A 70,674-nucleotide genomic window follows, 5' to 3' on the forward strand; every position below is an offset into this window, starting at 1 on the left:
GTGGTGATGAAGGAAGCAAGCCTCCAAGACACCACCAAAAACAGGACCACGTGGAGATATAAACAGGCACAAGGCTAGAGCTGGAGAGCTGGGAGACACATGTTAACAGCACGACTGCAGCAGCGCCAGTGTCGACCCCGCTGTTGTTGTTGTTGTTTAAATATTCTCCCCACAGCATGGTGGGGAACGGGCAAACAAGAGAGCCCGTCAGAGATAGGCGAACATAGCTCCAATAAAGGAGCAAAGCAGGGACGAAGACTGGCAGACAGGGCAAGGGCGGCAGAGGAAGGGAACGAGGCGATGATGGAGACTACCCGATGATCGAGGAGGCGAGGGGGAGAGCGGTAGACAGCACGGCGCCGATGGAGAGGGCGCCGGCATGCTCAGGTAGAAAACCCCCAAACGACTCGGTGGTGGTATGCGACCAGCTGCTCCGATGTTAAACAGAGGGCAGAGAGGGACGAGAGCATGATGGACAAAACGGCGCCGATGGTCAGGGCGCTGAAGCTCAGGTCGAAGTCCCGAACTCTGCCCTCAACCCCCATCTGACTCGCTCCAGCTCTCCACAGCAGCAGGTGGAAGCGTGGAGGGTAGGCCCGGTCCTGGTGGACACGTAGGGCTCAACCCCGGTCAAGGTAGCGGCGGAGGAATGGCGGTCGGCCATGGAAAGGGCGGACGGCCTACATCTCCTGGTGGGCTGACCAGGGCACTCCCGGAGGTGGAGAGGACAGGCCCGTCCCTTGGCTGGTGCGGCTGCTGTGGAGAGCTGGTCCCGCCGGGAACAGCGGTGGAGGTGTTGCCTCGGCGAGAGGTGGACTGCGAGCCCGACCCCGCTTGTTGTTGTTGTTGTTGTTTGATATTTACCCACACTTGGTGGGGCACGGGCAAACTAAGAGCCCGTCAGAGAAAAGCCTTGGAAAAAAAAAAAAAAAAAAAAAAAAGCAGGATCAATGCCTGAGAGAATTACCGTGGAGGAGGGTAGTCCCGCACAGTGCGCAAAATTTTCTGAAAAGATGCATTGCCAACAACCCTAGCTGCATCAAAGACATCGTCCCCAGTACGAGGGAAGCCTCCGCCAGGACCTGCAAGAAGCAGTGCTGTGGCCGGACAATCTAGTAAGTAATGGGATAAAGGATCGGCGGACCATGCATAGCAATGGGGGCACGGGTCAGGCTCCAAACCGGCAACCTGGCGGTAGCACAGGAAACCTAAGCGGAGACGCCTAATCCTAACTAGAATAAAGTTGGGTAATCCAGTTGGTATCGGAAGAGGTGAATACGATGTGGCCGCCGCATACCAGGCAGCCGAGCGTGATCCCGCGGCAATACAGAGTTCATGCTCATCCCTGGTACGCCTGTAGATAGTGGCATACACCTCTGAGAGGACACGGGTGGCACAGGGGCGAAGCAGAAATGTGACAGCAGGGAGGGTGCTAGCCGCACGTGCAGTTGTATCTGCCAGTTCATTCCCCCCAAACGCCAACATGTCCAGGGACCCAGTGAAAAATCACTGAGCCACCACGCTGCTGAATGAAAGACGCAACAGTGTATATAGCCGTTAGTAGGAAACGGTGATGTAAGCGCGAGAGACTCCAGACACTGAAGGGCAGAGAGTGAGTCAGTGTGCAGAACGACTCGCTGATGCTGATGCCGGTAAGCATGACGCAAGGCACCGAGAAGAGCCACCAGCTCCGCCCGGAAGGCTGAGACCCCCGTGGAGATGCGCCAGGATTCAGTGTATGGTCCAAGAGGAAAAGTCAAAGCAAAAGCCGCCCCCGCTGAGCCATCGGATGAGACTGAGCCGTCCGTATAATAGACTGCCGAAGCTGTTGAGTTGACAGTAGAGATGCTACAAAGACTGTCCTGCCGAAGAACTGCCGGAATGGAGTGGCGAGGCTTGGGCACTGAGGGATAGACAGCAGTAAAAGGGGGGGGCGACCAGGGGGGAGGAAGCAAGTAACCTGGACAGTCTACCTCAGGATCACTGCACACCTCCGAAGCCACGCCCAAATCCTGTAGTAGGGCTGTAGTGGCACGAGCCCAGTCACGGCGAGTAAGCGGGTCAGGGGGTCGGCCTGCTAAACGCCGCAGTAAAACCGAGACCGGCAGGTGCGGATGGCGATGCACAAGCCGGAGTGTTTCAGCTGTTGCACGCAATGCAATTCTATGAGCCAGTGAAGGAAAACCACTCTCCAGACGTAGGTTAACCAACCTCGTCCAGCGTGGCGCATGTAGCATGGTGCGCAGTGCCTCATTTTGAAGCACCTCCAAGGACTGAGAGACATGTGGGGCAAGGCTGGTGAGACATATGGCACTATAGTCCACAAGAGAGCGGATAGCGTGGACAAAAAAGGTGCGTAACACGTTATAGGATGCCCCTAGACTGCGACGAGACAGATAACGCAGAGCAGAAGTTCGGGTGGCGGCCCACTCCCGCAGGTACCTGACGTGCTTGGCGAAAGTGAGGCCAGCATCAAAATAGACCCCCAGGTAGCGGTGGAGCGTGACCAGCTCAATGCTGCAGCCATCAAGCAAGAGAGGACGGTCTGGAGGGCGGAGACCGAAAGGTAGGCACTTGGTCTTCCCGAGGTTGACCTTCAGCCCGAGTTCATTACACTTGGCGTGTAGCCGAGAAAGAGCAGCGGGTGCCTGGGTGAAACAGTCCCCCCTTGAAAAGACCAGTGCCAAATCGTCAGCATACACCAGCAGAGTCACGCCGGGACCATAATCCACCGTTAATAGCCCTTCAACAAGGACATTAAAAAGCAAGGGGCTGAGGACACTCCCCTGGGGCGTGCCGTTAAGATGGTGGTAAAACGGTGAGAGCTCCCCTTGAAACCTGACCCCTGCCGACCTGTGCAAAAAGAAATCCCCCACCCATGAGAGAAGTCTACCCCCAACTCCCCGGGCCGCAAGGGCTGCCTGGATGGCTAGAGGGCTTGCCAGCTCAAAGGCTTTTTCGAGGTCGAGGAAGACTGCCATCCCCCGTCCACCTCGAAGCTCCCCGAGGAAGGAAGCAAGGCAGTGAGAAGCACTCCTGCCAGGATGGTATGCAAAAGTCCTCGGGTGCAACGGTCCCAGACGCCAGGCAAGGCGGGCACGCACAACCCTTTCTGCTGTCTTAGCCACACAGCTAAGGAGCGAGATAGGGCGCATGGCGTCGGGATCGCGAGGCTTTGGAATCGGGTGGATGATAGCTGTCTTCCACGACCTCGGCAAACGGCCCTCAGACCACGAGAGATTGAACAGACCAAGCAGTCTCTCACTACCACAATCTCCAGCATTAGACAAGAGCGAGTAGATGAGCCCATCGAGGCCAGGTGCAGTGTCGGTTCTGTGTCGCAGCGCCTTATGAAGCTCCCTGCTGGTGATGGGAGGATCAGCGGGGTCAGGTCTGGCACAAGCAGCCTGTACAGCAGCGACACGAGAAGCCAACAACTGCTCCTGTAGGGCTCGGACGGGTTGCGGAAGATTGTGGGAAGCAGAACGATCCGCGAAATGCTGCGCAAGATGGCTGGCTTCAGCAGCAGGGTCAGGGTGTGACGGTGGTCGAGGTGGACGTGGATCAGAGATGGACCGGATCCTCTTCCACATCTCACGGAGAGTGGAGTGAGAATCCAAGGTTCGACACCATCTAATCCACGCCTCCTCCTTAAGGCGACGCTTCTCCAACGTCACATGGCGTGTGACAGCAGCCAAGCACCGACGGTGAGGGGATGTACGGCGCCGCCGGTACTGCCTGCGTGCTGCATTGAGCCTGTGATTCAGCTCCCTGACCCTGTCGCAGTAAATCCAGCCGTCCCGATAGCACCGCGTGGATCGTCGCTGCAGAGGAATAGTGAGAGAGGCAGCCTGGGAAAAAGCATGGGCTACCTGATCTGCCTGACTCTCGAGGTCCGGGGCAGGAGGAGATGCCTCAAAGGCCGCAGCTAACACACGGCCAAAAGCCGGCCAGTCAGCCCTGCGGAGATCCCACCTAGGTGGAGGGAGAGGGGGAGGTGGGAGTGGAGGCAGTGGTAGTGTGACTTCAACTGCGAAATGATCACTAGTGAGATGGGGGTGAAGTGACCATGTCGCAGATCCAGCCAGAGGGGACGACACAAAAGATAGGTCGAGACGGCCCCCACCCACATGAGTAGCAACCTTAGTATCATTTAAGAGAGATACACCATCCATCTCCTCCAGTACCAAAGAGATGTGCCGCCCTGCGTCATTGGACGGGAGAGGCGATGAAAGCAAGGCGTGGTGGGCGTTAAAGTCGCCCCCGACATATACAGTGCCCCTGGCAGCCTGGGAGAACAAATCTCCCATCTCCAGGGAGCCCCTGTGACTTCGGTACACGTTGTATACCGTCAGGGACGACGTAGCCAGGTGGAGAACCACGCCCAGAACCTCCACATCAGGTCCACAGAAAGGAGGAGGTTCACAGTCTGTGCACTCAATGTGGTCCTGAACCAGAACGGCACATCCCCGTGTGACGCCACGAACAGACGGGAGAAGATGGGTGGTGTAGCCCGCAAGATGAAAGGTGGAATTGTCTGGGAGCAGGGTCTCCTGTAACAGGATGACATGAGGACAGTCCCTGGCGGCCGCCTCCTGTAAGAGCGGTAGCTTATGCCGTGCCCCTAGACAATTCCACTGAAGGAGTCTGAGGGAGGAGTTTTCCGGCCGTCTGGAGATAAGTGAAGACGGTGGTCCTCCTGTAATTGTTGTGGGGCCGTGTCCATCGTGATGCCCACTGATGGTGGTGGTGCCGGCTCTGACAGGAGGCGAGAACGAAGTGGGTGAGTGGCAGAAGTCCGAGCAGTGGAAGGCCGAGGCTTGGCCCGCTTGAAAGAGCGAGCCGGCTTGCGTGGAAGATGGCGTGTTTCCCTCATGGAAGGAGCCGAGCGGCGAGAGGCAGGAGGAGCGTCGAGGCCTTTTAGCTTTGTCTCGATCGCTTGGTCGATGATGATGTCGGCGGCTCCAGCAAGCATGGCCGTCTTCATTTTTATTCCCAGCTTTTGAATTATAGTCTGGGCCAAAGCCACCGCTATGCGCGTGCCCAGATCCCTGATGTCCTCCGCAGTGAAGGTGATGGCCGGTGGAGTGGGAGCAGTGAGTGTGCTGGGCATGGCGCTGAGTGGAGGTGTCGAGGTCGGCTTTGGGCTGGGAACCAAGCAGGGTGGTGTTGGCAGAACAGACGTTGGTGGACAATGAACTTCTGCATTGGTCTGGCCGAGAGTGAGGGCTGAGGGTAGTGGAGGAAAGTCCTGCTCGTTGAGAACTGGCGAGTTCGTAGCCTGTGGGCGGCGCTGCTGTCCCCAGACAAAAGTGCCTGGAGGAGCTGGATGGGCGCTCTTGCACCCACGTTACCTGCGTCTCCCGACCCCGGTTGACACGCTGCACTCTTGCAGGGCAACTGGGGTGCCAGGCGTGGTGTCGTCCCGAGCAATTGGGGCACTTTGAGGCAATCTGTTCCTTGGCCTTGAACCGCTTCAGGCACTCTTCGGTGTCGTGGGAGCCGCTGCACATACCGCAGATGACGGGGCGGTTGCAAGTGGCGCGATGATGGCCGTAGCGGTGACACCGATAGCAGCGCAGTGGTTCCGGCGTAAAGGGACGGAGGAAAAACCTGCCCCAATTGCCCAGGTCGATGGACTCCACGAGGGGTCCCCGCAGGGTTACAACTACCTGCTTTGTCTCCTCCCGTGTACGCTTTGTTTGGCAGCGCTCCGCTGTCTCTACAAGGTCGTGCCGCAGGAGGATATCCACCGGCATGTGCCGAGGATATCCCATAACAGTGGCCTTGGTGGTTCGGGCTCCCTGAGGAAGCTCGACAATCCTGACGACCGGAGCCTCCGCCTCCGCCACTGCCTTTAGCCGCAGGTACGACTCCTCCCCAGTAGGGATCAGCACGCAGCTGCTGTCGCGGCCGAAACGATTCGTGGCTGCAAGGCCTGGCAGGTGGTGTTCCAGAGCCACTACCGCATCGTAGCTCGTGCTGAATCCCTCCTGGAGAGGAACTCGAAAAGCCGGAAAGGAGGAGCGAGGAGGCGGAGGACCCGCGACTGAGACAGAGGGGCAAGCAGCAGGGGGAGGCCGTCGAGGCACCACAGTCCTGTATGCAGGAGGAGTGGCGTTTCCCTGTGGCACTCGTCGTGGTTTGCGTGTCACAGGGATAAAGCCGTCAGCATCAGGAGAGACAGCAGAAGAGGCAGCTCTAGCAATACTATGAGCAGGCGAAGGTTCGGCGGGAGAGCAGGCGCCATCACGCGTAACCAAAGCTGCAGTGGAGGACAGTTCGGTGGTATTAGATGCCTGGCAGCGTAGGTGCTCAGAAGACTGAGCAGAGAAGTGGGCAGCACCAGAGGTCTGAGAGGACCGTTTGGGAGGACGAGGAGCCGAAACACCTGCCTCCATTGCCTCATGGACACGTGCAACCTTGGCTGCACGTGCCGAAGTGGAAGGGGGAGCTGGAACAGCAGCCCTTGCACGGGAAACAGTCCCCATATCCTGAGAAGAGGGAGGAAAGGCAGTGACGTCGCCAGACGTCAACGAGTGGGAGCTGGCGTCTGAAGGACGCCGCTCTCGCTTCGCGCCTGGCATGGCAGAAGAGCGAGATGTCCTCTGCTTAGCAAGGGATTGACTTGCTTGCCCCGTGGGCCTGGGGATCTGGGTCCGCTTCATGTCCCTTGGACAGACACACAGACAAACACACACACACGTCACTCAGACAGACACCCAAACAGATACACCAACACTCTCTCTCAAAAAAAAAAAAAAAAAAAAAAAAATGCCGGCAGGTCCCTACAGTGACGGGCTACCTATGCTCCCCGCCCTCTAAAGGGCGACGTGGGAGGCCCCGCCACTGCCCCTTACGGGTCTTCCCTAATCTAGCAGAGCCGCTCTCTGTGCTTCCTATAACCAGGCCCTAATGGTCCCCCCTCATGGAAATGCCCTAACGGCACCCCTTCAGGGTTCGGCGTCGTACCACACAGAGACACTAACGGCGGCCGGAAAAAAAAAAAAAAAAAAAAACACACACACCCACACAAACACCCTCAGACACACACACAAGCAGTCAGGGTCTATCACTCAGGGTCAGAGTCTCGTTAAAAAAAAAAAAAAACGAGAAAAACGCCAAAAAATCTTCCTCAATAAATGAGGTAGAGTCCTGCAATGGAAAAAGCAGGAAAAACTCCCGAAAATAATCCTCAGTGTATGAGGTAAAGTCCAACACTCGAGAGAGACTGGCCAGAGGTCTGCTCACCACGAGAGCTAGGCTGGGAGTGCCGACCCCGCTTGTTTGTTTGTTTGTGGGATATTCGTTCCAGTTTCCTGGGACACGGGCAAACACGACCCCGCTCGCCAACCACCCTTATATAACCCAGTGTCGGTCGTGCAAGTACGAACCTTATCCATCTAACCTTGATTTCAGGCCTAGGCCCCACCCCAGCTCCCAGGAGGCCAATCCTAGAGAGGTGTCGTAGCCAGGTCACGCCACAGGGCATACCAAATTTTGCAAGCAAACCAGGAATTGCATCGAAAAAGCATAAACAGTAAATCACCGCCATGTACATTACACCCCGACCATTCACACGCCGCCAGTCCTGAGACAGGCGGCATAAAAAGGCCGCTGCCAGGCGCGGCGCGCCAACACACTCGCTCTTCTCGCTCGCTCAGTCACGCTCAGCCATGGCTCGTACCAAGCAGACTGCACGCAAGTCCACTGGGGGCAAGGCCCCTCGCAAGCAGCTGGCCACCAAGGCCGCTCGCAAGTCCGCCCCTGCCACCGGCGGCGTCAAGAAACCCCATCGTTACAGGCCTGGCACTGTGGCCCTGCGTGAGATCCGCCGCTACCAGAAGAGCACTGAGCTGCTTATAAGGAAGCTGCCATTCCAGCGTCTCGTCCGTGAGATTGCCCAGGACTTCAAGACTGACCTGCGCTTCCAGTCCTCTGCCGTTATGGCTCTGCAGGAGGCGTCTGAGGCCTATTTGGTCGGTCTCTTTGAGGACACCAACCTGTGTGCCATCCACGCCAAGCGTGTAACAATCATGCCTAAGGACATCCAGCTGGCCCGCCGCATCCGTGGCGAGCACGCCTAAGGCGAGAGGCCCCTCACCTCGATCGAAAGAAATCTCGGCCCTTTTCAGGGCCAAAACCCTTTTTCAAAGAGTGATGATGACAGACCCTCAGTTTAGGTTTCCATATATCAGCTCTTGCTTTTCCGCACACACACACACACACACACACACACACACACAAATGAACTCCATTACTTACCTACATGCATGCATTCATTGATTCATTTTTTTTTGAAGGGGGGGGGAATACTTGCCTATTCGTTTATTTCTTTTATTGATCTGTTGTTCACGTCGCAGTTTTTATTTTCGTTATTTGCCTGTTTCTTTTACTTACTCATCGATTCCCTCACGCCCTCATAAAGGTACACAGGTTTGCACAACGAGAAAAGTCATTCCCGCTGCATATTAGGAGATGCTCTCTATCCGTCATGAACGCACGGTGAATCATTCAGTTACTATGCTGAAAAAAAAAAAAAAAAAAAAAAGGTGAACCTGAACCCATCGATTTTCGCCTGCTGCAGTTGTGCTCGTGTATGTATGTTTCTACTGTACCTATGTATTTGTGTGTCTTTGTGAGCATGTATGTCTGTGTGTACGGACGTATGAGGACACACACACACACACACAAACGGACGAATGAACTGTACTTATATAGTTACATACATGCATTCATTCATTCATCCTTTTTTTCAATCATTCATTTCCTTTTTTGGGGGGTTGGGGGTGGGGGGGAGGAGGGGCAACTTGCCTATTCGTTTATTTCTTTTGTTGATCTGTTGTTAACGTCGCAGTTTTTGTTGTCGTTATTTGCCTGTTTCGTTTACTTCCTGATCGATTCAGTCACGCCCTCATAAACGTACACAGGTTTGAACAAGGAGAAAGGCATTCCCGCTGCATATTAGGAGAGTCTCTGTACCCGTTATGAAGGTTTGACAGTGGCCACGAACGCACGGTAAATCCTTCCGTTAATGTACTGAGGAAAAAAGAAAAAAAAAAAAGTGAACCTGAACCCATCGATTTTTACCTGCAGTTGAGCGTGTGTATGTATGTATGTATGTATGAATGTTGTATGTTTATACTGTACGTGTGTGTCTGTGTGTGTGTGTGCGTGTGAGCATGTATGTCTGTGTGTACGGAGGTATGAGGGCTTGTGTGTATGTGAGCATGACTTAGTGTGTACGTACATGTGTAGGTCACTGCGTACACAGTATAAATGTATTTGTGCACATGTGTTGTTGTATGTACGTACAGATTGTAGACTGACATGAATTGGCATGATACGATGTCATGCCTGTATTTACTGTACGCCTGTTGAGTGTGTGGGTTGGTACAGTCGGCCTAAGAAGTGCCGGCGGAGTATCCAGAAGTTTTCGGTCAGCGATAGTGTCCATACTCTTCCTTATATCTGTACGAGGTGAAACCTAATACGTAAAATTGTTACAAAAAACAATAAATCCATGACCAGTTATCTGTATATTTCCAAATTATTGTAGGAAGCAGTTGGTTAGTTACGATAATAGGAATTCGTAAACGGAACTAATTGATATTTCACAACTGTCGCTCAGGGAGAGTCGGGAATAATGATTTTGTGGCGTTCAAATCTAGCATGGTAACAGGCAGTGATTTTTGGGTAGCGTAAGACTGAACCAAAGGGAGCTTCAGTAAACATTGGAAATGATTAATTATTAGTTATAAAACAATTTCCGTGACAATACTAGGGAATAATTTCAAGTCATTTAGTTCCGTTTCCAATGTCTCCATGGACGACGACAGAAAGCGGGAAGGAGGCGTAAGCCAGTAAGCTATTTTCAATGTTTCGATCAACACGCACGAAAGGAGATAACATTCACTCAAGGACATGCAGTTATTACACTGCCTTTGGCCAGTTTCCCATGAAGAAAAATCTCAGGATTATTTCATATAAGACAGAGGGCTATCGGTGAAAAAAAAAAAAAAAAAAAAAAAAGGCCTACCGTACATCAGAGTCGGAGCTCCTTGGAGAATGCTACCTTCTGTCAGTGTCTGATATCCTCAGTGGATAATCGATTCGCAAGAGTAATAAAATGCAGAGGTTCATAAACAAATCATTGAGTCCCAAACTTCCAAATAAGCATTTTCTGTTGAGCAGGACATTAGAGTTTATTAAAAAAAAAAAAAAAAAAATGATTGGGAGTTATAGGCGTACTGGCCACCGCGCGCGAAGTTAATACATTTCACATTCATTCAAATCGGGGAAGATAACTAAGTGTTACTATCTAATATATCACTGCCTCCTGTTATTCATTTTACATCATTATTTGCGCGATATAATATGTACGTTATTTGGCATGACGTGATGAAGGCATTGAATGTTTACCTTATATTCACTGTTTTCATAGAACGTATGGGAGTGGAGAGTGACCGAAGGAATCTGAAACTGTGCCGTCACTTCTTGGGGCGACGGTGCGTTGTTGTTGTTGTTGTTGGTTCTCCAGATGAATAAGAAGGCGCGCACGCCCATATTTACTCTTTTATTTTGACTCTATTGTTTTAACCCCCAACCCTAGTTCAAAACATTTCGATTGTGCCTACGTGCCCATCCCAAACCACCGTTGCGGAAAAGGAAGAAAGAAAGAAAGACATGAAGGGAAAAAAGAAAAGAAAGAAAGACATGAAGGGAAAAAAGAAGCGAGAGAGAGAGAGAAAAAAAAAAAGGTCGATAAACCAGAGTTCCTGAGAGGCTAATTTGTAAGTCTGTCTTTCCCCTTTTTATCGAAAATCTTGTGGCTCCGATTGGAGCCGGAAATGTTGAAATGGCCAAGAGCGTAACCTCTCTACTTTGAGGAGGTGTACTTGGTGACAGCCTTGGTGCCTTCAGACACGGCGTGCTTGGCCAGCTCGCCAGGGAGGAGCAGCCTGACGGCCGTCTGGATCTCCCGGCTGGTGATGGTTGAACGCTTGTTGTAGTGTGCCAGGCGTGAAGCCTCTGCAGCAATGCGCTCGAAGATGTCATTCACGAAAGAGTTCATGATAGACATCGCCTTGGAGGAAACGCCGGTGTCAGGGTGGACCTGCTTGAGCACTTTGTAGATGTAGATGCTGTAGCTCTCCTTCCTCCTACGCTTCTTCTTCTTGTCTCCCTTGGCAATGGCCTTCTGGGCCTTGCCAGCCTTCTTGGCAGCCTTTCCGGATGTCTTGGGTGGCATGGCGTCGCTGACGAGTCAGACGATACTATGTGCACGGTGCGGGAGCGAGCGAGAGACTGAGTCGACATGGGCGACGCATAATATATAATAATAATGACGTATAGAAAAGGGGGGGGAAAGGAAGGAAGGTAAAGAATGATTGTGTATATGTGATGAGTGTTATGCAACCAGGGCGACGACACATGGTGGCAGGAACTAGGCCTTAGTTTAAACTCCCGGCCTTACTGAGAGCTGTGTTCCTGGTTACATTGTGTAAATTGCATGTTTTTTTTTTTTTTTTTTTTTTTAATAGTAGGAGAGGAAGAATTTAGACCAAGAGAAAGAGTGTCGGGGCTTAACCCAACGTGCGTGTGTTTGGTGTTGGGGAGGGGGGGGGGGTCTCGCACGTGCACAGTGTTGTTACTTAAGGGCGGGAGGAGTGAGTCGCTACGGCTTTCTCTGCCAAGCATTAGCTTATTGGCTGCCTCTCAGGTTCATCTGATCTTTTCCGGCTCCAGGAGCCTGGGTAGGATAGTAGGATAGGGGTGTTGGGGTAAGGTGTTGTAGCCCTAGGGGGCTTGGGTAGGGGGATAAGGAAAGAGGAAGGGAAGTATCTTGATGGGGGGTCAGGGTCAGAGGCGGGGGTGCTGGGTTTGAGGATGGCGGGTTATACGTGGCTGCCGTGATCTTGATAATAGGTGTAGGGGTGGTTTTGAGTCTTAAGTGATTGCAGGGGGTGAGCTAAGTAGTTAATTAATAAAAGGTTCAGTAATAAATAAACTATTGGTGCTTAAGTGAACAATGGGGTGGGTGCAGGTCTTGCGTCAGGATGGAAGAGGTTGGCTAGAGGTCGTGTGGGGGGTGTGATCCGGGTGAAAAAGTCGATGAAGTCAGTGTGAACGTCGGTGAGTTTGGTGATTTGTTTTTGTTGTAGGTGGTGAAGGTAAGTGTTGATGGGTGGAATGTTGGCGCGTTCATGAGAGTGTAAGTTGGTGATAAAATCATCCCACCGTATGCTCAGTGCCCAACGTATGGCTTTGTTTTGAACTTTCTGTAAATTTAGAATGTTGCTTTTGGCCGAAAGAGATAGACTTAACGGTGAATACGTGAGCAGTGGTCTGATCAGTGCTTTATACAAATGAAATTTAGTTGATGGTGTTGCACTACGGAATCGGTATATTTGTGTGAGTGCAGTGCCAGCCACGCCTGCCTTGCCTCGTACGTGATGATGAAATTTGAAGTTTTTGTCGTATGTAAGACCAAGTACGGTGCAAGTATTCCTAATGGGAATGGGAACGCGATCGGGATCACGCGAATTTAGAAAAAGTGGGCGGGGGTTGGCTGATTTAATACGAAAATATGTTACTGTGCATTTCAAGGGATTCGCTTGAATCCGCCACTTCTGCTCCCATCGTGCAATTCGGTCTAGCTCTATGCTCGCTTTGTTGGTAATTCCGTCAATTGTCGTTGATCGTACAAGTTGAGTAATGTCGTCTGCGTATTGAATGGTGAGTGAATCGTCATGTAGTGGGGTGGGGATGTCATTTGTGTAGAGTGTGTAGAGGGTGGGTGCGAGGACGGAGCCCTGAGGTACACCTGCGTGAAGCTGGAAAAAGTCTGAGTAATTATTTTTAAATTTAATGCTCATTGTGCGGTTGTCTAGAAAATTGTAAAGTAGTTTTTTAATGAGTGAAGGAAAGTTGAATTGTTCGCAGATTTTGTACTTCAGGCCTGCGTGCCAAACAGAGTCAAATGCACGTTTGACGTCACGAGTAATAAGGGCTGTCTTGTATGCATTGCGGATGTTTTGGTTGATATGTAAGTAATTGGTGATGATGTTTAGGGCGTCCTGTGTGGATCGTCTAGGTCTGAAACCAAACTGTCTGGGGGAAAGAAGGTTTTCGTCTTCTAAGTATTGCCGTAATCTAATGTTGATGATTCGTTCGAACGTTTTTCCTAACACTTCGAGTAAACTGATGGGCCTGAAGTTTAAAGGGTCTGTTGTTGTCTTGTCTTTTTTAGGAATTAGAGTTGCTGTCGCGGTCTTAAACGTATCCGGAAAGTAGCCGGATGCCAAGGCAGCGTTGTATAAGTGTGTAAGTGCATTTATGAATGTGTCTGGGAGGTGTTTGAGTATGTGATGTCCGATGCCTGTGGCACCCGGCGCCTTCTTTGGAGTTCTAGCGAGCATAGACTTGACTTCTTCGACTAGTATGGGAGCAGTGAGGGGGTTATGTATGTCTAGGTTGTTTATGTGTATGTTTGCGTCTGGTGTGATATGTTCGTGGATGGTGTGAAGGTGTTGTTCTATATGTCTTATGTGACGTGTTGCGGCAGGATGAGGAGGGTTAGGGTGGTATACTTGTTGCCATGCATTTTTAAATGTGTTTGTGATTTCCCTGGAATCTGTGATTTCTCTGTTGTTAGCAATTAATTTCCTTACTCTAGGTAAGTTACAGCCCTTGAGTCGGCGAATGTGTTTCCAGAATTCCCAGGGTTTTGTTTTTCTGTGCTGTTGTGCAGTTTGTATGAGGCGTCGCCAGTGTGCATTGTGGTCGGATTCAAGGCTATTGATTACATGTGTCCGAAGGTGTGATAGGTCGAACCGTACTTGGCCTAAGTTGTTTTTATTTTGTTCAAACCGACGACGGTAACACACTAGGAGTCGTTGTGTTCGTATTGATGGTATGAATGTGTGTATAGGTGTGTGTGTGGTTGTGGGAATGGTAATGTTGGCAGTGTTGAGTATGCACATGTGTAGATGTTTACATTGTTCTTCTATGTCAGTGTGGTGTTTTCCCTCATAGTCAGTGGTGTATTCTTGTTCTGAAAGGGTTTGTGTAAAGGCATCCCAGTCTGCGTGTAGGTAGTCATAGTGTGGTGTACTGGGGATCAGGATCGGGTTGGTGGAGATGGACATTATAATGGGGATGTGATCAGACCCAGACATGGGGCCGGGGGTGATGTGGTGATGAAAAATGTTAAATGATCTATTGGTGAAGATGAGATCTGGCTTACCTGATCCCCTAGGTGTAAATGTAGCGAGAAAATCAGGTCCTAGGAAATTTAATCTTTTGTGTTGGTATATAGTGAACATTTGTCGTCCATGATTGTTGGTTGTGCTGTGTTGGAATGTCCCGTGTTGTGCATTTAGGTCTGAAATGAATAGTGTTGGTGCAGTGTTGTTGAAGAGTCTGTTTATGTCTGTGAAGGGGATGCCAGTGTTGGGTCTGGTGTATGTGGTGGAGACTATGAGGGGGCCAAGTGTAGTGTGTGTTTTAACTGCTAGGAAGTGCCTGTGTGTCCATGTTGTGATGAAGTCGTGTTTAATGGTGCCTTTAATCATGATAGCAACTCCGTCGTGTGGACCCTCGTCGGTTTGAAGTGTAGTGTAGCCATAGTGTTTGATTTTTCTGGTGTTGTTGGTGCAAGTGCTGTTGAGTAATATTATGTCTGGGTCGTGTTCGTGAATGAGTTGAGTAAGTAGGTGCCTGTTTGCGTAATAGTGTCTAATGTTAAACTGGATGATTTTAAGCATGATGGTGATCGTGTTGAACTGAGTCTGAATGTGCTATGTATGTGGTATTTCTGGGGGAGGCAGGGGAGAAGGATGGGGTTCTCTTTTTGGGAGGGGGGGCACTGCGTATCCTGGAGCGTGATTGATGTGTGTGAACTGAAGGGGAGAGGGAGGAGGGGGATTCGGGAGAGTCAGCCGCCTTGCGTTTGCAAGAAACGCTGCGATCTCGATCGCAGGTGAGGGGGGTGGTTGGGGTAGGTGGAGGGGGCATGGAGTTAGGTTGGTCGGGGGTTGTGCTGGTGGAGGGAGATGGGGTTGGGGGCTGGGTGGTTTGGTTAGGATGACGTGAATCAGCAGGAGGGGAGGGATGGTGAGGGGGGGAAGATGGGAGTGCTTTTGAGGATGCAGGAGTGGGATGAGGTTTAGGGTGAGTGGGTGTGGTGGGTGGGTTGGGAGTGCAGGGGGATGACGAATGAGAGGTGGAGGGGATGGGAGGGGGCGAGGTGGGAGGGACTGAGGTGTGAGAGGTGTTGCCAGTTTGCTGTGAAGGGGGGGTGAAGATGTGGGGCGATTTCTTGGCTGTGTGCCATGAAGGGGGGATGATTATGGTGGACAAACTGTTGGCAGCTAGAGCATCATTGATGAGGGATGCAAAGGGCACATCAGAGTACAGAGCTTGGGCTAGGGCGGACATGACAACTGCGGTAACGTTGGGGGGAAAGGGTGAAATGGAAGATGGATTGGGAGGGGTGGTGTTGGTGGGTGTTGGATGAGTGGTGGGTGCTTGAGTTTGGGGCTGTGAGTTCTGAGTGGCTTGGGCATATGACATGGTGGATGAAGTTTGTTGGGGTGCTGTGTTTGATTGAGGCGTGTTGATATGCTGTGCGGGCTGGCAGTTAGCCCTTACGTCCTTTAGAAGATTTTTCCTAATAGGGCAGTTTCCGGCGATTGCAATATGTCCTTCGCCACAATTAATACATTTAGTAGTAGTGCTGGTGCAGTTTGTATGAAAATGACCTTGGGCAGAGCACTTTGAGCAGATTTGAGTTTTTTTGCATGATTTAGTTGGATGCCCATACTGGTAACATTTAAAGCATTGAGCAAGATCAAACCACTGTTCGAGTCTAAGGTTGCTGGGTGGGATGATTGTATTGAACGCTCTGACACCGTGTGAATGAAGTTTCTGTACCTCTTGAGGTGAAGCACAGAGAATCTTGATGTTGTTTGAATTGTCAAAGCGAACAATGTGGGTGGCGTGAATGTCGTTTTTCAGGGACAGTTCAGTCATGAGGTCATCATCGGTGTGTCTGAGAACATATTTGGTAACATTACGGGCAATTATTGTACAGGCAGCTTTTAGCTCAGGAGTTGAGATCAGCTCATATCCAGCTTGGGAGTATTTGGGCAGGTTACTGGGGGAGAGGTATGAATCTAGATGAGTCTGAGAGGCCAAGGTGATCTTAATGATTTTGTCTTTTGCACTTGAAAAAAGGTCAACAAAGGGAGTTTCAGTGATGCAAAAAAAGGTCTGACCAGGGTCTGAAGGCAGGGAGGGGAGGGTACATTTAAACTTAACTGAGAAAGCCATCATTAGTCAAGGGGGAGAGGGGGGAGAGTGTAGCGCATGACGTTAATAAAAAAGAGGGGGAAGAAAACCAATCACCACACTTTTGCACAGATCCCGGGGTGCAATGGGTGTGCAGGATGAGGTGTTGGCGCCGTTACCCTGATCACTAAACTTGTTGTGAGAGCAGGGTGGTTCCAGATTGTTAGGACCGAAGTCCTAGCCAATCTATCACCAGCAAGATGGGAAGGAAGTAGGAGAACAAAAAGGCCGAGTCTCACTGGTGCACGGCTATATCTCCTGGACCCCCGGCTACTGTTATGGCCGTGGCCGTGGGGGGGTCCCGGAAGTATCTCCGAATTCACAAAAGAGCAGGGGATAGTAATAACAGAGAAATTAGAAGAAGACAGGAAAAGAGGTAGGAGGGATGATGTGGGTGAAGTTTATTAATGAGGTGATGAATGGGTGAAGTTTATTTAATGAGGTGATGAGTGGGTGGGTAGCACATGCCGACAAAGTCGTTAGCAGCTTTGATGAAGGCAGGGAGTCACAGAGTGAGAGCTGAGGAGCGAGCGGTCGAGACACGCGTGCTTCCGGTTAGGCGTCGTCACCAAGTGATGATGGGGGAAACTGGAAACTTGGGATAGAAAAGCGAGAGAAAGAAGATAAGAAGTAGTAAGAAAACAGTGTGGGGGAAGTGAAGAAAGAAGGTCAGAGAAAGAAAGTGTGGGGGCTGTCCCCATTGCTGTGGCTGATCATGTTCTTGTTTATTTATATATAGATTCTCGCTGCTCCCGTCTCAATATTTTATTTGTGCAAGAGAGGGCTTGATGGCTTGCAGGTGTCCTCATATGTGGTATTGTGTTTGGTGCAAATGTGGCATTCACTTGTGTTTTCATCTGATGTTGTTTATTTATTTATTTATTTATTCTATTTTATTTTTCATATTGACACAAACATTCATACATCTTTTTTGTCTGTTTATTTATTTATTATTTTATTTTATATATTTTATATATTTGGAGGGCCGATTCCACTTATTGGTCTCGGTTACACCTCATCTTTTTTTTTTTTTTTTTTTTTTTTTTTTTTTTGCAGGAGGGGAGAGCTGAGGCTGACAAGTTTATAGCCTCGGGTCTGGGGTAGTAGGGTGGTAGGGTAAGGGTGGGGGTGGTGGCCTAACGGGTTCTTGGGGGGAGGAGGGTAAGGTAGAGGAGGAAAGGAATGCGGTAGTGAAGACGGGAAAGGAATGCGGTAGTGTAGGCCATAGTGAACGGAAGCGGTATAGATTTGATAGTATGATTTTGCCTCTGTTAGTTATATTATTCGCCTGTTTAATGATACCTCTGGAGGTGATGGTGAGGCCCAGCATAGTGCCCTCATTAGTGGTATTTATCATATCCCCGTCTACAATGATATTCCGCATGTTGAACTGTGCTATAGGAATTATTTTGAATTTATTTTGATTTGTTCTGATCTTCCATAGTTTTTCATAATTATTTATTCTTGCGATTTCTCGGGATATTTTATTGGCCATCATGGCCTTCGAGCGTCCTGGGTATGTTATTATTTGTGTGACATCGTCGGCATACATTATATCGAGGCAGACATGTGGGGGAGGGGGCATATCTCTCGTGTACAAGATGTAAAGGGTGGGAGAGATGACGCTTCCTTGTGGCACCCCGCTTTCAAGTTGTATTATGTCCCCTATTTTGTTCTTATGTTTTATTCGTGCCGTCCTATCAGTAATGAAATCACACAGGAATTTTTCTAGTATTAATGGAAGGTCAAGTTGTAAGAGTTTATGTTTAAGGCCATCATGCCAGACTTTGTCGAATGCCTTACTGACATCCCGAAGGACCAGGCAGCATTGATGTTTATTTGACAAAGTCTGGGCAATGGTTTCATACGCGATGGCTATGGCTTTTGTGGTGTCATGGCGTGGTCTAAAGCCATACTGTCTTGGATTGTGCAGTCTGTTTGTTTCCAGGTAATGTCTAAGTCTGTTATTTATTATCCGTTCAAACATTTTCCCAGGAACTTCCAGCAGTGAAATGGGTCGAAAGTTTGCTGGCGTCATGGTCTTTTTGTTGGACTTGGGAATTAAAGTTATTATGGCTTCCTTCAGCCGGTCTGGGTAATAACCGGCTGATAATGAAGCGTTAAATATTTCTAGGAGTCTTTCAATTAATGTCTGGGAGCACTCTTGAATTACTTGTTTGTTTATTCCTGATCTTCCCGGTGCGGTGTTTCTGGTTTTAATAACAACTGCCCTGAGTTCAACAATAGAGATAGGTCTGATGAGGGGGTTGTCATGCGTCAGTCTGGAGAAGTCTGCTGTGTGATGTGGGTATGTCCTGTGTCTGTTGTCGTGTAAAAGTTGTAATATTCTGTGTTCATTGTCATCGTCAAAGTCGTCGTTTTCGTCATCAGAGATGCGGAAGACATCTCTCCAGTGTTGAGTGAAAAGATTCAGCTGGTCTTGGGTGTCATGAATTTTGTTACCTTGTTCATCTGTGATGTATGGAGTGGGTTGTTTGTCTGTTCCTTTAAGTAGTCTTATTTCCTTCCAAAATGTTGCAGGGTCTTGATATTTATTTGTCAACTGTAAAATTTTGTGGTTCCAGTGATCGTTGGTGAGTCGTCTGCAAAGTGTTTTTACTTGTTCTTGTATTTGTCTGTATTCACGGTATTCGTCATATGTCAGTCCTTGTCGTCTGGCTAGGTTGTACAGTCGTGTGTATTGTGTCTGCAGTGCTTGTAATTCAGGTGAGTGTCTTTGTGCGTTTATTATTCTTGTTGTTGTCATGGGTATTGAGGCCGCAATCCCCGTCTTAATTGCCGAGAACCACTGTTCTAACGCTGTGTCTATGTCCTCTAAAGTCGTGTTGTCAAGTGGGGTTGTGTCTGGGAGGGCATTCTCTGCTGTAGTCCTGAAATTATTCCAGTCAGCTAGTCGGTAGTTTAGTCTGGGTGATGCAGGAATATGAATGGATGATGATGAGATAGTCAGGATAATGGGTATGTGGTCAGAGGTGGTAATGGGGCCAGGTTGTGAGTATATGTGATGATGTGCCTGATTATTAGTCAAAATGATGTCAGGTGAAGTGGAGCAGTCTTGTCTAATGAATGTGGGGAAGTTAGGTCCAGCAGGAATTGCACTACCATTGTTAATGAATGTCATGATGTTTCGTCCTACTGTGTTGTCATATCTGTCTCCTAGTGCTGTGTGTTTAGCGTTAAGGTCACCTAGTAAGTATGTCGGGTCATTGTCATACAGTAATTTATGGGCGTCTGGGAAGGAGAGGAATGGTCGTCTGGGGGGGATGTAAGTAGTCGCTATTTGTATTGGTCCAGTCGTTGTCTGTATAGTTATGGCAAGGAAGTCAGTAATAAAATCGTCATGTAATTTATATGTCAGCCCATGTTTGATTGCGATAGCAGACCCATCACTATTCCCGCCACTAGTGTTTCTTTTATGAACAGTGTAGCCATAGATTTTAAGGCTATCACTGTCCTTGACTCCATGACTATTAATAAGTATAATATCGGGCTGTATTGTTTTATAGACAGTAATCAAGGTATGTTTGTGAGTGGCCCAGTTCAAGACATTGTGTTGAATAACTTTGATGGTGTTCATAACTGTGGCTTATTGGAACGTGTGGTCCTTGCTGGTCTGGTGGAGGCTTCATGAAAGATATGTGGGAGTGTTTTTAGTTTGTTTTTGTCTACTGAAAATGTAGAACAGGTCTGTATATCGATTTTGTTCTCAGTGAAAAGACGGTAGATTGCGTCATCTTCCAGTTTTGTGTCATGCCTGATCTTAATGACGGCTTTCTTTATTGAATGTGCAACCTCTACTTTATTCATTCTACCGTTTGTGAGCTGTTGTATGACTGATGGTATGCTGATTAGGGTAATTTCTCCCAGTTGTTTTGCATTTGTGTTGTCATGGTATGAGGTAGCCCCTGTCATTTCTTTTGTGTTTATTTGCTCGTGATCATTCTCATTTGTTTGTTGTTGTTCATGCTCCTCCTCATCTGAGTCAGTATGAGATTCATCAGTAGAGACATCTGTGGTATCAGAGGTAATAGAGTGGCTTGGTGATGGAGAACGGGAATGGTGGGTAGGAGAGTTGTTGTCCAAATCTGGGTGGGGGGTTGGTGCTCTCTGTGGTTTGTTGGTATGTTGGGAAGTGCTATGAGTGTCATTGTCATTGTGTGTGTTTGAGTTATTAGTGCTGGCAGATGAGGTGTTTGTTGCGTTTTCAGAGTTTAGTTGTTTGTTGATTATGTCATTTGAAGGGGGATTGTTAGGAGCTTTTACTGTGGGGACTCCATTTTCTTTGAACAGAGTATTGAGTATGGTGGCATATGTTCCTGGTTGTGCTGCATTATGGACATGTGCCTCATATATGCAATAAAGTATAGTGCTGGGAGGAACAGGAAGTTGTGGAAAGGCTGTGTTGTTTGCACTGGGTGGGCTAGTGCTGGAAGCAGAAGTTACAGCACTGTAGGTTCGGGTTTGGTTGGTTTGTTGCTGTTGTTGTTGTTGTTGTTCTGCTGTCTTCCTTTTTTCCTGTACTGCCTTTTTTCTCTTGGGACATGCCATTGCAGTAGTAGCATGGTTCCCCTTGCGGTTTACACAGGTTTTTGTGTGGGCTTTACAATCCTTCCAAATATGCTCACTGCTGCTACACAGTGAGCACACTTGGAATTCCTTGGGCTGTGGGCAGTCTTTAGTTAGGTGTTCCTCCACAGCATAGCATTTATAGCAAGTCATGATCGGGTAGAATTGTTCCTGCTTTATTCTGTGGCTAGGAACACTTAGGTAGAACATTTTAAGTCCAGAATCAGTAGCTTTTTCTGCTTGAGCAACTTGTTTAAATGTTACTTTAATGGTTTTTGAGTTAGGGAATTTGTAAACATCCTCAACATCATCTTCCTTCAAGTATTGATTGCAGGTGGCTATTTCTTTCTTGATTTCTGCCTCATCATTCTCATATATTATGTCATCCACATTTTTGATGACTACAGACTTCTTCACTCTTAGTTGTGGTGGTATTACTGGCTCATACCCTTTAGCAACAAGATCTTGGTTGCATTCACCAGTGAGCAACTTGTCTGCATTCTTTTCATCACTAATGAGCAGAATCAAAGAGTCATTGGTAGCAATTACTTTATATGTTGGAATGTTATGCTGTGACAACAGCTCCAGCAGCTCCAACTGGGTACTGCGAAGTTTGCTGTTTCTATGCTTTACTTTGATTCTTGGCATGTTGGCATGTTGATGAATACCTAAAACTTCAGGTCTTCTCGCTCCCTCTTGAAGGGAGTAGATCACGTGCGAGGCCGTAAGAGGCCTAAAAAGGTAAGTATAGAATTCAGGCACGCAATCTGAAGTATAATTTAGTTTAGAAAAACTAAGTTAGGGCTGCCACAGAACTAATTTGCTATGCAGATTAATTCCTACAGCAGACCTAACAAGTTAAATTAAACTAAATATCGAAAAAAAAAAAAAAAAAAACGGCCAACACAAACTCTACAGTAACGGGGATAGGTTTCCCCGCCCTCTAAAGGGCGCCGAGGGAAGCCCCGTCACTGCCCCGTGAGGGACATGCCTACTCCTAGCCCTAACAGAAATTGCCGCCCTCACCGCCTCCTTTAACCAGGCCCTAAAGGCCCCCCTTCATGGAAGTGCCCTGCGGCACCCCTTCAGGGTTCGGCGTCGTACTACGGTGAGGGACACTACACGGCAGGCCGAGAAACAAAAACAGGTTTTGGATGGGTTTTTTGTGCCGCCTGTTTTGAACGAGGGTGAAGCCCTCTTCCTGGTCTTGGGAGAAGGGGGCCGTCTCGCTGCTTGGATGGTCATTCTGGGTGGTATTTAAGTCCAGGGCGATGGCTTGGTTGCTGTCAGAGGTGGGTGTGGGGTCTTCGGTTTCCATGCCGTAATAGGAGGGGTCGGGACGGGTTTGCCAATGATCTGGTCCAGTTCTTCTCGGTTCTTTGCCTGCGTTTTCTTCAGAGGAGTCGGGGGAGTTTCCTCGTTTCGGGTTTCTCTTCAGGGAGTCGGTGTTGGCTTCTCTTCCTTGGTTGACGGCGTAGATCTTGGCTGCAGGTCTGGGGTCACGGTTTGACAGGGGAGTGGGCTGGGTCTTGAAGGCAGGGGTAGATTCACGGCTCGCCATCTTGCGGCCGTCACACTCTCTTTCACACTACCTTTCACTCTCGCATTCACTCAGAGACAAAGAAGAGGCCTGCCTACAGTGGCGGTACTGCCCCCCCGCTAGCGGAGGTCGCGACAGTCCTACCACTGCCCCCGAAGGGTCTTTCCTAGGGTCCCTAACGAGTGTTTGGCTCACCCCAGTAATTCCTAAACCACCCTTACTAAAGGGCCCTTTTGTGCATCTGGCCTGCGCCAGAAAAACGCAAGGTTCGGTGTCGGAATTTTACTGGGGGTCACTAGAGCCGAAAGGAAGGATCAGGAGAAGAGGGGGTGCAACACCACGAAAGGGCGGGTGCACACAAGTGTGTGCACCCCGGTACACAATCGTGGGGCAATTGTTTCCAGAGACACACTGTGGACTGCGTTGGCACGGTGGATAGCAGGTGTGCATGCAGGTGAATCAGTGCTGGTGTGAAAGCTCAGGATATGGAAACTCAGTAGAAGTACTCCGTGATGATATGCCTCGAACGTTGCGTCGGGAGTAGGGTGTTGAAAGAGCTAGACGACGGCTGGAGGTAGTTAAACTCGGAGTTCCGTTCCCGTAGAGTTCCGCCTGTGCTGGCTGGCTGCCCGGAGGCGAATGGTGTCACCCGTCGTGTGTGTGTGTGTGTGGATATTCGCCCCGCATATGTAGGGGCACGGGCAAACAGAGAGCCCGTCAGGGAAAAGGCAGAATCAAGCTCTCGTTTCAGAGCAAAGCGGGAACAGCAGGCTGAAGGACGAGGGGAAGCGGGAACAGCAGGCTGAAGGACGAGGGGAAGCGGGAACAGCAGGCTGAAGGACGAGCACGACGGGGCAGCAGGCAGAAGGAAGCAGAAGAGCTGCTGGGCAATAAAAAGCACCTCAAGTCTGCCCATCAGAGTCCGAGATGTCGGTGTACTCGGAGTCGCGATCTATATCCTCATACAACTCTAGCTCCCCCGAGTCCCTAAGGCGAGATGGAACGCCTAATGGGGAGTCTTGGAGGACCCAGCTAAGAGCTAGAGTTATGCTGTGTTCGAGCCTGGCAGCGAGGAGCTCACGAGTACACGCAGCATCGTCGGACTCAGCAGAGATAGGCAGGACAAGGGCAGGTGAGGGGCTTGCAGGTGGCGGATCGGTGGTGGAAGTTGTGAGATCCACTCCCTCAGCAGCAGATGGAGAAACGGGGGGGGGGAAGGGCCCTCGACGTCGCGGTGGTCGGGCGAAACGGGGACGGCAGCCCTTTCCCCCTCGGCTGCAGACGGCAAGGAGTGGATCTCAGCAACGGTGGTGATGGTGTCAAGCTCCATGGCTGTGATCGGTGCCGGGTCGGTAGGGGGAGAGAGAGACGAGCCAGTCGCCCTGTTGAGGGGTCTGTCAAGGCACAGCCGTTTGCGCGGTGTACAGCGGGGCCGAGGTGGAGGTGGCCGGGACTTGGGCTGCGCAGGAGGCCGCCGGGGATGACGATCTGGACAAGGGGCTGAATATGCATCTCCGACAAAGCTCTGGGGGATGACAAGTCTTGGTAGCCCGTTCTCCTCAAAGATCTGAGGGAGGAGAACGTGCAACAGAGCCTTGTCACCCCCACAAAAAGCCTGTGCCGTAGCGACGCACATTGAGACTAGGAGATTAGTCTCCCCAGAACACCCAGGATCACGAGCCTGGCGTCTCTGGGCCGTGGGGCACCGCCGTGCATGGGCAGAGCCCTGCACAGCAGCACCTCCCGGCCGAGTGACATCCGTAGCCTCGGGACCCTTGGGTGACTGACGGAGCCGAAACTCCACAGCCTCACCCTCGCCAAGAGAGCGCCGAAAGTGTCGGGGGTTAGGTGCAACGATCCCGAGTCTGTGCACGAAAACATCAGCACCGGTGTCCCGGCACTTGATGAAGCCGTACCCAGACTTCACGTTGAACCACACCACCGCACCTGTGATCTTCGCTACTCCCGGCGGCTTAGAACTACTGCTGGATGCCCCCCTCAACGGGTCGTAGGCGGTAGCAATAGAACGCTGGTCGGGCATAGCTGGGAAAGTCTAGGGGTTCCGCTAGCCAAGTTTCACTAAGACGGCAGTGATCCTCCTACGGCTGCTAGACCGGAACTGGTCACCCGTCCGCGACCTTCCCTTTAATACCCGTCTTCCCGATCCGCTCCCATCCCACCCGCGAATGGGAAGGAGGCAGAAGCCGGGCTGCGATCGGGCAGCAATCACATATGAGGATTTCAGCCAGTGCGTATATCACTATTAGAAGTTCCCGGTAAAATTCTTGAGAACATAACAAACGACTTCGATCCCACTTAGAACACAATAACATCTACCATGAACATCAATATGGTTTTAGATTTGATAGAGGTACAACACAAACCATTGCTATCGCCACCGAACACATATCTATCTACAAAGCAAACAAAGGCCAATGCCAAGTAGTCCTTAGAGACATTTCTAAAGCCTTTGACAAGGTATGGCATCTTGGGCTAAAATATAAAATACTAGGACTGAATCTCCCAATGATAACAGAAAAACTGCTTTGCGACTTCCTCGTTGATAGGAAAGCGAAAATTAAAAACAACCATTTAGGCCCTACCTTCAACCTAAATTGCGAAGTTCCCCAAGGAAGTGTATTATCTCCAACCTTATTTACTATTTACACAAACGATACCCCTCTATCAACACACGGCATCAACATCAGCTTTGCCGACGATATCACACAAATCACAAATATACTATCCAGGCCCATCCAGAATCTGAAATCCTTATATGTGATTGCTGCCCGATCGCAGCCCGGCTTCTGCCTCGTTCCCATTCGCGGGTGGGATGGGGCCGGATCGGGAAGACAGGCATTTAAGGGAAGGTCGCGGGCGGGTGACCAGCGCCGCCCTCTCATCCAGCGCCCACCACCTCTCAGCGACCAGGAGTTCCCTCCATTGCCCTCAGCCCTGACTGTGGTCCAGACCACAGCCGAGGTCCACCGCCAGCAGCCGCCTGTCTCGCCAGCACTTCCACCTGTAGAGACCAGCCAGCCACTGCCTGTTCCACCACCAGTGCCTGGCTCCACACCCAGTCCACCAACCGCTCCTGCTCCTCCGTTGATCTCATTCACAACGGAGGAGCTCAGGACCTTTGCCACGGAGCTGGCGCTGACCCTCGCCAAAACAGTCGCCTTAACCCTCGACATCCCTCTTCCAACAGAGCCCCTCGCCGAAGCTGCCAATCGCCTAGTAGACCAGGCGATCGAAAGGAAGATGGCGAGCCTAGGTGCTCCTCTGTCCCCTCGCCGCCCAGCTCGTTCGGCAGGGCGACCCCGTCCCACACTGCACAGGACAGCTCGCCCGTCCAAGAGGGTAAAGCCACGACCTCCCAATGCGCTGTCTTCCACCGCACAGCTGCCTCGTCAGCATCATCGTTTGGGGCAAACCCTACCACCATCAGGGTCCAAAGTGATGGACAGGGCCTCACCACTGCTGCAGGAGAACGACCGTCCGCAACTGTCGCCGGACGGCCAGTAGACCGCTCTCTCAGGCTCCTCCAGTGGAATTGCTTGGGAGCACGGAGCAAGCTCCCCCTTTTGCAGGAGGCGGCCGCACGGGACCGCCCTCATGTCATTCTCCTGCAGGAGACCCTGCTCCCAGGCAATTCCACTTTCCATCTCTCGGGATACACCACCCATCTCCTCCCGTATATTCGTGGCGTTACACGGGGATGTGCCGTTCTGGTCCAGGACCACATCGCGTGCACGGATTGTGAGTCCCCTCCTTTCTGTGGACCTGATGTGGAGGTTCAGGGCGTGGTTCTCCATCTGGCGACGTCGCCCCTAACGGTATACAATGTATACCGAAGCCAGAGGAGCACCCTGGAGTTGGGGGAACTTTTCTACCAAGCTGCCAGGGGGGCAGTGTACATTGGGGGCGACTTCAATGCCCACCACGCCCTTCTGTCATCGCCTCTTCAGTCCAATGAAGCAGGACGGCACATTTCCTTACTTCTGGAGGAGATGGGTGGTGTCTCCCTCCTAAACAACACGACAGAGCCCACTCATATTGGAGGAGGTCGCCTCGACCTCTCCTTTGTCTCAACCCCTCTGTCAGGCCTGGCGTCATGGTCACTCCACCCACACCTTGCGAGTGACCACTTCGCTACTCTTGTTGACTTGCCTCTCGCCCCCCTCCCCCCTCCCCCGCCTCCCACACCACGATGGGATCTACGCAAGGCGGATTGGGCGGCCTTTGACCGTGCTCTCACGGCGGCCTTTGCGACATCCTCTCCCGCCTCAGACCTCGAGAGCCGGGCAAATCAAGCAGCAAATATCTTTTCGCACGCTGCCTCTCTTGCCATTCCTTTGCAGCGGCGCTCGGCGAGATGCTACCGGGACGGCTGGTTTTACTGCGACAGGGTCAGGGAATTGAACCATAGGCTGAATGCAGCACGCAGGCAGTACCGGCGGCGCCGAACATCTCCGCACCGCCGGTACCTGGTTGCTGTGACTCGGCATGTGGTTACTGAAAAGCGTCGCCTTAAAGAGGAGGCGTGGATCGGATGGTGTCGCACCCTGGATTCTCACTCCACGCTCCGTGAGATGTGGGGGAGAATCAGGTTCATCTCCGATCCACGTCCTCCTCGTCCGCCCTCTCACCCTGACCCTGCCGCTGAGGCCAGCCGTCTTGCCCAGCATTTCGCTGACCGCTCAGCCTCTTCCAATCTCCCGCAGTCTGTCCGAGCCTCACAAGTGCAGCTGTCCGCCTCTCGCATTGCGGCCATTCAGACGGCGTGTAATACACCTGACCCCGCTGACTGTCCCATCACCAGCAGAGAGCTTCAAAAAGCGCTGAGGCGCCGGGAGGACACTGCACCGGGGCTCGATGGGGTCACGTACTCCATTTTAAGTCATGCTGGAGATTGCGGTGGAGAGCGTCTGCTTGATTTGCTCAACCTCTCGTGGTCTAAGGGGCGTCTACCGAGGTCGTGGAAGATGGCGGTCATCCACCCGATTCCGAAACCTAGTGATCCCACTGCCATGCGCCCCATCTCCCTGCTCAGTTGCTTTGCAAAGACAGCTGAGAGGGTTGTGCGGGCTCGTCTTGCTTGGCGGCTGGGACCGCTGCACCCAAGGATTTATGCATATCACCCAGGCAGGAGTGCCACCCACTGCCTTGCATCATTCCTTGGGGAGCTGAGGGGCGGACGGGGGATGGCCATCTTCCTCGACCTCGAGAAGGCATTCGAACTGGCGAACCCCACCGTTATCTTGGCAGCTCTTGCGGCCAGGGGAGTAGGGGGCAGGCTCATATCCTGGGTCCGGGATTTTTTTAGTGGCCGCACTGCGGGGGTCCGCTTTCAGGGGCACCTCTCCCCTTTTCACCCGCATACCAATGGCGCCCCCCAGGGAAGCGTTTTGAGCCCTATCCTGTTCAATGTCCTGATGGAGGAGCTCCTTTTTGTTGAATATGGGCCTGGCATAACTCTACTCTGTTATGCTGACGATCTGGCCCTCGTGTTTACACGGAGAGACTGTTTTCAACAGGCAGACTTGGCCCTTTCTCGGTTACACGCAAAGTGCAACGAGCTAGGGCTTAAAATCAACTTTGCTAAGACGAAGTGTCTGCCTTTTGGCCTCCGCCCCCCCGACTTTCCACTGCTGCTTGGAGGTCATCAGCTCTCAATGGTCACCGTCCACCAGTATCTGGGGGTTTGGCTAGATGGGGGCCTCACCTTTGCTTGCCATGTACGGTATCTGAGGGAACGTGCTTCCACCCGAATGGCTGCTCTCAGATACCTCTCCAGGCGGAGTTTGGGGGCATCATTTTCTGTCCTCCGGACCTTTTATATTCATGCAATCCGATCTCTGGTGGACTACAGCGCCATCTGTCTAACTGGTCTCACTCCACCAGTGTCTCGATCTCTGGAAGTCATCCAGAACGATGCACTCCGCATCATGCTGGGTGCTCCACGTTGGACCCGGATTGAAAATCTGCGTATGGAGGGCGGGGTGCCGTCTCTGGCCCATCGCATTATGTTACAAGCGGCAATCGTTACACTGAAGATGATCCAGTGCCTGCCTCACCTGCCCGTCACTGCCCTCCTAAAACGCCTTCTCGGCCGCCCACCCGAGCCGGCCCCTCAGCGTGACTGGGCTCGCAACACGGCCGCTGTCATCCATGGACTGGGAGCTGCGGCGAGCCTCTGTCAAGACCCCGACTCCCCCTTTTCCGGATATGTTGATCCACCGCCATGGGATCCTCCTCTTTTTAATATTTTTTGTCCATCGGAGGCTAAACCCCGCTCCTCGATTCCAGCACTCCTTCGCCAGGAGGGTCTCAGTAGGGTGGCAGCACTGGCCTTACCAGACTCAGCCATCTATTACACTGATGGCTCTGTTTCCCCCAATGGCGCAGCTGGAGCAGCCTTTGTCACTGGGCAAATAGTGGAAGCTTGGCGACTCTCCTCAGGTGTATCCGCTTTCCAGGCGGAACTTGCGGCCATCCTGGGTGCTTTGCGCCATGCTCACCACCATCGTCGCAACCGAGTCATAATCCACACAGACTCTCTTTCCTCGATTCAGAGATTACGATCTTTCTCGCTGCATGACAACGTCTTCCTCCTAACAGCGATCCATACATTCGCATCACTTCTTGTCCATAGGGGCGCAACGATTAACCTGCACTGGCTCCCGGGACATGTGGGAATCAGTGGCAACGAGCGTGCTGATCACGCTGCGCGCTCAGCTTGTGATCTTCCAGACATCACATTTCCACTACGACCTAGTCCCTCGCACCTCATCCACACTCTCACTGCCACCATAGGAAGACTATCCCTAGAGGACCATCAGTTCTGGGTCACGGAGGGCTCTTGCTCTGCAAAATGGTATGCTACTGCCACGTCCTATTCCCTCCTGCTGCCCCCCCCAGGTCTACCTAATTTTATTGTAGTCCGACTTCGAAGATTGCGTCTTGGGTTTCTCTGCTACAAGCAAATTAGGGGTATGGAGCCAGACCCGTGTGAACATTGCTTGGCCAGCTGTGAGGAGCCCCTTTTGCATTATCTTCTGGACTGCCCAGCCACCACCAGGCTCAGGTCTGAGCTCGACTCGGCCCTTGCCCGAACTGGTGATGTCTTTAGGGACGCTGCTGGCATTGTTGCCCATGCTCCATTAAATATATTACTTACTACGGTAAGGGATTACCCTCCACCTCGATAAAGCAAGCTCGCGCAAGTAGTGCGCACCTCTGACAGGCTCTCTGTTTGCCCGTGTCCCAGGAAACTGGGACGAATATCTCACAAACAAACAAACACAGGCGGGTGACACAGTTCTGGCCCAGCTCTCGTAGTGAGCACATCTCTTCCCCAGATCCTGAACGGTGGCTAGAACTCTCCTTAGACTTTCACAGTCTGTTTTTTCTCTCGTTTACGAGATCCGGTGCTTTTCACCAAAGTCTTGTGTGCTCTTGTGTTTTTTGTGTTATCAGCTGTTTTTCCGGCTGCCACTTAGAGTCCCTGCCGTAGTACGACGCCGAACCCTGAAGGGATACCGTAGGGTATTTCCATGAAGGGGGGCCTTAGAGGCCTGGTTATAGGAGGCGGCAAGGGTAGGCTTTCTGTTAGGGCTAGGGTTAGGTAAGTCCCTCACGGGGCAGTGTTGGGGTACTCTCACGGCGCCCTTTAGAGGGCGGGGAGTTTAGGCCCCCGGCACTGTAGGGAACCGCCGGATTAGCAGCTGATAATTTATTTATTTTCTTGTTTCTTTCGTTGCTCTTTTAAGGTATATACATTGGTTCATACACATATATTCGTGTATATTTGAAGTATACATGTGTGTATGAGTATGTACATGTGTGTATGCTAGAAAGAGGAATGGAATAACATTTAAATAAATAAATACTCCAGTACATATATATATATATATAGAGAGAGAGAGAGAGAGAGCTTTTTTTTTTTTTTTTTTTTTTTTTTTTTTTACCATGAGCGTGCCGGATCCTGCACTTGATCCTGACCCGAGTGGTGACTCGTGTTCACCTCCATCACCTACAGGCACCAAGCCTAAGTCTCACTGCAAAAGGCCACGACTAACAGGGCCAGAATATGGTGCTGATGATCTCTTCCTGAGCATGGATACCGAAGATATCTCTCCCACTGACTCAGACCTCTCCAGCAAGGACGCCAAGTTAACTCCTCCTGACACCTTGACTTCCAAGACAGATGCTACCCAGGCCCCTGCCACCACGACCACAGACACGATGACTGATGATGACGGCTTCACAGTGGTACAGAGAAAGAAAAATAGTAAAAGACTTACCAACCTTGCTGATGAGCCAGCCACATCCTCCTGCAATACAGACCGCCACACCACACCCACAAACACACGTTCATCTTCCCAGCACCTTCCTCAGCCACCTAACACTACCAGTACACTCCCTCTTCCCCCCTCCAAGCCTCCTGCATTCCTTATCACCAACAATGATGCCTTCCCCACCCCTTATGACACTGTGATCGCCTTGGAGACAGAGCTGCCTCATCTCAAGTTTAAATTGGAGGCAACACGGAACCAAAACACGATCCTGGTTCCTCTCGATAAAGACACCTTTCACACCTTAGTCTCTCTCACCTCTGTGGCAGGCAAACCTATCAGCCTGAAAAAACTTGACCCCAACCTGTCCACCAGAAAAGTTATCCTCCAAAATTACCCTACAAATTTTCCCCTGCAAGCCATAAAAAACAACATCCAAGTGGAGGAAGCCACGAGATGCGAGGTAGGGGGAGCCCCCACCAGGCAGGTGCTAGTCACCCTCAGAGGCCCCATCCCAACAGCACTCGACCTACAGTCATGGGGCACCTACACTATCCGCCCATACACCCCGGAACCTCTCAGGTGCTTCAACCAGCGCTACGGGCACCACCAGTCACGATGCACTGGCCCCCCAACATGCGCTGTGTGCAGCGGTCGTCATGCCACAGAGGAGTGCATCACCAAGTTAAAGGCCAAGCAGCCGGTTCAGCCGAAATGCCCCAACTGCAAGCTCCCTCACCATGCCTGGAACAAACTATGCCCAGCACGCAAAGACCTTGTGCAGAAGGTCATAGTAAGAGAGCACCGTTGGCTCCAGGCAAGGACTACAGTGACACCAGCACCACCAGGGACCTTCACATGGGGACAACAACGCACACCACAGTCCACAATACGGCAACCACCGGCCCCAGATGAGTTCCCCCCTCTACCTCCAAGCAAACACACACCTCCAGCAGTTTCCCCACCTCCATCCAGACCCACTCCCACTGCCACATCACACACCACAGCACAACCGCCTCCACCAACACGTCCGACAGTCCACACCATCTCGACTCAAACAGTGCCAGATGCCGCCACGCAAACTCCTCCACCAGCTTCCATACTATCTCCAGGATATGTTATTCTGAACAGGGACCAACTGGCCTGCTTTGCTCAGCAAATAGCCGACCATATCACCACATGGATGGGAAAGGAGCTAGGCATGCCTATCCCCAGCCCAGAGGGAATCCACACGTTCGTACACAAATCACTCGACCAGTTTGCACACAACCCACAGCCAACACAAACAGAGATGCCACCGCCACCCACAACCCCTACCACTGCTCCTATTCACACACAACACAGCAAACAGAGGGGAAAAGAGGAACGTCAGAGCCGCTCACGTTCACGCAAACAGTCTCAAGACCGCCTACGAACACCTCACCAACAGTCACGCAGCCATGCCAACACCACAGACAAACAGCCAGACAAAGCACACCAGCTGTCCCCAGCACCACCACACACGGACACCAACACACACAGGAGGAGATCACGATCTCCCATCCCAATGCACACAGACATGGACGACTAACACACACATTTCCTCACAGACAACCCACACACACACACAAGCACTCCACATTTTACAGTGGAACGTCTATGGGATTACTCCCAAACGCCTCCTACTAGAAGAGGCAGCCCATAGAGACCATTTAGACATCCTCCTCCTCCAAGAAACACTCCTAAAACCGAACAGGCAGCTCCGATTGCAAGGCTTCACCACCTTCCTCCTCCCCAGCACTCCAGGCGGCCCCAGAGGCTGTGCCATACTTGTTCGGAGCCATATACCTGCCACAGCTATTGATCCGCCACCAGACTGTGGCGAAGGTGTCGAGGTCCAAGGAGTTGACATAACCTTAGCAGATGGTCACCTACAACTATATAATATTTACCGCCACCCTACAGCCGACATTAACCTTGGGGAGGTTGCCACTCTCTCCACAACTAATCAGCTCTTCATTGGTGGCGATCTTAATGCCCATCACCCCAGCTTAGGCTCTAGGTCCCCCACCAATGCAGCTGCATGCCATATTTCAGAGCTACAGGAGGCGGTGCCAGAGATCATACTCCTCAATGACCTATCCACACCAACGCATGTACGCGGAGGCAGGCTAGATCTCTCTTTTGTGTCGTCTGGCTTAGCCCCCCCTCACTACCTGGAGGCTACCTCCCACCCTAACATCAGACCATCATGCTATAATTACCACTATCAGGGTTGCTCCACTCCCTACGCCTGCTGGGCCCCCACCAAGGTGGAATACCAAGAGGGCAGACTGGCCTAAATTCACCACCATACTGGAAGATACAGCAGCATTTAACGCTCCAGTAAATCTGGAGGAACATGCCGCCCTCCTCACAGACGCCTTCAGTGCAGCAGCAGGCTCCTCTATCCCAAAAACTGCTCCCCCAAAGGCTTACCATACAGACCATTGGTTCTACTGTGACAGGGTGAAGGAACTAAACAGACGCCTTAACAGAGCCAAGAAGATCCATAGAGCCAACCCGACAACTAATAGCCTAGCCTACCTCCAGGCCGTCGTCAGGCACTCTACAGCGGAGAAAACAGACATAAAGGAGCAAAAGTGGCTGGAGTGGTGTCAGTCCCTTGGTGCTCATTCAAGACTGGGAAGCATTTGGAAAAAATTGAGAGCTGTTTCCAATCCTTTGCCACCCCTCTCACCCCGACCCACAGGGAGAGGCTGAAAGACTGGCAGCTACATTTGCCCAGAGGACCTCCCCCACACAGCTTCCAGAAGACACCACACATAAGCAAGAAACCTTAAACCAGACCAGGACGGATCTTATAAACGTGTGCAAGGCCACCCCAGCTGACTCTGATCATCTATTCACGATGCATGAGCTTGATCAAGCCTTGAAAACAAGCACTGACACTGCCCCAGGCCCAGATGGTATCACCTATTCCATGCTCACACACGCTGGGCCTACAGCAAGATCCGCCTTCCTAGACCTATTGAATCACTCCTGGTCTATGGGCAAAGTCCCTGAGCGATGGAAGACTGCCACCATTCACCCCATCCCCAAACCACCTGATCCCACAGCCTTTAGACCCATCTCCCTTCTCAGCTGCTTAAGCAAAACTGTTGAGAGGATGGTGCTCGAGCGCCTCAACTGGATTCTGCCATCACCCCACAGTCACATCTTTGCTTACACCAGAGGCAGGGGAACGGCTGAGTGCCTGAGCTCCTTCCTCTCGGAGTTGCGTGGAGGAAGAGGCCTGGCCATTTTTATAGACCTGGAAAAGGCCTTCGAGCTGGCATGCCCGAGGGCTATCCTGGCAACCCTAGCAAGCAGGGGAGTCAAAGGTCGCCTCCTGTGCTGGCTTGAGAGCTTCTTTCAGGGCCGACGGGCAGCAGTACGATTTCAGGGGCACACATCATCAGAACACTGCCACATCAACGGAACCCCACAGGGCAGCATTCTCAGCCCCACGCTTTTTAACGCCCTTATAAACTGCCTCCTACAGATGGATCTAGGCCCTGGAGCCCGACTCCTCTGTTATGCTGACGATATTACTCTGGTAGTCCACGGTGGCCCATATCATGCAAAAACCCAGAGGGCTCTGACAAGACTCCACCTAAAATGTACAGAGCTGGGACTCAAAATCAACCCAAATAAAACCAAGGCTCTTCCCTTCCTCATAAACCCATCGAAAGACAAACTCCACCTCGGTGACACAGCCATCGATTATGTTCCCACACACAAGTACCTGGGAGTTATCTTTGACTCCAAACTTTCTTTCCAGACTGAGGTCAACCACCTCCGAGAAAGAACAAAGCTTCGCTTCAATGCTCTGCGATCCTTGGCAGGAAAGGGAAGGGGTGCCACATACAAAGTCCTCCATCTATTCTACATCCAGACCATAAGAGCATTAGTGGACTATGCGGCGCCAGTACTACCGTCCCTTGACGAGCCACAACTGGCCAAACTGGAAGTCATCCAGAACAGTGCCATGCGCACCATGACTGGTGCACCCATGTGGACCAGACTATGCAATCTCCGCATGGAATGTCACCTCGAATCCTTACACCTTCGCATACAAGCAAGAGTGGCGGGCCTGGCAGCCAAACTAGCCCACAATTCTTCCCCCCTTCCCCTACTGCCACGGCTCACAGCAGCAGCCAGCCTCCACCAGGACTTACAAATAGCTGGGTTCATAATGTAGCTCGAGCTATCCACACCTATGAACTAGATAACTTTATAACACAAGCCAATAACACACCTGCCACCAACTTCATCCCCCAGCCTCCTTGGAGTCCACCCCCATTCACGCTCATTTTCACGCACACACTATCCAAAAAACAAACGCCCACCCAATTGCTGCGTCAAGAGGGCCTCAGACAAATTGCCACCCACACACTCCCACGGTCCAATACGTACTACACCGACGGTTCTGTCACACCAACCAAAGCTGGAGGAGCTTTTGTGTGCGGGGACAGATCTTTTGGCTTCCGTGTCACAGATGGTGCCTCCACCCTCCAGGCCTAGCTGGCAACCATATTAGCTGCCCTCTCTGATGCCCTAGAGCACAACCCCACTACTCCCACTATCATACACACGGACTCTGCTTCGGCTATTCATACTCTTCGCCAACACACTCACAAAGACAACATTCACTTAATCCATGACATTCTCACCACCTCACAAGGTATCTGCAATGCTGGAGGATCGATTATTATAAATTGGATCCCAAGTCATGTAGGCATCGTGGGTAACGAGAAGGCAGACCTCACAGCAAAACACGCCCTAGAAAAACCGAACATCGATTTTGTCATCACGACAAGCCTAAGCCAAGTCAAGCAAGGCATTAGAGAAAGGGCAGCCAGATTAAATAAAGATGACCACCGCCTATATGTCGAACTACACTCCCCCTCCGCTAGATGGTATGCACTTGCCACACACTATAAGCCACTACCACCTACCACTAGATCCAACTTTAACATGCTCACTCATCTGCGCCGCCTTCGCCTGGGATATAAATGCTGCAGCGAAATTATCGACGATGATGAAGCACCAGAATCTGAATGTCAGCACTGTCAAGCGGCTACACTCTACCCCCTCCTGCACTACCTCCTCAAATGCCCAGCCACCTCACGCATCAGGAAAAGACCTCTTCCAAACCCGGATATTCCCAGAACCCATGATGCAGCCAGATCCATTAACTCTCTACGAAATGCTGCAGCCTACGTTGTAGCCACGGTCCCTCTCCCAATATTGACTGAGGTGGTGCGCTCTGCCCCTCCTCCCCCTAACATGCATGTCCATTGATGTGCAAGTATATCTGTGTGTATGAATGTGTGTGTGTGTATTGACTGTGTGTGTGTGTGTGTGTGTGTGTGTGTGCATGTGTGTGTGAATATGCACATATACGGGTATATGTGCATATATATATATTTGTACCAGTCAAGAGACTGTTACGGCAGTATCTCCCCCTTACTGATCTACGCCTAAATCCACTGACTGGGCTAACATATGGCCCGGCCCCTTCCATTTAATCGAAGGGGAAATCTTTAACAAACAAACAAAGTGGGTGACACTCACAGTCCACCTCTCGCCGAGGCAACACCTCCACCGCTGTTCCCGGCGGGACCAGGGCCCGTACTTATAAAACACTAAGACTGAGTCATAGGGCGAAAGTCTGTCCTAAATTCATAGGAGCGAGTCATAAGTCCTTATGTTCGACTTAAACTGAGTCATAGCTTAAGACCCCTCCCGAGTGGTTATAGCGCTTCGGACGCGGCTTATGACTCGATCATAACAGTAAAGATGGCCGCCGCACCACAACAACAACAAATTCGCCAGCGTCAACCAAGACATTTTCGTGAAAGGAAAGATGTGCTTAACGAGCAAAGTGATGCAGAACTGGTCAAGAGATATCGTTTGGACCGTGCAGGCATAATTTTTGTGACCGATTTGGTGCGGGAGACACTAACAAGACCAATGGCAAGAAACAAGGCTTTAACCCCCTTCAGCACGTGTATGTTCTCCATGCTTGGGTGGCGGTGTGGTGTTTGTTTACAGGGTGGTGTGGAGAGGCAACATGTCCTCGTCCACAACACAAAGTGGTAAATTAATAATTCCTCAAAAATGACATTAATCTCTTTACTTTACCCTGAAAACATTTAAGAAAATATCGTAGTAATTTCTGATTTTTTGTAGCATCTTTTCTCTGTTGTTTTCTTAGATTTTTCTTCATTTTTCGAAACTCTCAAGTGCTACGCAGCGCCAACCGCTAACTCAGCAGCTTGTGACTTCGACCTAACAAAGTCTCGACTTAGTTATGATGAGGTGCTCCCTAAGTCTCACATTTATGACTTTCACCTAACTATGATGTAGTTTTTATAAGTACGGGCCCCGCTCTCTACAGCAGCCGTACCAGCCGAGGGACGGGCCTGTCCTTCCATCATAGGGAGTGCCCTTGTCGGTCCATCAGGAGATCGAGGATCCTCCGCCCTTTATGCCCGGCCTACAACCCTCTCTCCGTCACCACCAGGACCGGGGTTGTGCCCTTTTGACCACCAGGACCGGACCTACCCTCTACGCTTCCACCTGCTGCTGTGGAGAGCTGGAGCGAGTCAGATGGGGGTTGAGGGCAGAGTTCGGGACTTTCGACCTGGGCTTCGGCGCCCTTACCACCGGCGCCGTTTTGTCCATCGCTCTCTCGTCCCTCTCTGCCCTCTGTTAACATCGGAGCAGCCGGCCGCGAACCACCACCGAGTCGTTTGGGGCTTTCCACCTGAGCATGCCTGCACCCTCTCCATCGGCGCCGTCCTGTCTACCGCTCTCCCCCTCGCCTCCTTGATCATCGGGTTGCCTCTACCATCGCCTCGTTCCCTTCCTCTGCCGCCCTTGCCCTGTCTGCCAGTCTTCGTCCCTGCTATGCTCCATTTTGGAGCCATTTTTGCCCATCTCCCTGACGGGCTCTTTTGTTTGCCCGTTCCCCACCATGCTGTGGGGAGAATATATCACAAACAAAGGCGGGTGACGCATTAGTCTTCTCCTGAAGGTCTTCCTACTCCAGCGACGACGAAGACGATACTACTACCATGTCCGGATGTGGCAAGGTGAAGGGAAAGTCCAAGTCCCGATCTAGCAGGGCTGGGCTCCAGTTCCCCGTCGGCAGGATCCACCGTCTCCTTCGTAAAGGCAATTACGCCGAGCGTGTGGGTGCTGGTGCCCCCGTCTACTTGGCTGGAGTCATGGAGTACCTAGCAGCTGAAGTGCTTGAGCTGGCTGGCAACGCAGCCCGTGACAACAAGAAGACTCGTGTCATTCCCCGTCACCTGCAGTTGGCTATCCGCAATGACGAGGAGCTCAACAAGCTCCTCTCTGGCGTCACCATCGCTCAGGGAGGTGTCCTGCCTAACATCCAGGCTGTGCTGCTCCCCAAGAAGACGGAGAAGAAGTAAACACTTCCAAGAAATCCTTCTTCTTCTTCACCTCCATCGGCTCCTTTAGGAGCCACATTCATTTCTTGAGAGTGAATAGACTTTGCCCAACATCATCATCTTTGTGTATGGATGAATGTGTTGGTATACTGTAATGTATGTGTCTGTCTGTCTGTATGTATGTGCGTATAATGTGGTATGTGTTGAATGCTGGCATGTGTCTGTGGCTATATTTATTTACATTCGGTTGCATGTAAGAAGCTAATGACATCAGTGAAGGTCGATTAATAATAATAATAATAATAATAATAATATTATTATTATTATTCCCACTACTACATAGCGTCTTGTCCCGTTCCCAACTGCACCTACATAATAATACTGTACTGTATAATTATGCCTCCTAAATAACTGCCTGGCCGGGTGGATGAATGAAAACATAGGTGATGATCATGGCTATTCTCCCACCATCGAAGGAATGGACAAAGTCGTTCAGTGACAGAGGATATGGTGATGTATTCAACAGTATATATACTGTATATATATATATATATATATATATATATATATATATATATATATATATATATATATATATTATCCGTGTGGTGACGACCATGGTGGATTTAACACCCCCAAATAAGAGGAATAATTAAGAAAATACTATTCATTCATTTCTCTCGTCATTAGGAGTAGTATTACAACAACTAGTTCCTATAAAATCAAAAACCACACTCTATCTATTCATCCATCCATCCATTCATTCATTCATCATCATCATCATCATCATCATCATCATCATCATCATCATCATCATCATCATCATCATCATCATCATCAAGATTAATAATAATAATAATCATCGTCATCATCATCATCATCAGCAGCAGCAGCAGCCATCGAACTGCGAGCTCCGGTGAAGGCCTGCTTAGTGAAACTGTTGGGAGGCGAGTGTCAGCCACCTTTTTTTTTTTTTTTTTTTTTTTTTCCGGCCTATCAACCATTGGGGCCGAAGCCCCTGGTTATTAAGGCCATATATATATATATATATATATATATATATATATATATATGATGTATATACCTTTAAACATATATACATATATATACAAACATATATATACATACACACACACACACACACACACACACACACACACACACACACACGCTTCCATGCATACATACAGACACACTTTCATGCAAACGCACATATATATATAATAATTTTAATCTTATTTATTTTTTTTTGTATTTTTATTTTTTTAATTTTTTCTTGGTTTTATATTTTTTATACCTTATATTATAAAGAAAAACTAATCTAAAGACCCTAAAATTAATCACCTAACAGACAAATCGCTAACCTATACTAAATCCTACAGAGACAAATAGCTATACCTACACTAATGGTAAAAATACCTCGACTAACAGAACACCATCGACTGCAGATATGTAATGCCTTTCTACATGACATACCTGCACTCATCACCTGGTGACTGTCAGTCGAGGCACAACCTAATATAGGGGACATTAATATATGAAAGGGAACCAGACGAGTCAGGAACATTTCCATATACGTCAGCTGTCGTCCCTAATTAGAATAACTTAAGCAAGATAATATAATGTATTTACATAATTTGTACAGAAAGTGAAGAACCTCGCCCAGCAGACCACCATCGACCGCAAGTGCCCAATACCTTCCTATATTGCACACTTGCACTCATCAGCTGGTGACTGTCAGGCGAGGAACATGGCTTAATGTAGGGGACATCAATATTAGAAGTAGATCGGTGGGAGGAGGAACTATTTAAAATATGTCAACTGTCAACCCTAATTAATATTACAATATATATATGTTTACTCTTCATAAAAACCATAACCACACAGTAAAAAAGTCACATCACTCTGATCAGTCCGGTCTCTCTCAAGAAAGCCATCAATTTATCAGTCATAACAATATCCCCATCACTCAGGATGGTGGAAAGGGTGAAGGGGACGTCTACTGCGCCGCAGTAATTTATAAGTGAAGCACGTTCACGAATAAATCGCCGACAGTGCAGGATGATATGACTGATAGATAACACCGCATTACAGATGTCACAGTGCGGTGGGAAGCATCTTTCCATATATGGTTTTATGTAGGTTAAAATGGTGGCATTAAGCCGTAATCGTGCCAACACTTTTTCCTCTAGGCGACTGGGACGGTTGGCAGTGTCCCAGTCGCCCAGGTACGGCTTACAAGTTGGAATATTTAGTCTGGTCCACTGACCTTGCCACAGAAGATTTATTGATTTCTTTCCGAGAGAGAGACTCGACCGTAGATCACGAGGAACGTCCCAAGTCTCCTCGAGCTCTACAGCCGACTTTGCAAGTAAGTCAGCCTGCTCATTGCCGTAGATACGACAATGACCAGGCACCCAGATCAGCGTGAATGACTTGTTGCATGAATGCAACTTATTAACGATGCGGCCCTGGATCTCGTGAGAGTCCGTAGTGCAAGATGCAATTGCCTGAAGGGCTGATTTTGAATCTGAAAATATGACAAATGAGTCATGCCTAGAATTGAGAGCATAGTCTATGGCTTTGTCAATAGCAAAGAGTTCTGAAGTAAACACAGATGTATGAGTCGGCAACCGATACCTGAGGGCACATTCAGTCGACCACACACTTGCACCCACACATTCACTCGACTTGGAGCCGTCGGTGTACAATTGATTTGACCCGAAGTGACGAACAATGATGTTACGAAACAAGTGGTGGACCTCCGCCTCCGGCGCCTTGGCCTTTGGTGCTGGGAGCAATGTAACATCGACTGTAAAGCCGGGTGGCTCCCAAGGCGCTATATTTTTAAGCACCAACTTGTCACAGTCACTGGGGTCCACATCAAGCTCCTGAGTCAGTAAGTGGACGCGAGCGGCAAGTGGCCGACGCACCCCCCACAGAAGGTGGGGTGGTATTGACGCAGGGGGGTACAGGCCACATTGCCGATATTGCTTTTCCTTAATGACCTTACGCTGTAGGACAAGGCCAGGTGGTCACGGCGAATACGGAGGGGAGGCACATTCGCCTCCATTTCCATACAAGCCACACGGGTACACCGGACAGCTCCAAGACACATTCGCAAGCATGTATTCTGCAACACATCCAATCCTTTCAGCGTGGCATCAGATGCCGAGCCATACACCTGTGCGCCATAGTCTAGCTTCGATCGAATAAAGGACTTATACACCATTAATAAAGATTTTCTGTCGGCACCCCATGTAGTACCCGCTAGGTACTTGAGGACATTTAACGGTTTATCACAACGAGCAAGCAAAGTATTAACGTGAAGTTTAAAATTCATTCTACGATCAAAATGTATTCCTAAAAATTTTACAGAATTTTGAAAAGGTACCGCCTGATTATCCGAAGTTAAGCACAAATTAGGGACGTTACGATTAGTGAAGACTATAGTGGCACACTTACGTACGGAAAACTTAAATCCCCACTGCAAGGCCCATTGGTGGACGGAGTCAAGGGCTGCTTGAATCCGCCCAGCCGAAAATTGTGCATTACGGGAAGAGTGCCATATTGCACAATCGTCAGCGTAGAGCGAGTATTTAAGATTCCTTGGGATGGGAGCTGATGACAGAATATCATTGATCATAATACTAAATAAAGTAGGACTAAGCACACTTCCCTGCGGCACCCCGTTTTCCTGGATAAATATATCCGATGTTACATTACGTGGCAATTTGACAGAGAAAGTCCTGTCCCTTAAGAAATTTGAAATAAAAATAGGCAAATTTCCTCTTAAACCATAAGCATAGAGCTTCATTAGTATACCGTGTCGCCATGTCATGTCATAGGCTTTATGGATGTCCAAGAACACCCCTATCATGAATTCTTTATTGGCAAATGCCTCTGCAATACAATGCTCCAAATTCATTAAATGATCTAGTGAACTTCTGTATTTACGGAAGCCACATTGTTGATCATTTAACAAATTCTTCGACTCTAAAACAAAAAGAAGCCTATTGTTAACCATACGTTCCATGACCTTACATAGACAAGAAGTCAACACAATAGGACGAAATGAAGTGGGATTCATAAGACGACCAGCCTCTTTGGGTATCGGTATGACGTGCGCAAAGTGCCATGAGTTTGGGAACGTTCGAGACGCTCAAATCTCATTGTACAATGCTAACATCTTAATCAGGTTGTCCTGATTAAGATGCTGGATCATACCGTACGTGATGGTGTCTGGTCCAGGGCTGGTGTCTTTACAGGATTTAAGGGCAAGGAGCAGTTCATCTAGCGTAAACTCTTGGTTGTACGGGGACTCTACGTCTTCTGTGGCAAAGTCTAATATCTGTAGCTCAAATGTGCGTTTATGATGTTGGAAACGTGGGTCATAATTGGCTGAGCTACTTACATGAGAAAAACTCCTGGCGAGGATGTTAGCAACGTCCACGGGCTCGTCATAGGTGGTGTTATTCACCTGCAAGGTGGCAGCCACCTTGTCGACCACCTCTTCTATATAATGCACTAGCGGTCGTGCAAGTACCAACCGGATCCATTTAAATTTGATTTCAGGCCTCAGCGGTTGTATGGCGGTTGATGCAATGCTTGTACGATGGGTGATTGGTGGGTTTTGGCACTTAGAGAAAACGGCCGTGACAGCGACAAATTCAAGGGATAACTTGTTCATATGCAGACATTCTGTCTGTCTAACACTTAGGCATTCATATCATGCACTGTGTGTGTGGTGCCTCACCGACGTGACTGACTATGTCTTCTATTCTCTAGGTGCATCCTTCAAGTTTGCTGCTCGTGCATATGAAGGCAGAAATACCTTGGAATAGTGGGATTTGCCTTCACGATTTATGGAGGCGACTCCCGGAGCACAGCAGAGGAGATGCTCTGGCAACAGGATGGAAATTGCCCTGATAGGTATGGAGAAAGCTTTCCTGAAATGGGGGGGGGGGAGATCAGAGGGACAGAGAAAGCAATGGCCCAGCAAAATAAGTGATAATGTATATGTATGCAGACGTCCATTAAAATTAGAAGATGTAGAAGCAGAATTGACAGTTGCCTAACCTCCCCTTTTTTTTTTTTTTTAACTGCCAGAGAGAGAGAGAGGGAGGTTTGGTATGGTTCAGTTAGGTTAGGGTTGGTTATGTAAGGTGTGGTAAGAGTTGGTTGGGTTGCATTACATGTCTTCCTATCCGTTACCTTAAAAAAAAAAAAAAAAAAAAAATTAATTTTGGTGCTAGCTAACCTGCTCAACATCTGCATTTACTTATACTACTATGCCTTCATTCATTCTCTTTCACAGAAATTAGGTGTGGACCTCTAAAAGAGGTCCGGGGGTGGTTGTTGTTGTGTGCTTTGCCGTGGCCAGGTGGAATAGTGCCCACCCTCTTAACCACCGAAGCCGTAAAGGGTGCGCCCTTGTCTCTTCAGGGCGTACACCACGTCCATCGCGGTCACGGTCTTGCGCTTGGCGTGCTCAGTGTAGGTGACAGCATCGCGAATCACGTTCTCGAGGAACACCTTGAGAACACCGCGGGTCTCCTCGTAGATCAGGCCCGAGATACGCTTCACGCCGCCACGACGAGCCAGACGACGGATGGCAGGCTTGGTGATGCCCTGGATGTTGTCACGAAGCACCTTGCGGTGTCGCTTGGCGCCTCCCTTGCCCAGACCCTTGCCGCCTTTGCCTCGACCAGTCATAGTGTCTACAGCTGCTGCTCAGACCCAGTAGTAGTGAGTGTCCACTCCGCTCCCAGCACCAACAATGATGACGACCCCGTGTTAGTTCGTTCATTCGTTTTAAGATTTCCTCCACCTATAGTGGAAGCCGGGCCATACATTAGCCCGGTCGGTGGAGTTAGGCTTTGGTGTGAATTGGGATGACAGGCCATGTGAACAGGGCGGACGTGCCGCCCTGTACACACTCTGTTTCTTAGGCTTTATAAAAAAAAAAAAAGTAAAAAAAAAAATAAATAAAAATAAAAAATAAAAAATAAAAATAAATAAGTAAATATAGATACAAACATATACATATATATACACATATACATATATATATATATATATATATATATATATATATACATATACATATACATAAATTATATAAATAAATTAAAATTAGGGTGGAGGGTGCGTGCTTTGCACCACTTGAAGGAGGGCACTGAATGGGGCGGTGGCAACGATGCTGGCTGCGGTCTTTCGGAGGGTGCTGAGTGGGATTGCTGCAGTGTGGGCTCTGGGAATGTCAGGATTAGGGTAGGTGGATTTTGCCTTGAGGCGGGAGGTGACTGGGCAGCGAAGAAGGTAATGGAGCAGTGGGTAAGGGGTGTCGGCTTGGCAGTGCTCGCATTCTGTGGGAGGGGGGTCGCTTGCTGTTTCTAGTTCAGAGAGGCTGGGGTATCCCAATCTGAGGCGGCGGAGTTGGTTAAGCAAGCGATTGTCTTTTGGCAGAGGTGGTTTGAGTGGCGCGTATTGGGTGGCCTGGGCAAACCACATTGCAGAAGGAGAGCCGAGCTGTACTTCCTGATTGTGGTCTTCTCGGCTGAGGGCTTTTGCGCAGTGTTGAATTTGCCTCTTGATGTTTGAGAAGCTCTGTGCTGTCTCTATGTCAATGGTGGGGCGTAGTGTTGCTTGTCTCGCAGTGTCATCTGCCTTTTCATTACCCCTGATGCCTACATGACTGGGGATCCAATGTATAATGACTGATCCCCCTGCATCCTGTATTTGCTGGGTTGTAGCAAGTAGGTCTGTGATGATGAAGATGTTGTCGGTGGGAAGAGGCTGTCTAAGGGTGTGGACGGCTGCCATAGAGTCAGAGTGAATGATGATAGCTGATGAAGGGTTATGGAGCAGGGCATCCTTTAGTGCAGCCGCTATTGCCACCAGTTCCGCTTGTAGTGTGGAAGCTTCGTTGGTTAAGTGGAAACCCTGTGCTCTTTGTTCGCAGACAAAGGCTGCAGCTGCTCAACCATCAGAGACAGAGCCATCAGTATAGTAGGTGACTGCATCCTTTGGGGTGATGGTGTGGATGCGCTGTAGGCCTTCTTGGCGGAGTTGCTGGGTGGGGGTGTGTGATTTAGGAGGTGTGTTGGTGATGATTGTTTTGCACAAAGTGGGGTCCCAAGGGGCTTGGGGGCGATAGTGGGGGGCAAGGGAGTCAGGGGCTTGATTTACGAATGAGGATGTCTCGAGGGTGTGGATGGCTCTGGCTGTGATGTGGAGCCAGCTACCCGTGAGTATATCAGGGTGGAGGCCTACTGATGTTTTGATTCGTGATAAAAGGGGGAGTGGAGATGCACTGCAGGCTAGTTTGGTGGCAAGGGTAGCAACACGAGTTTGGATGCGGAGGTTAAGGCTAATGAGGTCACACTCGAGGCGGAGGTTGGCAAGCTTTGTCCACCTCGGAGAGCCGGACATGATCCTCATGTCTTCATTCTGAATGATTTCTAGTTTTTGGGAGTGTCCTGGATCGATTGCTGGGAGAACAGGTGCGGAATAGTCTATGACTGATCTGATGGTCTGCATGTAAAAGAGGTGGAGGACCTTAAAGGTGGCTCCGCCCCCTTTACCTGCTGGAGCTCTCAGTGCCGAGATCCTGGTTTTGGTTTTATCTCTCAGGCGTGCAACTTCGGGTCTGAAAGAGAAGTGGGAATCGATGGTCACGCCCAGGTATTTGTGTGTTGTATCGTATGCAATGGGCGTTTGCCCGAGGCTCAGTTGGTTGATGGGAGGTCTGATGTTGATAGGGAGGGCCTTTGTTTTGGAGGCGTTAATTTTGAGGCCGAGTTCTTGGCACGCTGAGTGTATTTTAGAGAGGGCTTTCTGGCCTTGAGCATGGTAAGGACCTCTGTGGATGGCGAGGGCTAGATCATCTGCATAACACAGTAGTCTGATCCCAGGTCCAAAGTCGGTGTGTAGGAGGCACTCCACAAGGGCATTGAATAGGGTTGGACTGAGAATGCTGCCTTGTGGAGTGCCATTTTGGTGTTTGTGGGGGGAAGAGGTGAATCCTTGGAAGTGGACAGCAGCTTCACGATCTCGGAAGAAGTCCTCGAGCCAGCAAAGGAGGCGACCCCTCACTCCCCTGCGTGCCAGGGTTGCGAGGATAGCCTCTGGGCATGCTAGCTCGAAGGCCTTCTCGAGATCTATGAAGACAGCTAGATCTCTGCCTCCTCGGAATTCAGACAGGAAGGAGCTGAGGCATTCTGAGGCACCTTTGCCCTTGATGTAGGCGAAGATGTGGCTGTGTGGGGGAGGCAGTGACCAAGTCAGATGGTGGAGAACCATTCGTTCCGCAGTTTTGCCAAGGCAACTGAGAAGGGAGATAGGACGGAGGTTGTTGGGGTCGTTTTGTTTAGGGATGGGGTGGATTACAGCACGCTTCCACTGCGAGGGTATACGTCCGAGGGTCCAGGAGTGATTGAGGAGGTCAAGGAAGGCCTTCCTAGTCACTGGACCCGCATGTGAAAGCATGCTGTAAGTAATCCCATCTGAACCTGGAGCGGTGTCGGTGCTAGTTTTGTAGGTGTGTGTTAGTTCGTGTATGGTGAAAGGGCAGTCTGACTCGGCTGGGGTGTTTTTATTAATGTGGATCAGGTGTGCTCTGTGTTGGTGTAGGTCATCTTGTTTGCATCTGGTGGAGAGCGGGAGTTGTTGGGGGGAGGTTCTAAGGGCAAAGGCCTCAGCCATGTCATCAGCTTTCCCACGGGGGTTGGGGTGGGTTGGGGGGCGGGCAGTGGGAGGGCTAGAGACTGCTTTTAGTTTCCTCCAAATAGATCCGAGATTGGTGTGAGCTCCCAGAGATTGGCACCACTCCAGCCATTTCTGCTCTTTTATGCTGTTCTTCTCCGCTATACAGTGCCTGATAACACTTTGGAGATATCTTAGTGCATCAGGGGTGGGGTTGGAGCGGTAGATCTTTTTAGCTCTGTTTAGATGGTGGTTGAGCTCTTTGACCCTGGGGTTATAATACCAATGGTCTTTGTGGAAGTGTTTTGGAGGACCGGTGATGGGGATTGCTGTGTCTGCCGCCACCTGGAAGGCCTCCGTGATTTGGTTGGCATGGCTGTCAAGGTCAGGTGAGGGGTCTAGGGTAAGGAGGTGGTGGTCTAGGGTGTTTGTAAATAAGCCCCAGTTTGCTTGTTTCTTGTTCCATCGTGGGGGGGGCCCAGGGGGCTTCGGTAGAGGAGTGATTCCTAGGGAGCAGAGGATGGCGTGGTGATCTGATGTTAAGGTGAGGTGGATCTCCCAAGTGGATCGAGGAACGAGAGTGGAGGAAACAAGGGAAAGATCCAGCCTACCTCCCTGTAGGTGCGTAGGGGTGTTGGTGTTGTTGAGGAGGGATATGGTCGGGGTTTCTTCAAGTACTAGAGCTATGTGGCATCCTGTTGGGTTAGCTGGGCTTCGGGATCCGAGGCACATGTGGTGGGCATTCATGTCCCCCCCTATGAATATTTCCTCTGATTGTGAAAGGGAGAAAAGCTCTCCCAGGTGTAGATCGGCTGCAGGCGGACGATAGACATTGAAAATTTTTAGGTTTTCATTTGTCAGGGTAAGTTCTACTCCCTGAATTTCAGTTCTGGGTCCACAGTCTGGGAGGGGGTCGATGGCTATTGCAGGGATGTGGTTTCTGACGAGGATGGCACAGCCTCGGGGACCGCCACGAGCACAGGGAAGAAGGAAGGGGATAAAACCCTGCAACCGCAGTGGTTGGCGCTTGTTAAGAAGAGTTTCCTGCAGGAGGAAGACATCGATGTTGTCTTTATGGGCAGCCTCCTTGAGCAGAGAACGTTTTGCAGTGGCACCGTTGATATTCCACTGCAGTATGCGAAGAGATGTAGAAGGGGAGGTGATTTGTTGTGAGGTAGGGGGATGGCTTGCAGTGTTTAGGTCATTCCGGTTGATGGAGTGGATGTGGGAAGTGGTGATCTGGATCGAGGTCTCCCTTTCTCTCCGGAGGGGGTGTGATGTCGGTGGCTGGGGGCTCCTGCATGCTTGTCCAGGTGTTCTTGAGGCCTGTCGATGGAGATGGAGCGGCTTCTGTTTCTTGGATCCTGTGATGCTAGTGTTGCATGGGATCGTGAGTTTTGGCGGTGTCGGTGGCGTGGTTGGTGGGCAGTGGCTGGGTTGGATGGGGTTGGTGGGGGTTGGAGTGGCGCCTGTAGTGTGGGGGTGGCTGGGGGGAGTTTGTCGGGGGTGGCGTTGGTCCGATCTGGATGCTCAATCCACTGTTGTATGGCTTGGTGGGTTATCTGGAGGAGGGGTTTGGGGTCGAGCTGTTGTCCCAGGATCTTTCCGAGTTCCTCTGCTATTGTGGTGCATAGATGGCGGCTTAGGGATCTGAAGTCCTCTATGCTGGTGGTGGCAAGGCCTGGGAGATGAGTGGTGTCTGGTGAGGTTTGGGTGGAGGAGTCTATGTTGGTCTGTGTGCTGGCGTCGGTGTGTTGTGGGGTGGAGGGGGGGGTGGCGAGGTGGCTGCGGGGTTAAGGTTTGTGGTTGGCGAGCTGGGTTTCTCTGTGGGTGGAAAGCCGACGGGGATGGGGTGGGGTTGCGTAGTGGGGGAAACTCGGTGGGCTGTGGAGGAGGGAGAGGGAGAGACGAGGTTTGGGGGATGATGGGGGGCACGCCCCAGGCGTTGGTGGTTGGAGAGGCTAGAGGTGCAGGGAGGTGTTCTTGGACCCAATGCGTCTCCCTCTCTATCCCCCACTGCACACGTTCCTTCCTGGCAGGGCAAACCTTGTTCCAAGCATGGTGCTTCCCGCCGCAGTTTGGGCAACGTGCAGCGACCGGCTGCTTGGCCTTGAATTTGTCTAGGCACTCCTGGGTGGCATGGCGGCCGCTGCACATGGCACAAACTGGGCGGCGGGAGCACCGTGATTGGTGGTGTCTGTATTGCTGGCAATTGAAGCAGTGGAGGGGTTCTGGGATGAAGGGGTGTAGGTGGTATGAGCCGCATTGTCCTAGGTCGAGGAGTGGAGGGACAGTTCCCCTGATATTGACAATAACTTGCCTTGTATTTTGTCCCTGTACACTGCATCTCTGGGCAGTTTCGACTGAGTCGTGGTCTAGGACTGCCGGCATGGGAAAATTTGTCGGGTATTTTGTGAGGACAAATTTATGCGGGGTGAGGTTAGGGTCGCGTCTTTGGATGCTGATGGGTTTTCCGGCAACAGTGTTCAAGGTGTGGAGGATGTCATGAGAAGCATCATCAAGGGGAACGATAGCAGTGTGCTGGTTTTTAAGCTGGACCATTTTGAATTTTAAGGAGGGGTGTGCTGCTGCAATTGCGTTGGTGATGTCGTAAGTAGAGGAAAAGTTCTCATTGGGAGTGATAATGAAGCCTGGGTATTGATGAGGGGGCTGAGAAGTGGCAGGAGGTGGCGGCATCTGCAGGCGCGTGGAGGATCGGGGGTGAGGGTGTGAGGGTGGTGAGGTGCGGTTGTGGGGTTCAGAGGATGAGGTAGTGGGGGGCTCAAGGGGGAGCGTGGTCTTGGCAGCAGAGCGGCGTTTTTTTTTTTTACCAGGGTGAAGCCATCAGCATCGTCAGTGGGTTGAGCAGGATCTAAGGCAGAGCTCTCGGAGGCCCTGGGGGCGTGGCTTGGGTCTTGGGCAGGTTTGGAGGTCATGGCAGAGGCAGAGGCACGATCCACTTCGTCAGAGTCCAGGTCGGTATTCATAGCTGGGGTAGATTCAAAAAAATCTTCTGGGTCATACTTTGGACCAGTGAGACGAGGTTTCTTAGCCTGGGATGTCTTAGGGGAAGACGTCAGAGCAGGCTTGGGTGGAGGCTCCATGTTACAGACACACGGACATGCAGACACAGAGCTTGAAAAATGAAAGTAAAAATAGAATAAAAGTGAAAGGATGTGAAACTAAAAATAAAAATAGAATAAGGTGAGCTAAAGGGGATAGGTAAGGGGAGTGAAAAAAAAAAAAAAAAAAAAAGAGAGAAGGGCAAGACTCTCCGGCGGTTCCCTACAGTAACGGGGGCCTAAACTCCCCACCCTCTAAAGGGCGACGCAGGAGACCCTGTCACTGCCCCGTGAGGGACTTACCTAACCTAGCCTTAACAGTGCTAACCCTTGCCGCCTCCTATAACCAGGCCTCTAAGGCCCCCCCTCATGGAGATACCCTAACGGTATTCCTTCAGGGTTCGGCGTCGTACTACGGCAGGGACTTTAAGATGGCAGCCGGAGAGTAGCTGAACAGGAAGAGAAAAGAAAAAAAAACTGAAAAGAAAGAGCTGGGAGAAAAGGATAGAGCCAGGAAAAACTCAAAAGCTCTGTGAGGTGCGATGGTGAAATTGCTGAGAAAGTCTATGGAGCCGGGAATCCACGTTTCACTAAGCAGAGATGTTGCCTTGGCGAGAGCTCGGCTGAGAGTGACGACCCCGCGTTCGTTCGTTCGTTCGTAGATTTCCTGCACCTATAGTGCAGGCCGGGCCATACATTAGCCCGGTCAGTGAAGATGCTGTATTCTCTCGTGTTCGATCCGGTTCACAATGTAGTTCATAAATGCTGTGTCGTCGGGGTGAGTGTCTATTATTTCTTCCAGGCATCGTTCGTGATGTTCTTGGAATGGCACTGGAGTAGCGAGTCTTAGTAGGGCGTCGAGTGCATCTGAGAAGTTGTTGTCCCAGTAGCTGTCTCTCTGATCGAAGAGTTCGTCGAAGGATAGTGAGTCGAGACGTTGCTTGATGGTGGGATGGAGGGGTGGCAAGATGTCTTGGATGTGGTCTTTTGCTTGATCCTGAGGGCTGACGTTCGTGGCGGTGGTGGGTGCAGGCAGGTCGAGTGTCGAGTTGATGGAGGGGGCAAGTTGTTCTGCCTTCCTCTTCTTATTCTTCCCCTTCTTCTTGGTGGTCTCAGTTGATGGCAGAGGGGATGCAGTGCCTGTCTCCATGGTGGTGTCTTCATCACCGTTGTCAATGGCAGCAGGATCTAGGGTGTCTGGAGGGTCGGGGATGGTCTCCGTGTCCTCCTCAGCTGCCGGTGATGAGGCGTGATCTTCAGTAGTCGGTTCGAGGTCCAAGTTCGGTGCCGGGTCGTCGGGAATGGTGGCAGTCCCTCTGTTGAGAGGAGCATCCAACTGCAGCCGTTTTCGCGGTGTTGTGCGAGGTTGTACAGGCTGCTGAGGACGGGGCTGACGCTTCTGATGAGTGGCGGGACGGACATCGTGGGCGAAGCTCTCGGCGATGACAAGGCGTGGCAACCCATTCTCCTCAAAAATCTGAGGGAGGAGAATGCGCAGGGCCGCCCTGTCATCACCGCAGAAAGCCTTCGCCGTCGCGTCGCACATCGCAACGATGGTGTCCATCTTCCCAGATCTCTCAGGATTCTGAGGCCGGCGTCTCTGGGCCGTGGGGCGCCGCCATGCATGGACAGAGCCCTGCACAGCTACACCCCCCGGCCCAGAGACATCCCTGGCAACAGGACCCTTAGGAGACTGTGAAAGACTGAACTCCATCGTCTCACCTTCGCCAAAAGAGCGTTGGCGGTGCTTTTTGTTTGGTACAACGATCGAACGGCCAGGGACGAAAACATCAGCACCAGTGTCCTGGCACGTGATGAAACCGTACCCAGCCTTCACGTTGAACCAACGAACGGTTTCCCTGATCTTCTGGGCTCCCGGTAGCTCCGATCTGCTGTTGGATGCCCCCCTCAACGGGTCGTAGGCATTAGCAGATGTGAGAACCATGGTGAAGTCCACGGGATCGGCGCGCCAAGGTTCACTAGCTCGCCTATGGACTTGCTGGCACGGTGGCTGGACCAACTCTGACGGTCCCGCTCGCCGACCACCCTTATATAACCCAGTGTCGGTCGTGCAAGTACGAACCTTATCCATCTAACCTTGATTTCAGGCCTAGGCCCCACCCCAGCTCCCAGGAGGCCAATCCTAGAGTGGTGTCATAGCCAGGTCACGCCACAGGGCATGCCAAATTTTGCAAGCAAACCAGGAATTGCATCGAAAAAGCATGATCAGTAAATCACCGCCATGTACATCACACCCCGACCACTCACACGCCGCCAGTCCTGAGACAGGCGACATAAAAGGCCGCTGCCAGGCGCGGTGCGCCAACAGTCTCGCTCTTCTCGCTCCCTCAGTCACGCTCAGCCATGGCTCGTACCAAGCAGACTGCACGCAAGTCCACTGGGGGCAAGGCCCCTCGCAAGCAGCTGGCCACCAAGGCCGCTCGCAAGTCCGCCCCTGCCACCGGCGGCGTCAAGAAACCCCATCGTTACAGGCCTGGCACTGTGGCCCTGCGTGAGATCCGCCGCTACCAGAAGAGCACTGAGCTGCTTATAAGGAAGCTGCCATTCCAGCGTCTCGTCCGTGAGATTGCCCAGGACTTCAAGACTGACCTGCGCTTCCAGTCCTCTGCCATCATGGCTCTGCAGGAGGCGTCTGAGGCCTATTTGGTCGGTCTCTTTGAGGACACCAACCTGTGTGCCATCCACGCCAAGCGTGTAACAATCATGCCTAAGGACATCCAGCTGGCCCGCCGCATCCGTGGCGAGCGCGCCTAAGGCGAGAGGCCCCTCACCTCGATCGAAAGAAATCTCGTCCCTTTTCAGGGCCAAAACCCTTTTTCAAAGAGAGATGATGACAGACCCTCAGTTTAGGTTTCCATATATCAGCTCTTGTTTTTCCGCACACACACACACACACACACACACACACAAACGAACTCCATTACTTACCTACATCCATGCATTCATTCATTCATTTTTTTTTTTTTAATCATTTCCTTTTTTTTTTTTTTTTTTTGAAGGGGGGGGAATACTTGCCTATTCGTTTATTTCTTTTATTGATCTGTTGTTCACGTCGCAGTTTTTATTTTCGTTATTTGCCTGTTTCTTTTACTTACTCATCGATTCACTCACGCCCTCATAAAAGTAAACAGGTTTGCACAACGAGAAAAGTCATTCCCGCTGCATATTAGGAGATGCTCTCTATCCGTCATGAACGCACGGTGAATTCTTCAGTTACTATGCTGGAAAAAAAAAAAAAAAAAAAAAAAGGTGAACGTGAACCCATCGATTTTCGCCTGCTGCAGTTGTGCTCGTGTATGTATGTTTCTACTGTACCTATGTATTTGTGTGTCTTTGTGAGAATGTATGTCTGTGTGTACGGACGTATGAGGACACACACACACACACACACACACACACACACACACACACAGAAACGGACGAATGAACTGTACTTATATAGTTACATACATGCATTCATTCATTCATCGTTTTTTCAATCATTCATTTCCTTTTTTTGGGGGGTGGGGGGGGAGGAGGTGCAACTTGCCTATTCGTTTATTTCTTTTGTTGATCTGTTGTTAACGTCGCAGTTTTTGTTGTCGTTATTTGCCTGTTTCGTTTACTTCCTGATCGATTCAGCCACGCCCTCATAAACGTACACAGGTTTGAACAAGGAGAAAGACACTCCCGCTGCATATTAGGAGAGTCTCTGTACCCGTTATGAAGGTTTGACAGTGGCCACGAACGCACATTAAATCCTTCCGTTAATATACTGAGGAAAAAAAAAAAAAAAGTGAACCTGAACCCATCGATTTTTACCTGCAGTTGAGCGTGCATGTATGTATGTATGAATGTTGTATGTTTATACTGTACGTGTGTGTGTGTGTGTGTGTGTGTGTGTGTGTGTGTGTGAGCATGTATGTCTGTGTGTACGGAGGTATGAGGGCTTGTGTGTATGTGAGCATGACTTAGTGTGTACGTACATGTGTAGGTCACTGCGTACACAGTATAAATGTATTTGTGCACATGTGTTGTTGTATGTACGTACAGATTGTAGACTGACATGAATTGGCATGATACGATGTCATGCCTGTATTTACTGTACGCCTGTCGAGTGTGTTGGTTGGTACAGTCGGCCTAAGAAGTGCCGGCGGAGTATCCAGAAGTTTTCGGTCAGCGATAGTGTCCATACTCTTCCTTATATCTGTACGAGGTGAAACCTAATACGTAAAATTGTTACAAAAAACAATAAATCCATGGCCAGTTATCTGTATATTTCCAAATTATTGTAGGAAGCAGTTGGTTAGTTACGATAATAGGAATTCGTAAACGGAACTAATTGATGTTTCACAACTGTCGCTCAGGGAGAGTCGGGAATGATGATTTTGTGGCGTTCAAATCTAGCATGGTAACAGGCAGTGATTTTTGGGTAGCGTAAGACTGAACCAAAGGGAGCTTCAATAAACATTGGAAATGATTAATTATTAGTTATAAAATAATTTCCGTTAAAATACTAGGGAATAATTTCAAGTCATTTATTTCCGTTTCCAATGTCTCCATGGACGACGACAGAAAGCGGGAAGGAGGCGTAAGCCAGTAAGCTATTTTCAATGTTTCGATCAACACGCACGAAAGGAGATAACATTCATTCAAGGACATGCAGTTATTACACTGCCTTTGGCCAGTTTCCCATGAAGAAAAATCTCAGGATTATTTCATCTAAGACAGAGGGCTATCGGTGGAAAAAAAAAAAAAAAAAAAAAAAGGCCTACCGTACATCAGAGTCGGAGCTCCTTGGAGAATGCTACCTTCTGTCAGTGTCTGATATCCTCAGTGCGTAATCGATTCGCAAGAGTAATAAAATGCAGAGGTTCATAAACAAATCATTGAGTTCAAAACTTCCAAATAAGCATTTTCTTTTGAGCAGGACATTAGAGTTTATTATAAAAAAAAAAAAAAAAAAGTGACTGGGAGTTATAGGCGTACTGGCCACCGCGCGCGAAGTTAATACATTTCACATTCATTCAAATCGGGAAAGATAACTAAGTGTTACCATCTAATATATCACAGCCTCCTGTTATTCATTTTACATCATTATTTTCGCGATATAATATATACGTTATTTGGCATGACGTGATGAAGGCATTGAATGTTTACCTTATATTCACTGTTTTCATAGAACGTATGGGAGTGGAGAGTGACCGAAGCAATCTGAAACTGTGCCGTCACTTCTTGGGGCGACGGTACGTTGTTGTTGTTGTTGTTGGTTCTCCAGATGAATAAGAAGGCGCGCACGCCCATATTTACTCTTTTATTTTGACTATTGTTTTAACCCCCAACCCTAGTTCAAAACATTTCGATTGTGCCTACGTGCCCATCCCAAACCACCGTTGCGGAAAAGGAAGAAAGAAAGACATGAAGGGAGAAATGAAAAGAAAGAAAGACATGAAGGGAAAAAAGAAAGCGAGAGAGAGAGAGAGAAAAAAAAAGGTCCATAAACCCGAGTTCCTGAGAGGATAATTTGTAAGTCTGTCTTTCCCCTTTTTATCGAAAATCTTGTGGCTCCGATTGGAGCCGGAAATGTTGAAATGGCCAAGAGCGTAACCTCTCTACTTTGAGGAGGTGTACTTGGTGACAGCCTTGGTGCCCTCAGACACGGCGTTCTTGGCCAGCTCGCCAGGGAGGAGCAGCCTGACGGCCGTCTGGATCACCCGGCTGGTGATGGTTGAACGCTTGTTGTAGTGTGCCAGGCGTGAAGCCTCTGCAGCAATGCGCTCAAAGATGTCATTCACGAAAGAGTTCATGATAGACATCGCCTTGGAGGAAACGCCGGTGTCAGGGTGGACCTGCTTGAGCACTTTGTAGATGTAGATGCTGTAGCTCTCCTTCCTCCTACGCTTCTTCTTGTCTCCCTTGGCAATGGCCTTCTGGGCCTTGCCAGCCTTCTTGGCAGCCTTTCCGGAGGTTTTGGGTGGCATGGCGTCACCGAGTCAGACGGTATGTGCACGGTGCGGGAGCGAGCGAGAGACTGAGTCGACATGGGGGACGCAATACAATACAATACAATGACGTATAGAAAAGGGGGGGAAAGGAAGGAAGGTAAAGAATGATTGTGTATATGTGTGATGAGTGTAATGCAACCAGGACGACGACAACACGTGGTGGCAGGAACTAGGCCTTAGTTTTATCTCCCGGCCTTACTGAGAGATCAGGTTCCTGGTTGCATTGTGTAATGTGCATGTTTTTTTTTTTTTTTTTTTTTTTTTTTTTTTTTTTTTTTTAAATAGTAGGAGAGGAAGAATTTAGACGAAGAGAAAGAGTGTCGGGGCTTAACCCAACGTGCGTGTGTTTGGTGTTGGGGAGGGGGGGTGGGGTCTCGCACGTGCACAGTGTTGTTACTTAAGGGAGGGAGGAGTGAGTCGCTACGGCTTTCTCTGCCAAGCATTGGCTTATTGGCTGCCTCTCAGGTTCATCTGATTTTTCCGGCTCCGGAGCCTGGGATAGGATGGTAGGATAGGGGTGTTAGGGTAAGGTGTTGTAGCCCTAGGGGGCTTGGGTAGGGGATTAAGGAAAGGGGAGGGGTGGAGGAAGGTGGTTATCTTGATGGGGTGGTCAAGGTCGGGGTCTGGGGTGCTGGATATGAGGATGGCGTGTGAATGCGTGGCTGCCGTGATTTGATAGTGGGTGTAGGGGTGGTTTAAGTTTAAAAATGAGTTGCTGGGTGTGAATTAATTAATGACAGGATCAATAATAAATAAATTAGTGGTAATTAAGTAAAGAATGGGGTTGGTGGAGGTCTTGCGTCAGGGTGGAAAAGGTTGGCTAGAGGTCGTGTGGGGGGTGTGATCCGGGTGAAAAAGTCGATGAAGTCAGTGTGAACGTCGGTGAGTTTGGTGATTTGTTTTTGTTGTAGGTGGTGAAGGTAAGTGTTGATGGGTGGAATGTTGGCGCGTTCATGACAGTGTATGTTGGTGATAAAATCATCCCACCGTATGCTCAGTGCCCAACGTATGGCTTTATTTTGAACTTTCTGTAAATTTAGAATGTTGCTTTTGGCCGAAAGAGATAGACTTAATGGTGAATACGTGAGCAGTGGTCTGATCAGTGCTTTATACAAATGAAATTTAGTTGATGGTGTTGCACTACGAAACCGGTATATTTGTGTTAATGCAGTGCCAGCCACGCCTGCTTTGCCTCGTATATGATGATGAAATTTGAAGTTTTTATCGTATGTAAGACCAAGTACGGTGGAAGTATTCCTAATGGGAATGGGAACGCGATCTGGATCACGCGAATTTAGAAAAAGTGGGCGGGGATTAGCTGATTTAATACGAAAATATGTTACTGTGCATTTCAAGGGATTCGCTTGAATCCGCCACTTCTGCTCCCATCGTGCAATTCGGTCCAGCTCTACGCTCGCTTTGTTCGTAATTCCGTCAATTGTCGTTGATCGTACAAGTTGAGTAATGTCGTCTGCGTATTGAATGGTGAGTGAATCGTCATGTAGTGGGGTGGGGATGTCATTTGTGTAGAGTGTGTAGAGGGTGGGTGCAAGGACGGAGCCCTGAGGTACACCTGCGTGAAGTTGGAAAAAGTCTGAGTAATTATTTTTAAATTTAATGCGCATTGTGCGGTTGTCTAGAAAATTGCAAAGTAGTTTTTTAATGAGTGAAGGAAAGTTGAATTGTTCGCAGATTTTGTACTTCAGGCCTGCGTGCCAAACAGAGTCAAATGCACGTTTTACGTCACGAGTAATAAGGGCTGTCTTGTATGCATTGCGGATGTTTTGGTTGATATGTAAGTAATTGGTGATGATGTTTAGGGCGTCCTGTGTGGATCGTCTAGGTCTGAAACCAAACTGTCTGGGGGAAAGAAGGTTTTCGTCTTCTAAGTATTGCCGTAATCTAATGTTGATGATTCGTTCGAAAGTTTTTCCTAACACTTCTAGTAAACTAATGGGCCTGAAGTTTAAAGGGTCTGTTGTTGTCTTGTCTTTTTAGGGATTAGAGTAGCTGTCGCGGTCTTAAACGAGTCCGGAAAGTAGCCGGATGCCAAGGCAGCGTTGTATAAGTGTGTAAGTGCATTTATGAATGTGTCTGGGAGGTGTTTGAGTATGTGATGTCCGATGCCTGTGGCACCCGGCGCCTTCTTTGGAGTTCTAGCGAGCATAGACTTGACTTCTTCGACTAGTATGGGAGCAGTGAGGGGGTTATGTATGTCTAGATTATTTATGTGTATGTTTGCGTCTGGTGTGATATGTTCGTGGATAGTGTGAAGGTGTTGTTCTATATGTCTTATGTGACGTGTTGCGGCAGGATGAGGAGGGTTAGGGTGGTATACTTGTTGCCATGCGTTTTTAAATGTGTTTGTGATTTCCCTGGGATCTGTGATTTCTCTGTTGTTAGCAATTAATTTTCTTACTGTAGGTAAGTTACAGCCCTTGAGTCGGCGAATGTGTTTCCAGAATTCCCAGGGTTTTGTTTTCCTGTGTTGTTGAGCAGTTTGTATGAGGCGTCGCCAGTGTGCATTGTGGTCGGATTCAAGGCTATTGATTACATGTGTCCGAAGGTGTGATAGGTCGAACCGTACTTGGCGTAAGTTGTTTTTGTTTAGTTCAAACCGACGACGGTAACACACTAGGAGTCGTTGTGTTCGTATGGATGGTATGAATGTGTGTATAGGTGTGTGTGTGGTTGTGGGTATGGTAATGTTGGCAGTGTTAAGTATGCACGTGTGTAGATATTTACATTGTTCTTCTATGTCAATGTGGTGTTTTCCCTCATAGTCAGTGGTGTATTCTTGTTCTGAAAGGGTTTGTGTAAAGGCATCCCAGTCTGCATGTAGGTAGTCATAGTGTGGTGTACTGGGGATCAGGATCGGGTTGGTGGAGATGGACATTATGATGGGGATGTGATCAGACCCAGACATGGGGCCGGGGGTGATGTGGTGATGAAAAATGTTAAATGATCTGTTGGTGAAGATGAGATCTGGCTTACCTGATCCCCTAGGTGTAAATGTTGTGAGAAAATCAGGTCCTAGGAAATTTAATCTTTTGTGTTGGTATATGGTGAACATTTGTCTTCCATGATTGTTGGTTGTGCTGTGTTGGAATGTCCCGTGTTGTGCATTTAGGTCTGAAATGAATAGTGTTGGTGCAGTGTTGTTGAAGAGTCTGTTTATGTCTGTGAAGGGGATGCCAGTGTTGGGTCTGGTGTATGTGGTGGAGACTATGAGGGGGCCAAGTGTAGTGTGTGTTTTAACTGCTAGGAAGTGCCTGTGTGTCCATGTTGTGATGAAGTCGTGTTTAATTGTGCCTTTAATCATGATAGCAACTCCGTCGTGTGGACCCTCGTCGGTTTGAAGTGTAGTGTAGCCATAGTGTTTGATTTTTCTGGTGTTGTTGGTGCAAGTGCTGTTGAGTAATATTATGTCTGGGTCGTGTTCGTGAATGAGTTGAGTAAGTAGGTGCCTGTTTGCGTAATAGTGTCTAATGTTAAACTGGATGATTTTAAGCATGATGGTGATCGTGTTGAACTGAATCTGAATGGGCTATGTATGTGGTATTTGTGGGTGAGGCAGGGGAGAAGGATGGGGTTCTCTTTTTGGGAGGGGGGGCACTGCGTTTTCTGGAGCGTGATTGATGTTTGTGAACTGAAGGGGGGAGGGAGGAGGGGGATTCGGGAGAGTCAGCCGCCTTGCGTTTGCAAGAGACACTGCGATCTCGATCGCAGGTGAGGGGGGTGGTTGGGGTAGGTGGAGGGGGCATGGGGTTAGGTTGGTTGGGGGTTGTGCTAGTGGAGGGAGATGGGGTTGGGGGCTGGGTGGTTTGGTTAGGATGACGTGAATCAGCAGGAGGGGAGGGATGGTGAGGGGGGGAAGATGGGAGTTGTTTTGAGGATGCAGGAGTGGGATGAGGTTTAGGGTGAGTGGGTGTGGTGGGTGGGTTGGAAGTGCAGGGAGATGACGAATGAGAGGTGGAGGGGATGGGAGGGGGTGAGGTAGGAGGGACTGAGGTGTTGCCAGTTTGCTGTGAAGGGGGGGTGAAGATGTGGGGCGATTTCTTGGCTGTGTGCCATGAAGGGGGGATGACAATGGTGGACATATTGTTGGCGGCTAGAGCATCATTGATAAGGGATGCAAAGGGCACATCAGAGTACAGAGCTTGGGCTAGGGCGGACATGACAACTGCGGTAACGTTGGGGGGGAAGGGTGAAATGGAAGATGGATTGGGAGTGGTGTTGGGGGGTGTTGGATCAGTGGTGGATGCTTGGGTTGGGGGCTGTGAGTTCTGAGTGGCTTGGGCATATGACATGGTGGATGAAGTTTGTTGGGGTGCTGTGTATGATTGAGGCGGGTTATGCTGTGCAGGCTGGCAGTTAGCCCTTAAGTCCTTTAGCAGATTTTTTCTAATAGGACAGTTTCCGGCGATTGCAATGTGTCCTTCGCCACAATTGATACATTTAGTAGTAGTGCTAGTGCAGTTTGTATGGAAATGACCTTGGGCAGAGCACTTTGAACATATTTGAGTTTTTTTGCATGATTTAGTTGGATGCCCATATTGGTAACATTTAAAGCATTGAGCAAGATCAAACCACTGTTCGAGTCTAAGGTTGCTGGGTGGGATGATTGTATTGAACGCTTTGACACCGTGTGAATGAAGTTTCTGTACCTCTTGAGGTGAAGCACAGAGAATCTTGATGTTGTTTGAATTGTCAAAGCGAACAATGTGGGTGGCGTGAATGTCGTTTTTCAGGGACAGTTCAGTCATGAGGTCATCATCGGTGTGTCTGAGAACATATTTGGTAACATTACGGGCAATTATTGTACAGGCAGCTTTTAGCTCAGGAGTTGAGATCAGTTCATATCCAGCCTGGGAGTATTTGGGCAGGTTACTGGGGGAGAGGTATGAATCTAGATGAGTCTGAGAGGCCAAGGTGATCTTAATGATTTTATCTTTTGCACTAGAAAAAAGGTTAACAAAGGGAGTTTCAGTGATGCAAAAAAAGGTCTGACCAGGGTCTGAAGGCAGGGAGGGGAGGGTACATTTAAACTTAACTGAGAAAGCCATCATTAATCAAGGGGGAGGGAGGGGGAGAGTGTAGCGCATGACGTTAATAAAAGAGGGGGAAGAAACCAATCACCACACTTTTGCACAGATCCCGGGGTGCAATGGGTGTGCAGGATGAGGTGTTGGCGCCGTTACCCTGATCACTAAACTTGTTGTGAGAGCAGGGTGGTTCCAGATTGTTAGGACCGAAGTCCTAACCAATCTATCACCAGCAAGATGGGAAGGAAGTAGGAGAACAAAAGGCCGAGTCTCTCAGGTGCACGGCTATATCTCCTGGACCCCCGACTACTGTTATGGCCGTGGCCCCAACAAGGTAGTGGGGGGGTCCCGGAAGTATCTCCGAATTCACAAAAGAGCAGGGGTTAGTAATAAAAGAGAAATTAGAAGAAGACAGGAAAAGAGGTAGGAGGAATGATGAGTAAATTTTATTATGAGGTGATGAATGGGTGAAGTTTATGAAATGAGGTGATAAGTGGGTGGGTAGCACATGCCGACAAAGTCGTTAGCAGCTGATAAGGCAGGGAGTCACAGAGTGAGAGCTGAGCGAGCGAGCGGTCGAGACACGCGTGCTTCTGGCTGGGCGTCGTCACCAAGTGATGGGGGACGCAACAACAACAACAAACAATGACGTATAGAAAAGGGGGGGAAAGGAAGGAAGGTAAAGAATGATTGTGTATATGTGTGATGAGTGTAATGCAACCAGGACGACGACAACACGTGGTGGCAGGAACTAGGCCTTAGTTTTATCTCCCGGCCTTACTGAGAGATCAGGTTCCTGGTTGCATTGTGTAATGTGCATGTTTTTTTTTTTTTTTTTTTTTTTTTTTTTTTAAATAGTAGGAGAGGAAGAATTTAGACGAAGAGAAAGAGTGTCGGGGCTTAACCCAACGTGCGTGTGTTTGGTGTTGGGGAGGGGGGGTGGGGTCTCGCACGTGCACAGTGTTGTTACTTAAGGGAGGGAGGAGTGAGTCGCTACGGCTTTCTCTGCCAAGCATTGGCTTATTGGCTGCCTCTCAGGTTCATCTGATTTTTCCGGCTCCGGAGCCTGGGATAGGATGGTAGGATAGGGGTGTTAGGGTAAGGTGTTGTAGCCCTAGGGGGCTTGGGTAGGGGGATAAGGAAAGGGGAGGGGTGGAGGAAGGTGGTTATCTTGATGGGGTGGTCAAGGTCGGGGTCTGGGGTGCTGGATATGAGGATGGCGTGTGAATGCGTGGCTGCCGTGATTTGATAGTGGGTGTAGGGGTGGTTTAAGTTTAATGAGTTGCTGGTGTGAATTAATAATTAATGACAGGATCAATAATAAATAAATTAGTGGTAATTAAGTAAAGAATGGGGTTGGTGGAGGTCTTGCGTCAGGGTGGAAAAGGTTGGCTAGAGGTCGTGTGGGGGGTGTGATCCGGGTGAAAAAGTCGATGAAGTCAGTGTGAACGTCGGTGAGTTTGGTGATTTGTTTTTGTTGTAGGTGGTGAAGGTAAGTGTTGATGGGTGGAATGTTGGCGCGTTCATGAGAGTGTATGTTGGTGATAAAATCATCCCACCGTATGCTCAGTGCCCAACGTATGGCTTTATTTTGAACTTTCTGTAAATTTAGAATGTTGCTTTTGGCCGAAAGAGATAGGCTTAATGGTGAATACGTGAGCAGTGGTCTGATCAGTGCTTTATACAAATGAAATTTAGTTGATGGTGTTGCACTACGGAATCGGTATATTTGTGTTAGTGCAGTGCCAGCCACGCCTGCCTTGCCTCGTATATGATGATGAAATTTGAAGTTTTTATCGTATGTAAGACCAAGTACGGTGCAAGTATTCCTAATAGGAATGGGAACGCAATCGGGGTCACGCGAATTTAGAAAAAGTGGGCGGGGATTAGCTGATTTAATACGAAAATATGTTACTGTGCATTTCAAGGGATTCGCTTGAATCCGCCACTTCTGCTCCCATCGTGCAATTCGATCCAGCTCTACGCTCGCTTTGTTCGTAATTCCGTCAATTGTCGTTGATCGTACAAGTTGAGTAATGTCGTCTGCGTATTGAATGGTGAGTGAATCGTCATGTAGTGGGGTGGGGATGTCATTTGTGTAGAGTGTGTAGAGGGTGGGTGCAAGGACGGAGCCCTGAGGTACACCTGCGTGAAGCTGGAAAAAGTCTGAGTAATTATTTTTAAATTTAATACGCATTGTGCGGTTGTCTAGAAAATTGCAAAGTAGTTTTTTAATGAGTGAAGGAAAGTTGAATTGTTCGCAGATTTTGTACTTCAGGCCTGCGTGCCAAACAGAGTCAAATGCACGTTTTACGTCACGAGTAATAAGGGCTGTCTTGTATGCATTGCGGATGTTTTGGTTGATATGTAAGTAATTGGTGATGATGTTTAGGGCGTCCTGTGTGGATCGTCTAGGTCTGAAACCAAACTGTCTGGGGGAAAGAAGGTTTTCGTCTTCTAAGTATTGCCGTAATCTAATGTTGATGATTCGTTCGAAAGTTTTTCCTAACACTTCTAGTAAACTAATGGGCCTGAAGTTTAAAGGGTCTGTTGTTGTCTTGTCTTTTTTAGGGATTAGAGTAGCTGTCGCGGTCTTAAACGAGTCCGGAAAGTAGCCGGATGCCAAGGCAGCGTTGTATAAGTGTGTAAGTGCATTTATGAATGTGTCTGGGAGGTGTTTGAGTATGTGATGTCCGATGCCTGTGGCACCCGGCGCCTTCTTTGGAGTTCTAGCGAGCATAGACTTGACTTCTTCGACTAGTATGGGAGCAGTGATGGGTGTATGTATGTCTAGATTATTTATGTGTATGTTTGCGTCTGGTGTGATATGTTCGTGGAGAGTGTGAAGGTGTTGTTCTATATGTCTTATGTGACGTGTTGCGGCAGGATGAGGAGGGTTAGGGTGGTATACTTGTTGCCATGCGTTTTTAAATGTGTTTGTGATTTCCCTGGGATCTGTGATTTCTCTGTTGTTAGCAATTAATTTTCTTACTCTAGGTAAGTTACAGCCCTTGAGTCGGCGAATGTGTTTCCAGAATTCCCAGGGTTTAGTTTTCCTGTGTTGTTGTGCAGTTTGTATGAGGCGTCGCCAGTGTGCATTGTGGTCGGATTCAAGGCTATTGATTACATGTGTCCGAAGATGTGATAGGTCGAACCGTACTTGGCCTAAGTTGTTTTTGTTTAGTTCAAACCGACGACGGTAACACACTAGGAGTCGTTGTGTTCGTATGGATGGTATGAATGTGTGTATAGGTATGTGTGTGGTTGTAGGTATGGTAATGTTGGCAGTGTTAAGTATGCAGGTGTGTAGATATTTACATTGTTCTTCTATGTCAGTGTGGTGTTTTCCCTCATAGTCAGTGGTGTATTCTTGTTCTGAAAGGGTTTGTGTAAAGGCATCCCAGTCTGCATGTAGGTAGTCATAGTGTGGTGTACTGGGGATCAGGATCGGGTTGGTGGAGATGGACATTATGATGGGGATGTGATCAGACCCAGACATGGGGCCGGGGGTGATGTGATGATGAAAAATGTTAAATGATCTGTTGGTGAAGATGAGATCTGGCTTACCTGATCCCCTAGGTGTAAATGTTGTGAGAAAATCAGGTCCTAGGAAATTTAATCTTTTGTGTTGGTATATGGTGAACATTTGTCTTCCATGATTGTTGGTTGTGTTGTGTTGGAATGTCCCGTGTTGTGCATTTAGGTCTGAAATGAATAGTGTTGGTGCAGTGTTGTTGAAGAGTCTGTTTATGTCTGTGAAGGGGATGCCAGTGTTGGGTCTGGTGTATGTGGTGGAGACTATGAGGGGGCCAAGAGTAGTGTGTGTTTTGACTGCAAGGAAATGTCTGTGTGTCCATGTTGTGATGAAGTTGTGTTTAATTGTGCCTTTAATCATGATAGCGACTCCGTCGTGTGGACCCTCGTCGGTTTGAAGTGTAGTGTAGCCATAGTGTTTGATTTTTCTGGTGTTGTTGGTGCAAGTGCTGTTGAGTAATATTATGTCTGGGTCGTGTTCGTGAATGAGTTGAGTAAGTAGGTGCCTGTTTGCGTAATAGTGTCTAATGTTAAACTGGATGATTTTAAGCATGATGGTGATCGTGTTGAACTGAATCTGAATGGGCTATGTATGTGGTATTTGTGGGTGAGGCAGGGGAGAAGGATGGGGTTCTCTTTTTGGGAGGGGGGGCACTGCGTTTTCTGGAGCGTGATTGATGTGTGTGAACTGAAGGGGGGAGGGAGGAGGGGGATTCGGGAGAGTCAGCCGCCTTGCGTTTGCAAGAGACACTGCGATCTCGATCGCAGGTGAGGGGGGTGGTTGGGGTAGGTGGAGGGGGCATGGGGTTAGGTTGGTTAGGGGTTGTGCTGGTGGAGGGAGATGGGGTTGGGGGCTGGGTGGTTTGGTTAGGATGACGTGAATCAGCAGGAGGGGAGGGATGGTGAGGGGGGGAAGATGGGAGTTGTTTTGAGGATGTAGGAGTGGGATGAGGTTTAGGGTGAGTGGGTGTGGTGGGTGGGTTGGAGGGGGACGCGCTTGCTGAAATCCTTATATGTGATTGCTGCCCGATCGCAGCCCGGCTTCTGCCTCGTTCCCATTCGCGGGTGGGATGGGGCCGGATCGGGAAGACAGGTATTTAAGGGAAGGTCGCGAACGAACGGCGGGATCACACTCCTCTCGCATAGCTTGGCCTGGCCAGTCGCCATTATGCCCGAGTGTTCCAGCGCCCCTGCTCGTGCCTGCGACCCGTTGAGGGGGGCACCAACCACCAGTTCTGTGCCGTCAGGAGCCACCACCATCCAGGGAACCGTGAATTGGTTCAACGTGAGATCGTGCTACGGTTTCATCAAACGCCGGGACACTGGCGCTGATGTTTTCGTGCACGCATCTGGGATCGTTGCACCAAATCCACGGCATTTCCAGCGCTCACTTGCCGAGGGAGAGACGGTGGAGTTTTGTGTTGTCCAGGCTTCCAAGGGTCCTGAGGCTAAGGACGTCACTGGGCCGGGTGGTGTTGCTGTGCAGGGCTCTGCCCATGCACGGCGGCGTCACCCTGCCCAGAGACGCCGGCCAAAGGGCCTTGGAAGTGCTAGCAACACAAACACACTTGTTGCGATGTGTATCGCGACGGCTGAGGCGTTCAGTGGGGGTAGCAAGGCGGTTCTGGCTGTTCTCCTTCCTCAGATCTTTGAGGAGAACGGCCTTCCACGCCTTGCTATTCCCCGAAGCTTCACCCGCGATCCTCGTCTCCCCCCTCGTCAGGAGCGTCAGGCCCGGCGACAGCAGCCACTACCACCTCGCCCGAAACCGCGAAAACGGCTGCATCTGTCTGCCCCTCTCAACCGGACGACTGGCGCCACCACCTCGGACCCTTCGATCACCGACCCGGAACCGTTACAGGCCATGGATTGTGAGCATGGGGAGACTGTAGTGGAGGTCCACCTCCCTTCGTCAGGAGCTGAGGAGGAGCGTGTTTCGTCCCCCGTCCCTTCAGACCATCTGGACGTCGTGAAACCCTCCTCCTTGCCCTCTCCATCTGCTCCTGACGAAGTGGAGGAGCCTCTTCCTTCACCACCGCCTGCCGCCATCGCTCTCTCTTCTTCTCCCCCTCCACCTAAGGAGAAGAAGAAAAAGCAAAAGAAGAAAGGGGGAAAGATCAAGAGCGACCCCACCACCGTTGCTCGCCGGATCGAGGCCCTCCTTCCACCACTCTCAGAGACTCGTGATCTCGATGCTCGCACGGATGCGGACTTAGAAGAGCTACTTGAGTGCCTCACGGATCCGATCAACGAATCTGATACCCTACCTCTCGTATATCAGAGACTGTATCAGAAGATCCGTGAGGCATACATCTCCAACTCCCTCTCTCCATCTGAGGAAGCCGTCATCCGTGAGGGCATCGAGATCGATCCACCACGCGCCGCTCTCATCAATTACATCGCCACCAGACTGCTCTCCTAACTGCTGAGCCACGCCTGATCCTGTCCTGCCTTGCTGCTTCGACATGTAGCCGTCACTGCTTTGCTCTCTTTTGAGAGCTTGTTTTCGCTTTCTGTGACGGGCTCTTTGTTTGCCCGTGTCCTCACTATGTGAGGCAAATATTCAACAAACACACAACAGGCGGGATCAGACTCCTAGCTCAGACTCTGTCGGGTGAGGAGGTCTGGCCGATTTCTCTCGAGCTCTGAACTCTGGTTCATTTACTCGTGAAGCATTTCGCCTGTTTTTCCTCGTTTTTGGGCCAGTTGACTTAGTCTCTGGCACTGAGGAAGCTTTTCTTTTGCTTTCCAGGTTTTTTCTGAGACTTTGTCTCAGATTGCCTGGGTGTGAGTGGGAGTGTGTGTGTGTGTTTGTGACTGAGTGTGTGGGTGTTTTTTTTTTTTTTTTTTTTTTTTTTTTTTTTTGGCCTGCCGTTAGTGTACCTCACCGTAGTACGACGCCGAACCCTGAAGGGGTGCCGTTAGGGCACTTCCATGAAGGGGGGCCTTTAGGGCCTGGTTATAGGAGGCGGTGAGGGCGGCTCTGTTAGAGTAGGGAAGACCCGAAAGGGGCAGTGGCGGGGCCTCCCATCGCCCTTTAGAGGGCGGGGAGCATAGGTTGCCCGTCACTGTAGGGACCTGGCCTCTTTTTCTGTATTTTGTTTGCTTGTGATTTTTGAGTGGTTGTGTGTGTGAGGTGTATGTGCGTGGGTGTGTGTGTTTTGACTGAGTTTTTTGGCCTGCTCCGGTGAGCACCATGAAGGGATCCAGCATCCCTCGGCCCCACGGACATTCCCGCCTCCCGCTTCCTCATTCGAGGCCCTCCATCCCGTGCCCTGCCACAGGCACGAAGAGGGAGCGTCACTGCTCGGACTCGAGCTCTCACTCATCAGCTCACGAGGCCGCGGGTGCTAACCCCTCTACCCTAACATCCACGAGAGTGGCACCTCGCTTGCGTGGTGACTCTACCCGCTCTGCCAAGGCGGCCCGCCGACATGAGGCTATGGAGGAGGTTACACTTGCTCCACCATCTCTCTCTTCCACCAGGGGCACTTCGGAGGCTCCTGCTGCGACTCAGCTCCCCCCCTCTGCTGATCCCGCTCTGCAGGAAGATGAGGGTTTCACCCCCGTGATGCGCAAGGGATCGAGGCGTGCTCGCCAGGGAAACGGCCCTTCTCCGGCAGTGCGCACTGGGCCTCCCCTCAGGGATCCCTCTGCTGCTCGTCCCTCCGTGTCGGTAGCTGTGCGTCCGCCTCCCCGCTCTGCATTTCCAGCTTTCCGTGTGCCGGTCCAGGACGGGCATGCGACGAGCTACGACGCTGTGGCTGCACTAGAGCGTCACCTGCCAGGGCTACGCTGCTCCAATCTCATGGGTCGGGATGGAAGCTCAGTGTTGGTGCCACAGGACGAGGGAGCCTACGACCTCTTAAGAACAGCCCTGCAGGACGAGGCCTGCCCTGTAAAACTAGTAGAGCTGATGCCTGGTCAACAGTCTACGAAGGCAGTGGTCATGGGCTATCCCTTGAGAATGCCCATAGAGATTCTCCTTCACCACCCTCAAGTCGAGGAGGCAACCCGATGCCAAAACACGCGGACCCGAGAGGAGACTCGACAGGTCATTGTCACCCTGCGGGGTCCTCTGATCCCTGCCATAGACCTGGGGAACTGGGGAACATATCACCTTCGCCCCTTCACCCCAGAGCCTCTCCGTTGCTACCGCTGCCAACGCTACGGGCACCACCGTGCCAATTGCAACCGCCCCGTCATCTGCGGCATGTGCAGTGGCGGCCACGACACGGCCGAGTGCCTCCAGCGGTACAAGGCGAAGGAACCAGTTGCGGCCAAGTGCCCCAACTGCTCCGGGCGACACCACGCCTGGCACCCCAGCTGCCCCGCGAGGGTTCACCGAGTGAACCAGGGTCGAGAGAGGCAGGTAGCGTTTGTGCAGGAGAACCAGGCCGCCAGCGCTACTCCAGCTCCCCCCGGCACTTTCATCTGGGGCCAACAGCGCCGCCCTCTCATCCAGCGCCCACCACCTCTCAGCGACCAGGAGTTCCCTCCATTGCCCTCAGCCCTGACTGTGGTCCAGACCACAGCCGAGGTCCACCGCCAGCAGCCGCCTGTCTCGCCAGCACTTCCACCTGTAGAGACCAGCCAGCCACTGCCTGTTCCACCACCAGTGCCTGGCTCCACACCCAGTCCACCAACCGCTCCCGCTCCTCCAGTGATCTCATTCACAACGGAGGAGCTCAGGACCTTTGCCACGGAGCTGGCGCTGACCCTCACCAAAACAGTTGCCTTAACCCTCGACATCCCTCTCCCAACAGAGCCCCTTGCCGAGGCTGCCAATCGCCTAGTAGACCAGGCGATCGACAGGAAGATGGCGAGCCTAGGTGCTCCTCTGTCCCCTCGCCGCCCAGCTCGTTCAGCAGGGCGACCCCGTCCCACACTGCACAGGACAGCTCGCCCGTCCAAGAGGGTAAAGCCACGACCTCCCAATGCTCAGTCTTCCACCGCACAGCTGCCTCGTCAGCGTCATCGTTTAGGGCAAACCCTACCACCATCAGGGTCCAAAGTGACGGACAGGGCCTCACCACTGCTGCAGGAGAACGACCGTCCGCAACTGTCGCCGGACGGCCAGTAGACCGCTCTCTCAGGCTCCTCCAGTGGAATTGCTTGGGAGCACGGAGCAAGCTCCCCCTTTTGCAGGAGGCGGCCGCACGGGACCGCCCTCATGTCATTCTCCTGCAGGAGACCCTGCTCCCAGGCAATTCCACTTTCCATCTCTCGGGATACACCACCCATCTCCTCCCGTATATTCGTGGCGTTACATGGGGATGTGCCGTTCTGGTCCGGGACCACATCGCGTGCACGGATTGTGAGTCCCCTCCTTTCTGTGGACCTGATGTGGAGGTTCAGGGCGTGGTTCTCCATCTGGCGACGTCGCCCCTGACGGTATACAATGTATACCGAAGCCAGAGGAGCACCCTGGAGTTGGGGGAACTTTTCTCCCAAGCTGCCAGGGGGGCCGTGTACATTGGGGGCGACTTCAATGCCCACCACGCCCTTCTGTCATCGCCTCTTCAGTCCAATGAAGCAGGACGGCACATTTCTTTACTTCTGGAGGAGATGGGTGGTGTCTCCCTCCTAAACGACACGACAGAGCCCACCCATATTGGAGGAGGTCGCCTCGACCTCTCCTTTATCTCAACCCCTCTGTCAGGCCTGGCGTCATGGTCGCTCCACCCACACCTTGTGAGTGACCACTTCGCTCTCAGGGTTAACCTGCCTCTCGCTCCCCTCCCGCCACCCCCACCTCCACCACCACGGTGGGACCTACGCAGGGCGAACTGGACTGCCTTCGCTCGTGCTCTCACAACGGCCTTCGAGACATCCCCTCATGCCTCGGATCTCGATAGTCAGGCAGATCAGGTAGCACGCATTTTTGCGCAAGCTGCCTCTCTTGCCATCCCCGTGCAGCGACGCTCGGCGAGGTGCTACCGAGACGGCTGGATCTACTGCGACAGGGTCAAGGAATTGAACAGGAGACTCAATGCGGCTCGCAGGCAGTACCGGCGGTGCCGTACATCTCCGCACCGTCGGTACTTGGTCGCAGTGACACGCCATGTGGCTTCAGAGAAACGCCGCCTTAAGGAGGAGA

General features: G+C 50.3%; 5 protein-coding genes across 5 annotated transcripts; 2 read left to right on the forward strand and 3 right to left on the reverse strand.

Annotated features, from left to right (window-relative positions):
• The first annotated feature begins 7,676 nt into the window (after positions 1 to 7,676).
• Positions 7,677 to 8,087, forward strand: LOC145418919 (histone H3-like). Its single transcript, XM_080287176.1, has one exon. The coding sequence runs from the start codon at positions 7,677 to 7,679 to the stop codon at positions 8,085 to 8,087; it is 411 nt and encodes a 136-aa protein (XP_080143302.1).
• A 2,792-nt stretch (positions 8,088 to 10,879) lies between these two features.
• Positions 10,880 to 11,251, reverse strand: LOC145419100 (histone H2B). The gene has a single exon (XM_080287340.1). It carries the CDS (start codon positions 11,249 to 11,251, stop codon positions 10,880 to 10,882), a length of 372 nt encoding a protein of 123 aa, XP_080143466.1.
• Positions 11,252 to 43,625: 32,374 nt separating this feature from the next.
• LOC145418912 (histone H4) lies at positions 43,626 to 43,937 on the reverse strand. Its single transcript, XM_080287168.1, has one exon. It carries the CDS (start codon positions 43,935 to 43,937, stop codon positions 43,626 to 43,628), a length of 312 nt encoding a protein of 103 aa, XP_080143294.1.
• Positions 43,938 to 52,354: 8,417 nt separating this feature from the next.
• Positions 52,355 to 52,765, forward strand: LOC145419118 (histone H3-like). The gene has a single exon (XM_080287360.1). The coding sequence runs from the start codon at positions 52,355 to 52,357 to the stop codon at positions 52,763 to 52,765; it is 411 nt and encodes a 136-aa protein (XP_080143486.1).
• Positions 52,766 to 55,602: 2,837 nt separating this feature from the next.
• Positions 55,603 to 55,971, reverse strand: LOC145419106 (histone H2B-like). The gene has a single exon (XM_080287347.1). It carries the CDS (start codon positions 55,969 to 55,971, stop codon positions 55,603 to 55,605), a length of 369 nt encoding a protein of 122 aa, XP_080143473.1.
• Between the last annotated feature and the right edge of the window lie 14,703 nt (positions 55,972 to 70,674).

Source organism: Coenobita brevimanus, chromosome 117, assembly GCF_032717465.1.
Source record: "Coenobita brevimanus isolate Jiangsu-jjx chromosome 117, ASM3271746v2, whole genome shotgun sequence".
In the NCBI taxonomy this organism is placed as follows: domain Eukaryota; kingdom Metazoa; phylum Arthropoda; class Malacostraca; order Decapoda; family Coenobitidae; genus Coenobita; species Coenobita brevimanus.

What these genes read in the sequence shown, in the direction of transcription:
- LOC145418919 (XM_080287176.1), top strand. Translation starts at nt 7,677, where the DNA reads ATGGCTCGTACCAAGCAGACTGCACGCAAGTCCACTGGGGGCAAGGCC.
- LOC145418912 (XM_080287168.1), bottom strand. Translation starts at nt 43,937, where the DNA reads ATGACTGGTCGAGGCAAAGGCGGCAAGGGTCTGGGCAAGGGAGGCGCC.
- LOC145419100 (XM_080287340.1), bottom strand. Translation starts at nt 11,251, where the DNA reads ATGCCACCCAAGACATCCGGAAAGGCTGCCAAGAAGGCTGGCAAGGCC.
- LOC145419106 (XM_080287347.1), bottom strand. Translation starts at nt 55,971, where the DNA reads ATGCCACCCAAAACCTCCGGAAAGGCTGCCAAGAAGGCTGGCAAGGCC.
- LOC145419118 (XM_080287360.1), top strand. Translation starts at nt 52,355, where the DNA reads ATGGCTCGTACCAAGCAGACTGCACGCAAGTCCACTGGGGGCAAGGCC.